This window comes from Peromyscus maniculatus, chromosome 7 (assembly GCF_049852395.1).
Source record: "Peromyscus maniculatus bairdii isolate BWxNUB_F1_BW_parent chromosome 7, HU_Pman_BW_mat_3.1, whole genome shotgun sequence".
NCBI classification, from domain to species: domain Eukaryota; kingdom Metazoa; phylum Chordata; class Mammalia; order Rodentia; family Cricetidae; genus Peromyscus; species Peromyscus maniculatus.
Genome location: NC_134858.1, coordinates 41342869 through 41412736, shown reverse-complemented (window position 1 = coordinate 41412736; position 69868 = coordinate 41342869). Strand labels below are relative to the sequence as shown.

The 69868-nt window shown below is 52.8% G+C and overlaps 2 protein-coding genes and 1 long non-coding RNA gene across 10 annotated transcripts; 2 read left to right on the top strand and 1 right to left on the bottom strand.

The window, feature by feature from the left end:
- The first annotated feature begins 22879 nt into the window (after positions 1-22879).
- Positions 22880-38147, top strand: Cxcr5 (C-X-C motif chemokine receptor 5). The gene is made up of 2 exons (XM_006993378.4): positions 22880-23018; positions 35536-38147. The coding sequence occupies exons 1-2, from the start codon at positions 22962-22964 to the stop codon at positions 36601-36603; spliced, it is 1125 nt and encodes a 374-aa protein (XP_006993440.3). The 5' UTR covers positions 22880-22961; the 3' UTR covers positions 36604-38147.
- A 67-nt stretch (positions 38148-38214) lies between these two features.
- Positions 38215-69182, bottom strand: Bcl9l (BCL9 like). 8 transcript variants are annotated; one of them, XM_015986881.3, is made up of 10 exons: positions 68208-69182; positions 62322-62378; positions 52399-52500; positions 50797-51182; positions 50030-50149; positions 44977-45187; positions 44781-44865; positions 42410-44696; positions 41645-41926; positions 38215-41485 (listed from the first exon to the last, which is right to left on the bottom strand). In XM_015986881.3, the coding sequence occupies exons 3-10, from the start codon at positions 52422-52424 to the stop codon at positions 40392-40394; spliced, it is 4491 nt and encodes a 1496-aa protein (XP_015842367.1). In that variant the 5' UTR covers positions 52425-52500; positions 62322-62378; positions 68208-69182; the 3' UTR covers positions 38215-40391. The 8 variants fall into 8 exon arrangements, with proteins under 8 accessions (XP_015842367.1, XP_076432209.1, XP_015842368.1 ...); XM_076576094.1 differs by lacking the exon at positions 68208-69182 and adding an exon at positions 66841-66977; XM_015986882.3 differs by lacking the exon at positions 68208-69182 and adding an exon at positions 65104-65549.
- Positions 64393-69479, top strand: LOC143274238 (uncharacterized). Its single transcript, XR_013052722.1, has 3 exons — positions 64393-64655; positions 66875-67103; positions 67283-69479. It is a non-coding gene; the product is annotated as an uncharacterized LOC143274238 (long non-coding RNA).
- Positions 69480-69868: the final 389 nt, after the last annotated feature.

Here is a 69868-nt window from a genome sequence, read left to right as displayed (position 1 = left end):
AACCACATCCCAGGGATGCTGCTCATAAAGCCATCCATTTTCCCAGTGCAGAAGCTGCGCTCCATCCAGATGACAAGAGCCTTGTGGGGATCCCACAGCCAGCAAGGAGCAGACCCAGGACCTTAACCTCCACCTCCAAAGGCGACACTGTTCTGCCGCCATGCCCCTGCCTCAGAGGGGTAAAATCATCATACTAGTTACAACTTCTTAGCACAGGACTCAAGGGACAACTGTCCCGGCCTCATCCTTGAGCTCGGTGGGTCCCTTTACGGTCCTAACAGTTATTGAGGGCATGAAATCACTTTTTTTTTTTTTATTGCACTAGAAGTTTAAAGTTTAGGGCCAGTGGGATGGCTCCCTGGGTAACAGCACTTGCTGCCAAATCTGAGTCCTGAGTTCGATCTCCAGGACCCACATCGTGAAAAGAGAGAAGAAACTCCTGCAAGTTGCCCTTTGACCTCCTCCACACATGCACTGTGGCACATGTGCAAGCACACACACAGTGTAAATAACATTTACATGTGCTAGCACACACACAGTGTAAATAACATTTACATGTGCTAGCACACACACAGTGTAAATAACATTTACATGTGCTAGCACACACACAGTGTAAATAACATTTACATGTGCAAGCACACACACACTGTAAATAACACATGTGCAAGCACACACAGTATAAATAACATTTACATGTGCAAGCACACACACAATGTAAATAACTAACTTTTCAAAAATGTAAAGCCAAGAGAGGTGGCATACCCCTGTAATCCCAGAACTCAGGAGGCAGAGGTAAGAGAGTAAATGAAAGTTTGAGGATAGCCTAGGCTACATGTGAAGGTCCTATGTCAAAAAGCCAAATAAGGGAAGAAGTTAAAACTGAGTAAAAACATTAAATGCTTTATTTATTAATTACTACAGTAATAACAACTCTATCAGCTAGGTGTGGTGGCACACACCTCTAACCCCAGCACTAGAGAGGCAGGCCAATCTCTGTGAGTTTGAGGCCAGCCTGAGCTACATAGAGAATTCTAGGACAGACAGAGCGATATAGAAACCCTTCCAAAAGATAAAAAAAAATAATAATAATAGATCTATCATCAGTTAATAACCTTTTGCTGTGGTCTGAATGTTGATGTCATTCCAAATGAATATATTAAAACCTAACACTGAGCCAGGCAGTGGTGGAGCATGCCTTTAGTCCCAGTATAGAGAAACCCTATCTTGAAAAACAAACAAACAAAACAAACAAAAATAAATAAATAAAAAACAAAGCTACATACAAACCACCACAGAGGAAGAGGCAGGCCCATCTTTGTGAGCTCCTCACTAGACTGATTTAACTGGCCAGCCAGAGTCACACAGTGAGGATGTCCCAAAATAAAATAAATAAAACAACAGCTAGACTCCCATAACTATTTCTGCAGATATCTGTGTGCTTCACACCCTGCCACTTGGGGAAAACCCCACAGCTTATTCATAACAGATGAATAATGAGGACATGATCTTAACTTCATGAGGAAAGTAGTTCTGACAGTGTAGACTTTTCTGTGTGTGTTTCATGTATATGTATGCACTTGTAAATATTTCATGTATGTGTATTCACTTGTAAATGTGTACACATGTGTGTGGAGGCCAGAGAACGGACTTCAGGAATGCTGTCCACCTCCTTTGAGACAAGGTCTCTCTCATGAGGCCTGGAGATCACACATGAGGCTGGGCAGGCTGGGCGGTGAGCTCCTGGGCCCCATCTGTCTCCACTTCCCTAGCTCGGGGTGACCATGGCTGGTACTGTGTGTGGCTTCTGGGGGTTGAACTCAGGTCCTCATGCTTCAGCCCTCTGCTGTCTCCCGGCTCTGTTGTGATAAACTCTACAAAGGTCTGAGGGACTGACAGATTCCCTGACCTGCTCAGAGGGCTGCTGCTGGAGCATTATCACACAAGACTCTTGCCCCATTCAGCATTTTCCTTGCCTACCAAGACAAAATCATCAGTGCTGATCATAAGGAATAAAATTTGATGGTTCTTTTTAAAAATAAAAGTTTCTTGAGTCAGCTTAGGTCCAGGTCCAGACAGACAGAGGACACTGGGCCATGCTGGCAGTCTAGCCATGTGCCCACCCCAGCTAGAAGTTTAGAGCAGAAAACTACTAACAGCCTAGGTCACCTAATGAGTGGCCTGCAGTCAAGACAAGGTTGTGCATCTGAAAGCCTTAAAACGAACAGGTTGTAACTTAAAACGAACAGGTTGTAAAATGTGGAGACGGACCCAGGCATGGCCTTTGTTTAAAAATAGACAGATGTGCCAAGTCGGTTCAATTCCCAGTACTCTCACAAGGGCTCATAGACATCCACAACTCCAGTTCCAGGGATGCTGTGTTCTGACGCTGTGGGCCCCAGGCAGGGACATATATACACGTGAGCAGGTAAAATACTCAGACACAGAAAATAAAACTTAAAAGCTAAAACATCACAAAAACAGGGGTGTGGAGAGTGACTGAGGAAGAAGATACGCAAAGTCCCAACGTTGATCTCTGGCCTCCACACACAAGGGGAAAACAAAGACGATGAACAGGGGTTGGGGATTTAGCTCAGTGGTAGAGCGCTTGCTTAACAAGTGCAAGGCCCTGGGTTCAGTCCTCAGCTCCGAAAACAAAAACAAAACAACAAAAAAAGACAATGAACAAACAATAGCAACAAAAACAATGAGCACCCACATGGTGTCTCACGTTTACATTTATTTACATTTATTATATTTATTTATACAAGGTTTCATGTGTTCCAGACTGGGGTCAAACTTAGTGTGTAGCAGAAGACAGCCTTAAACTAACTGAGTGCTGGGATTCCAGGCAGAAGCCACCATGCCCAGCCTGTTTGACTCATTTTCACCCAGTCGCAGAGGTGCCAGAAGCAGAGGGGAGGAAATGACCTATGCAGAAGTTTGTATGAAAAGATCTAGGAGTTCAGATCAACCACAAACTAAATAGGAGCAGACTGCTTGTAACATAATCTTAAAAATCATCAACGGGCTGGGCAGTGGTGGCTCATGCCTTTAATCCCAGCACTTGGGAGGCAGAGGCAGGTGGATCTCTGGGAGTTTGAGGCCAGCCTGGGCTACAGAGTGAGTTCCAGGGCAGCCAGAGCTACACAGAGAAACCCTGTCTTGAAATAAGTAATCAATCATCCATGGGAGGTGGGCATGATGAGGCCATCCTGTAATCCCAGTTCTCAGGTGGCCCCACACATGAAATGAAAGGATGAGGAAATACGGAATGCATAAGGAAGAGAGAGAGGCGAGAAGGACGGACATCGATTTCAGAGGACAGCCTCATCTCACTCATCTCATTCCTGCCTTTCCACGGCAGCCCTACTAAGGGCGGCGGGAGGGGGGGGCTGTTTATGTGTCAATCCGGCTGACTTTGCCTCTGATTTTTATTTTTATTTGAGGCAGGGGTCTCGTGTTATATAGCTCAGGGTGGTCTGTTTTTAAGAGTTTCCTCACATGGCCTTTCCCTTGGGCTCAGTCCTAAGAAGGGAGACTAGACTTCAACATATGTGATTTACAGGGACACAGTTAAGTACACAGTAGTGACAAGCCCAAAAGTGGCAGAACTAGATACAAATTCCTCTTCTTCCTTCTCCTCTTTTAGCTGCTTAATTCTTTTCTTTTTCTTTCTTTTTTTTTTTTTTTGAGACAGTGTTTCTCTGTGTAAGGGCTCTAGCTTTCCTGAAACTTGCTTTGTGGACCAGGCTGGCCTCAAACACACAGAGATCCACCTGGCTCTGCCTCTCCAGTGCTGGGATTAAAGGCATGGGCCACCACACCCAGCTTTAATTCTTTGTTTTGTTTTGTTTTTCGAGACAGGGTTTCTCTGTGCAGCTTTGCGCCTTTCCTGGAACTCGCTCTGTAGTCCAGGCCGGCCTCAAACTCACAGAGATCCGCCTGCCTCTGCCTCCCAAGTGCTGGGATTAAAGGCTTGTGCCACCACACGCGGCTTAATTCTTTTTTTGTTTGTTTTGTTTTGTTTTTCAAGGCAAGGTTTCTCTGTGTAGCCCTGGCTGTCCTGGAACTCACTTTGTAGACCAGGCTGGCCTTCAACTTGGAGATCCGCCTGCCTCTGTCTCCCGAGAGCTGGGACTAACGGTGTGAACCACCACTGCCTGTCTAACACAAACGTTTTTCAATGTGATGTTTTCATTTGTGAAAAGCTCACAAAGTTTGTTTTGACAGTTTTGCATACGGTTCCCTTTCTGAACACAGGAGGTATCATGTTGTTGTGAAGTTCAGCCATCCCTGCCAGGAGCGGGCAGGGAGTGTGAAGACACAACACCCTCACGCTAGTGCCAAGCGGTACCTACTGGCACCCATACAGGAAGTAATCAGCACCAGTTGCCTGGCAACAGCCCCCCCCACACACACACCCTGGCCCCTCAAGTCTTACCCCTTCCGGAGTTCTTGACTCAGCCTCAAACCCATTGAATTCCAGAGGTTTCCAGTGTAGGTGGCTGAGTTTGGACCACCACCAAGTCTTACAGAGAAGGAAATGGAGGTCCACAGACAGGAAGTAGCTTGCTGAAGCTGAGTTATTGGCTTGGCTGGAATGAGAACTCAGGTCATCCACCTTCTGCTGAGACTCCTATCCGGTGCTGGGCCCCAAGAGAGACAGCAGGAAAGTGTAGTCAAGATAAGGCTCCAGAAACACAGCAGGTCAGAACTCAGAGGGCTTCACGGTTGTCTTACCAGGCATCTGAGCCACCCTATGTCTTGCTCTTCCCGAGTCAATAGCTCAGTGGTGGGCACCATGGGAAGCCAAGGCAGGTGGCCATCCAGAAGCACTGGCTAGAACTGGGGACGTAGCTCAGTTAGTAGCATGTGGGCCTAGCGTATGCCAGGCCCTGGGTTCAAGCTGCAGCACATAAACCAGGTGTTTCGTGCCTATAATTCAACACTCGGAGGGGAAGGCAGGGGGATCAGCACTTCAGAAGATGGAGGTCACCCATGGCTAGAGAGTTTGGGCCAACACCTGAGCATCTGGAGGTCAAGAGTCCTATACAACCATAGATTTCCTCCCCAGACGAGGAGGAAGCAAGAGTGAGGCGTTGACATTGACCCGGCCTGCCAGTGTGGATGTGGCGTGAAGGAGAGGCATGAAGCTTCCATCCTGTCTTAAATGTCCTACAAGTCCCAGGCTGGTTTGAAAGAGCAGAGCTCCGTTGGGCATGGCGGCACAGGCCTTGAAGTGTGGCGCTTGAGAGGTAGAGACAGGCAGATCTCTGTGAGTTGGGGGCCAGTCTGGTCTACATAACAAATTCCAGGCCAGCCAGGGCTACACAGTGACACCCTGTCCCAATAATAATAATAACAACAACAACAACCCAGATACCTCAAGGTGACAACATGGTTAGTGAGTGGGTCAAAGGCATTTGCCACCGAGCCTGACAACCCGAGTTTGCTCTCAGATGGTAGGAGGAGAGAATGGACCCCACAAGCTGTTCTCTGACTTTCACAGCACACCCTGACACATGTGCCCCCACACACATACCACCCTGGCACATGTGCCCCCCCACATACCACCATGGCACATGTGCCCCCCCACACACATACCACCCTGGCACATGTGCCCCCCCCACATACCACCCTGGCACATGTGCCCCCCCCCACATACCACCATGGCACATGTGCCCCCCCCACACACATACCACCCTGGCACATGTGCCCCCCCACACACACACACATACCACCCTGGCACATGTGCCCCCCCCACACACATACACATACCACCCTGGCACATGTGCCCCCCCACACACACACACATACCACCCTGGCACATGTGCCCCACCCCACTCACACACACATAAATAAGTGTAATAAAAATAAGTTTAGCCGGGCGGTGGTGACTCACACCTTTAATCCCAGCACTCGGGAGGCAGAGGCAGTAAGATCTCTGCGAGTTTGAGGCCAGCCTGGTCTATAGAGCAAGATCCAGGACAGCCAGGGCTACACAGAGAAGCCAGGTCTTAAAAAACCAAAGCAAATAAATAAATAAATAAATAAATGAAAGTTTCAAGCAGAGCTCCCTTTGGGGATGGGGGTGTAACTCAGTGGTAGAAGGGACACCTAAGGCCTGGGATCAAGTGCCTGCACAAAGAAAAAAAAAGAAAGAAAGAAAAAGCAGGAAGAGGGTTTCTACCACAGCCCTGCCCCCAATATTAACAGATTACTTACCTTAAGACCCAGTTTTTCTACCTGGAAAAAGTGCCCACTGGACTGGGCACACCTCTGTAACACAGGGGCTAAGCTCGTGATACCAGTTCAAATCCCAGCTCTGCAATGTGGCCATTGACAGGCTTTTTAAAAACCCCTTTTACACCTCAGATTCATCACTTGTAAATGATGACAAAAATATTGATTTCCAGGGGCTGGAGAGATGGCTCAGCAGTTAAGAGCACTGACTGCTCTTCCAGAGTCCCCGGGTTCAATTCCCAGCACTGACATGGCGGCTCACAGCTGTCTGTAATTCCAGGATCCAACACTCACACACAGTAATTTTTAAAAAGAATATTGATTTTCACAGAGAATAGTTTCGGGGATCTGGTGAATTTACATTATTCTGTCACCTCTGACCCCTGACTTGCCCTAAGCCACAATCTTTAATCTCTTCTTGGCCTAAAATCACTTTGTTGGCTTAAAATCCTGCCTCTGTGCTGGCTTTCTAGATCCTCAGGTCAATATTCTTGGAATAACCCACCCTCCAAAGTGCGCCGCTCTGCCTTCCCATGTATCCTAGCTTTATTTCCAGGACTTTGACAAAATTCCCTGACCAAAAGCAACGTCACACTTCTGCTGTAAATGCAAGGGCTTCCCTGACCCCCAGATCTTCTCCCCTCCTCTCCTGGGTTACCTTTTTCTACTTTTTGTTTCTGAGATGAAGCCCTGGCTGGCCTGTAACTCACCATGTAGACCAGGCTGACCTTGAACTCTCAGAGATCTGCTTTCCTAGCACTGGGATTAAAGGTGTGCCCCCAGCTTGTGCTACCTTTCCCACTGACACTGACACCCTCCTGTTGTAGAACTAATCCAGGGCACCGTCCAGATGATTTGTTTACTGCCCGTCCCCCTAGAATCTGAGTGTCAGGGAGACTTTGGAGATGGAATCTGCCATGTTCACTGCAGCACCCTCAGAGCCTAGACCTAGAAAGCGAGAACAAAGGGTTCTTAATAGTAAGCACTGATTGAATATAACCAAATGCATAATAATTCTAATAACTAATTTAATATTACTTGTAATAATTAAACATTTTCATAATAGTGAGAAAAATGCTGTTAAGCATTTACGTTTCTTTCGGGAAAACCTCCCGTGTTTGAGACCATGCCAAATGGAAGCTTTACAAAATTACCTATAACTTATGATTAGAAATTTGCAAGTTGTATATAGAAGAAAAAAGATGGGGCCTGGAGAGATGGCTCAGCAGTTCAGAGCACTTGCTGCTCTTCCTGAGGACCAGTTCAGCTCCCAGTACCCTTGTCGAGTGGTACAATCATCAGATCCTCCAGCTCCGGGGGATCTGTTGCCTCTGGCTTATGTAGGTACCTGCATCACATGTACATAACACTGGCAGACATATATATCCACACAGAATTTAAAAAACAATAAATTGAATATTTTTTAAAAGATTTTTGAGTAGGCATGTGGCACATACCTGTTTGTTTCTTTCTTTGTTTTTTTTTTTTTTCCCTTGGAGCTGAGGACCGAACCCAGGGCCTTGAGCTTGTTAGGCAAGCGCTCTACCACTGTGCTAAATCCCCAGCCCCTTCTTTGGTTTTTCTAGACAGTTTTTTTCTGTGTAGTCCTGATGGTCATGGAACTCACTCATACATTGTCCCAACAACTGATCTCAAACCTGGCGAATTTTGCCTGCTAGAAATGGATAGCTGAGTTATCCTTCCCGAAAACCAGGCTGGCCTTGAACTCACAGAGATCTGCCTGCCTCTGCCTCCTGATTAAAGGCTTGTGTCACCACTACACATGTCTGTAAATTAACATTGAGGGGGCAGGGGCTCAAAGATTGGTAGTTCAAGGAAAGATTTGGATACAGAATGAGTCTAAAGCCAGCCTGGGCTGCTTGAGGCGCTGTCTCAAGAAACCAAAAAGGCCTTCAAAAACCAAAAACAAGAAAGATGGTTTCCAGAGTTATATTAGTGCTCACTGTAAGATTATCTCTGATCTCTCCTGTTTTCCAGTTATGTATCATATTGCCGTAAGAATAAAATATTGCGGTGCTGGAGAGACACCACAATTGTTAGAAGGGTTACTGCTCTTCCAGAGAACCCAAGTTTGGTTTCCAGCACTCAGGAAGCTGAGGCAGGTGGATCTCCATGAGTACTGGGTCAGCCAGGTCTATATTGTGAGTTCTAGGACAACCATGGCTATGTAGAGAGACCCTGTCTCAAGAAACTTTTTAGGGGGCTGGGGAGATGGCTCAGTAGTTAAGAGCACTGAATGTTCTTTGAGAGGACCCAGGTTCAATTCCCAGCACCCACATGGCAGCACACAACTGTCTGTAACTCCAGTTCTCTGGCAAAACACCAATGTACATAAATTTTTAAATTTTTTAACTAATTAATTAATTTTAAAAATTAAAAAGCATTGGGACTGGAGAGATAGCTCAGCCACTAAAAACACTGGTTGCTCTTCCAGAGGACTTGGGTTCAATTCTTAGCACCCACAGGGAGCTCACAATCTTCTGTCACTCCAGTTCCAGGGGATCCAATACCCACTTCTGACCTCCAGGAACACCAGTCACACATGTAGTATGCATACATACAGGCAAAATACTCATATACATACATACTAAAATAATTTTTAAAAATTAAAATAATAGTGTCCGGAGATGGTGGTGCATGCCTTTAATCCCAGTACTCAGGAGGCAGAGGCAGGCAGATCTCTGAGTTTGAGGCTAGCCTGGTCTACAGACTGAGTTTCAGGACAACCAGGGCTACACAGAGAAACCTGTCTTGAAAAGCAAAATTTTAAACATTAGAATAATATGTAAATACACTTTAAAAATCATATATTCTTGGGCTGGAAAGGCAACTCAGTGACTAAGAATGTTTGCTGCTCTTACAGAGGACACAGGTTCAATTCCCAGCACTCACAGAGGGGCTCACAACTGCCTGTAACTCCAGTCCCAGGGGATCCAACACCCTCTTCTAACCTACACGGACTTCTGCACTCACATTGGTACACAGACATACACATAAAAACAGACACTCATAGGCTGAAGAGATGGCTCAGCAGGTAAAGAATACCGGCTTCTCTTCCAGAGGACCTGGGTTCAATTCCCAGGATGCAAAGATTTAAAAAAAAAAAAAAAAAGAGAGACACTCTGGTACACACAAATACATATATATAAAAAACAAATCGGGGGCTGGGGAGTTGGCTTAGTGGTTAAGAGTACAGGCTGATCTTCCAGAGGACCTCCGTTTGATTCCCAGTGTCTACCAGAGGCTACACAACCATCTGTAACTCCAGACCTGGAGGATCCAAGACTCTCTTATGACATCTGTGGATACTTACACACATGTGGTATGCACACAAGTACATGCAGGCAAAACACTCCCACATATAAAGTAATACGATAAATACAATTTTTAAAATTTTAATAACTTTAATAATGAAAAATCATGTATGCTTATATTGTATAATTAGATTTTCCAGAAGTAATTAGAAGAAGCCATTTGAAAGAAACAAAACAAATTAGTCTGCAACTAATAGCTCCCAAAGCAACAAAATTCTTTGCCTGCTTGGACCCTAGCTGCCTTCACTTAAATACAAATGTGACACTCTCAGAGAGTCCTGTATCCTGCCCTGTGCCCAGCAGGGTAGTAGACAGCTGCCCTCAGAGACCTCCAGCTGATGGATCTTCAGGAAGCCCCCGCAGGGCCAATGTACCTGAGAGGAAAGCCTGGAATGAGATCTGTGGTGATACATTGTGTACCCTAATAAACTTGCCTGAGCATCAGAGGACAGAGCCAGCCACTGGATTAGACACAGAGGTCAGGCGGTGGTGGCACACACTTTTAATGCTATCACTCGGGAGGCAGAGATCGTCTGGATCTCTGTGAGTTCAAGGCCACACCGGACTACATGAGATTGATCCAGTATAGGAGAGAAACAGAGCCAGGCAGTGGCAGGGCAGAGAAAGGAACCAGATCTCTCTCTCTCTCTCTCTCTCTCTCTCTCTCTCTCTCTCTCTCTCTCTCTCTCTCTCTCTCTCTCTCTCTCTCTCTCTCCAGGGTCTCTGTGTGTAGCTCTGGAGCATATCCTGAAACTCACTCTGTAGCCCAGGGAACTCACTCCCAAGTGCTGGGATTAAAGGCATGTGCCACCACCGCCCAGCCTAAAACTCACTCTTCAGGTTGAGGATTTTATAGAGGTAAGAACTAGGCTGGCTGTTCTGCTTCTCTGACCTTTCAGCTTTTACCCCAATATCTGGCTCTGGGTTGTTTTTTTTTTTTTTTTTTTTTTTTTTTTTTTTTTAAGACCATCTAAGATTTGAACAACCGTCGGCCTCACCAGAGTCCTCCAACTATGACTGAAGTCGGTTTCTCTCACACACACACTGGCACCCACCACTCACAGCTCACTAGCCATGGGTCTCAGAGGTGCCCTGCTTTAGCCTTTGGGGCCACTGCGAATTTCTGAGACTTTCTCTCTGACGTCTTTCTAACTTAGCCTGCCTCAGACAAGAACTCAGGTAGGGAGCTGGTGAGGACCATCACAGGCTTCTTCTTCCCACCCTCAGCCACTCACTTCAGCCACTCTCCCCACTGTCCAGCTCAAAGAGTCCCCTCTGCAGCTGACCAGAGCTTGCCTCCGGGAGAGCAAGTTCACTTTCTAGGCACTGGGCTGGGTCATGGGGTTTGGTCTCCATGCCACGTCTGGGAAGTCTCAAGCGCTAGGTGTTTTGTGGTGAACTAAGGCAATCGCCCTCCTGTGAAGCTGAGCATCCCATGATACTCTGGCTGTGGTCTCAGAAATAACTGCTCTTGGCCAGCTGAGGACCCTGGAGGATTGTGGGATCGCATCACTGCCCGAGGAATTCCACCTGCCTTCTTCATTTCCTTACCTAGGCCCCTTGCTTAATGGGAACTAAGATTTCACGTGAGTGCTTAGTTTTTGGTTGTTCGTTTGTTTAGGTTTTTAGAGTTCGAACCCAGGGCCTCAAGCCTTCAAGGCAAGTCCTCTACCACTGAGGTACAGCCTCAGCCCCAGGAGGTAAACCCCAGAGGTTACTGATTCATTTTCCATGCATGTGTTCATCCATCCCTTCACCAAACTGTGCTGAATATTGAGTCTGCCTGTGAGCCGGGCACTGTGATAGTTAACTATCAAGGCAGAGAGACAGCCCAGCCGGTCAGGGCACTTCCCACCAAGCCTGACGGCCTGAGTCTCATCCTCAGGACCCATGCGGTAGAAGGAGAGAACCAACTTCTCCACGTTACCCTCTGACCTCCACACACACCACGGTGTTCACCCTCTCCCCACAATGAATACGTGAACATAACTTTTCAAAATGTTTTCGATCAAGCAGGGAACATTCGGCAACTACACAGACATCTCTGCAGCAGAGGTGAGTGGGGTCAATGCCCACCTTACCCCATCTGAGGAAGCTGGGTAACTCGTGGACGCACTTGCCCAGCCTTTAGCAGATACTGTGCGCATTCACAAGCCCCCTTCGGGGTAGGGACTGCATCTCACACACACATGAGGACAAGCACAGACATTTGTCAAGCATCATCATGGGGCACTGACGACCAAAGCCTCCACCCAGACGCTAAGTCCTAACTCCAACCTTGCTGGAAGCCCCAACATGAGTTCTACAGGCCTGGGTCATGGTAAACTAGAAAATTCCAGCCCTTTCCTGGGCCTCCTGCCCTCCTCCATGGGTCCTGCCTGCACTCCCCCTTTCTCTCTCTCTCCATCCACTCAGTCAATCAAAGATAATCATTAAACACCTATAGGGTGTCAAACTCTGGGTTAAGGTTAAGGTGGATCACAAATGGTCTTGCCACCAGAGCCTCTCACATGCTAGTAAGAGTGTCTAATCTTCAGTAACTAGACTATAAGGTGGGGAGTGAGAAGCACAGGTAAAGGGCTAGATCAACGTGAGGCAGATGCTCCCTTGACTTTGGAGACTGTGGAAGAAAGGACACTGAGGTGGCCTTGAGGTTGTTTAGGCTTTGGACATACAGAGGTGTGGAGATGTACTGCTCAGATTCCAGAAGAACAGTCTATTAGCAAAGGTGCAGTGTAGCAGGAAGTTTCTCAGTCCCACCCAGCCCGAGGTCCCACAGCTGCTTATAAAATAATCACTCAGAGGCTTGTATTAATTTCAAACTCTATGGCCTATGGCTTCTTGCTTCTTGCTAGCTAGCTCCTTCATCTTAAATCAACCCATTCCTATTCATCTGTATGTTGCCATGTGGCCGTGGTGTTACTGATTTGCTGGCATCTTGTTGCTCCTCGGGTGGTGGCAGGCGCCTCTCCCGACTCTGCCTTTCTTCTCTCTGTATCTCGGCTCGGATTTCCTGCCTGGCTGTAAGCTTTCTTGCCATAGGCCAAAACAGCTTTATTTACTATCCAGTGGGAGCCACACATATTCAGTCTACAGAAAGACATCCCACAGCTGTGCAGAGGTGGAAAAGGATACAGACATCGGTAGAGGTTGGTACTGAGTCCTGGTTGGTAGACGGGATGTTGATAGGCAGGGTGTAAATTTGGAAACACACAGGAAACATTCTCAAAATGTCTATTACCTGAGAAACAAAAGTGATAAATCCGGACGGCATACAGAAGACCTACAGTGCCGTGTCACAGAGCTGGCCATGTCTGTCATGGTTAACGGGAGCTGCGGACAGGATTTCTCACTGTGAGCCTCTGTGAGGGAAGGCCAGATGGTCCTTCCACCTCCGCTCTCCCCAAGCCAGGCTCACTCTGTCAGCAGCCCTGCCCCCACTGCTGGGTCATCACTAACTCACTTTCAAAGGCCTGACCCACACGGAGGCACAGGCCCCCACTCGCAGCCCAGAACACTTCCTTCCTGGGGCAGCAGGGCCAAGTCATTTGGAAACCTCTCTCTCAGGAGCCATGATTAAGGTGCTGATAGGGCAGGTGGGCCGCCTCACCAGGTCCCGAAATGCGGTGAGGAGTTTCGCTGGCCTGTCACCTCCACCTGGGGGCCTGGTTCACTTTCGCTGGCAGGACAACCACATCAGGAAGCTGCTTTCATTTCCTGCCTTTGCTTCCAGGTCACCTCGTCCCTCCTGCCCTACTCTGGGCCACCCAAGGCCCAAGCCTCTGACCACCCTGTTGCTGACCACAGCCTCCTGTCACAAACTTCATGTGAAGGTGCTGAGGACTTACAACAGGAAAGCCCAAGTCTGTACCCTTCACAGCCATCGCTCTGAAAGCCCCAGGGGTCAGGCATGGTGGCTCAAAATGTGATCTCGGACCTGAGGAGGCTGAGGCTGGAGAATGAGGAGATCAAGGCAAGTTTGGGCTGTGCATAGTAAGACGCTGTCTCAAATACAAGAAGTGTCAGTCAGTCATTTAGCGGCCGAGTTCAGCCAAGCACAGAGGACCACATCAGATCCCGCTGAGATTCCTTCTAGCTGGATAGATTTAGGTCTATGGAGGCTCCCTTCCCTCCTAAACAAAATATGCTAAGAACTCCCAATTGGCTTTCTCCATAGGCTGAGATGAAATATTCTTGGGAGGCAATGAATTCGAGAGAGCGTCAAACCCTAAATGAATCTGGGAGGATCGTGGTCTAGTTATTAGTTTATGAAGATTGAGTTCACGTTGCTACTTCTCTTAGCACACTGCCCCTTTTCTTTTCTTTCTTTCTTTCTTTTTTTGGTTTTTTGAGACAGGGTTTCTCTGTGTAGCTTTGGTGCCTTTCCTGGAACTCACTCTGTAGCCCAGGCTGGCCTCGAACTCACAGAGATCTGCCTGCCTCTGCCTCCCAAGTGCTGGGGTTAAAGGCGTGCACCACCACTGCCCAGCTTACACTGCCCTTTTTCTACACAGAATGTATAGGTTTTTACAACCCCGTAATGAGCTTCTCTTGGCACCAAGTGTGTGGTTTACGTGTTTAATGCCCTTCTCCTCGGCATGGCACGAGCTCCACCAAGTGTGGTTGTGTTTCTCGTTACTTTCCCAGGACCTGGTCAGTACCTGGAATGGTCAGGCCCAAGGAGTAATTAACTGCGGGTTATCAAAGGTCCCACCGCCTGTGCCCGCTGGAGACTGATGCTGGCGGTCTGTTGAACCTGGTTTGTCGCTGGTGAAGACTAAATGGCTCTTGGAGGTAAGACCGCATTAACCTCCCTGAGTTTCAGGGTCATCGTGGGATTCTTCAGTAAAGTCTCTGCTGTGTTCCCAGTTGCCTCCTCTGTGGTCCCAAAGCCCTCGGGGCCTCTCAATCCCTCCTTCCTCGCAGAGAAAAGGAAAAGAAAAAAGAAAGCAGGCTGAGCAAGCCATGAGACTCAGTCCAGTAAGCACCCCTCCCTTCCTGGCTCTGCATCAGTTCCTGCCTCCAGGTTCCTGCCTGGTTTGAGTTCCCGCCTGGGGTTCTCTCAGTGGACTATGTATGACTCAGGATAAGTAAACCAAATATACTGTTCCTCCTCCAGTTGCTTTTGATCGTGGTGATTCCTCACAGCAGTGGGAACCCTCTCTATGACAACTACGCTCTCAGTCACAGGAACGGGACCCATGACCTAGCAGCAGAGATTAAGCTGCAGTCAGAGGGATGCCGAAGCCATGCCCAATGTCACACACTTGTAACCTCAGTGTGTGGAAAGCGGAAGCAGAAGTGGGAGGAATTCTGTGAGTCTGAGATCGGCCGGAAGCAGGCAAAAGTGTGAGATCTTGTCAAACAAATGAACAACAACAAAAAAATGCAAAACTAGGTCAATGAGATGACTCAGTGGGTAAGGGTGCTTGCTGCCAAGCCTGAGAACCCGAGTTCGATCCTCAGAACCCACAGCGGGAGGAAAGAACCGACCCCTACAAGTTGTCCTCTGACCTTCACACATGTCCATGGCATGCACGTGCCCATACACGTACATACAAATAAATACATACATAAACGAGACAACAGCCACAGAATAGAAGAGACTAAGGCCAGAGAGGTACCAGAGGTGTGAGGCAGCCTGAGTCTATAGCGTGATGAAAATCTCAGCTGCACCAGAGTGAACCCCGGGGGAAGCTTGTTCTGGGCAAAGAAACGGGTGGGTTATGCGAGTTGTGGGAGGTGCTGTCCTTGTTCTAGAAAGGTCCCAGCCGCAGTGATCTTTGTGTGGAGAGGCTGAGAGCTCCGTGGGGAGGGGCTGGGAGCTCCAGCCTGGCATACTAGCTGTGTCAGAAGAAGGGCACAGCTGGTGTGTGTGAGTAAGGAGATCCTGCGTGACTAGGGTGCAGGCTTTCTGACTGCAGTTCTCAGGACAACAGTTCGGTTGGACACATAGATTCTGATGCCCACCCAGACTGCCAGACTCAGCCACTTGGCTAGGCTGTTTATCAAGTCCTCCAGGCCACTGAGTCAAAGTGTGAGAACCGCTATCCGAGGAACGCTCTGTTTGGTGTTCAGTGTGCGTTAGAATATTGGGCAAAGCTGTCCCTTGCTGAAAAGCAGAAGTGCTGGGCCTTCCATCTGGGCCTCTGGATGTCATGTCCACATTTTTTCCATCAACCACGCAGCCTCGCAGCAGCTTACCCGGCACATTCACACACAGCTCTCTTGGGAGAGCAGGCTGCCTGTGTCTTCCCCAAGCACCTTCCACACTGCTCGACTGAGCCACGCTACTCTGACATGGTATCATTGAAAATATTCTCACCACATGCATCGATACATGTACAAATGTGTCCACACGTCTGTCCTGCCCTCCCTGTTAGTCACGCTGTCCCCAGTTTTATCTTGTCTTTGGCCAGGGCTCATTTTGGTACTTATCACACAAACACCTGATCCAGACATCTGACTCACTCTCTAAGCCTGGTCTGCCCTGGGCGGAGGTGCCCTGACACACACATACATGGCCTCTGTAACCTTACGGTAACCTTGACGTGCCGACCGAGCACCTGGACCGGTTTCCTCCCTGCAGACTACCTGTTACCTAAAGACAGAGAGCGGTGCGTGGGCACTGGCTCCCAGCAATGACAATCTTTACCACCCACTTCCTGTGTTGATGGTGCTTTTGAGTCCTGGTGTCTGTCTGAATGAGCTGTTACCCTTCATACTGCTGCTGTCTGAAGCTCAGTTTCCACGGCTGTAATGTGGTGATATAATTATTACACTTAAAGGCTGCTCAGAGGATGAAAGGAACTGAGAGCATAAAGAATTTAGCTCAGCTCATGGAACACAGCACTGAGAAACCGCCCCTGGGAGAGGTTAGCCATAGTTTTCCCCTGAGAGAGTCAAGAAAGTACATATCCTTCCCAAAGAGGAGTCTCTGATTGTGGGGCCTTGTGGGGCCTTGTGTGGCCTTGTGTGGCCTTGTGTGGCCTCCCGATCTCAGGTTTGGTGCCTATGGAGATGCCTTCATGCTGCCCTTCTAAACCATTCTCATTAAAATCATGAGAAGAAGAGGAGGAGGAAGAGCAGGACTGTTTCTCCACAAACACCCTCCCCCGGCCCCCAAATATGGACAGGGACCATGCCAATAACTGCTACAGGGTTTGGACAGTTTTATATGAAAAGTGAAGATCCAGGACTGAGGATGCATCTCAGGGCACTTACCTAGTTTATGGGGCGGGGGGTGGGGGGGGTGGGGGGGGGTCCTTGGTTTGACCTCTAGAGGGGAAAAACAGTGAGTTGGGCTTGATGGTGCATGCCTATTATGCCAGCATTTGGAAGCCAGGGATAGGTGGATCTCCATGAGTTCAAAACCAGCCCAGTTTATGTGGGGGAGCCTATCTGAAAAATAAAAACAGAAAGAAAAAAAGAAAGAAAGAAAGAAAGAAAGAAAGAAAGAAAGAAAGAAAGAAAGAAAGAAAGAAAGAAAGAAAGGAGGGAGGGAGGGAGGGAGGGAGGGAGGGAGGGAGAGAGGAAAGAAAGAAAGAAAGAAAGAAAGAAAGAAAGAAAGAAAGAAAGAAAGAAAGAAGGAAGGAAGGAAGGAAGGAAGGAAGGAAGGAAGGAAGGAAGGAAGGAAGGAAGGAAGGAAGGAAGGAAGGAAGCCCGGCGTTGGTGGCGCACACCTTTAATCCCAGCACTCGGGAGGCAGAGCCAGGCAGATCTCTGTGAGTTCAAGGCCAGCCTGGGCTACCAAGTGAGCTCCAGGAAAGGCGCAAAGCTACACAGAGAAACCCTGTCTCGAAAAAAACCAAAAAAAGAAAAAAGAAAAAAAAAGAAATAAGGATTAAGTGAAATATAAGAAAAGCAATTTCTGGGCGGTGGTGGTCAATGCCTTTAATCCCAGCACTCGGGAGGCAGAGGCAAGTGGATCTCTGTGAGTTTGAGGCCAGCCTGGGCTACAGAGTTCCAGGAAAGGCACCAAAGCTGCACAGAGAAACCCTGTGTAGTGGGGGGGGGGGGGGTGCATACCTTTAATCCAGCACTGGAGGGCTGGGGGAAAGGGCAGAGGCAGGTGGATCTCTCTGAGTTCCAGTCTGCAGGGCTACACAGAGAAACTCTTATCTCGAAAAACCAAAACCAAAAAAAAAAAAAAAAAAAAAAAAAAGACAGCTAAATTTGGAAATTTAGACTGTGTAATTTGGTGAATGCTGATGTGTAAGTGTTACAATGCTCTCTCTTAGGGACTTGAAGGGACACCGACTCCTTCTGAGGCAGGTGAGCTGTGAAACTCCATTGTTCACCATCAAAGGGGACCCACCGGAGAAACAATGAGATCTCTACCCAGGAGAACATTCCAGTTAATAAAAGGCTGAGGCCGTCGGGGACCTATTCCCTCCAGCAACACTCTAAGCCTCTGTGGAACGATTCAATTTTTCTGTGGATACAAGTGATTATATCTAGTAGGTGGAACAAATGGAAATTAATATACTCCATTAACAGCAAGGCATAATTACTGGGAAAAATCCACCTGAGCTGGGATTTAAGCAGCCACCCACACCTAACCCAGGCACAAATCCAGCCCTGGCAAAGCCAGTGCTGGTCATTTTAGTGAGAAACCTGGGATATAATAATTCAGCCTCAGAGGCTGTCCGCAGGGTAGAAACCACACACAAACAGCAAACTGAAATGTTATTTGGACTGCCTTACCTGGAAGGGCCCCATCCCAGCTGACTGTAACAAACAGGTGAAACCTCTGCCTTCACATCTTTTAAGTCAAGGACCGACCGTGGCGTAGGCATTGCCTTCTCTGTCCCAGGGAAGCTGGTCTGGTCTGGCTCTATGGGTTTGAAGAGCCTATGGTGATGTATCAGAGCACTTCCTGTTGCCGTAACAACTATCAGCAATCATCAGCTCACAAGGATTTGTTTTGGCTCACTGTTTTCCAGGTTTCAGTTCATCGCCAATTAACTTCATTTTTGGGGAGGGGAGCCTGTGGCAGCAGTTGATGGCAGAACCAAGTGGCAAAGGAGACCCATCTGTGTGTGTGACGGTGTGAATACGTGGAGCGGGGATCACTGTGGCCCCACCTCTTTTTGGTTTTGTTTGGGGCTTCCAGACTTAGGTTCAGCAGCCTTTTTTCCATGCCCCTCAGGACCACATGCCCAGGGGTGGCACTGACCACTGTGGGTTGGGCCCTCCCACATCAATCATCAATCAATAAAATGCTCCTTGAGGCTGGAGAGCTGGCTCAGTGGTTAAGATCACTTGTTCTTGCAAAGGACACAGGTTTGATTCCCAGCACCCACACGGTGGCTCACAATCCTCTGTAACTCCGGATCCAGGATATCTGACGCCCATTTCTGGCCTCCTCAGGCAGAGGCTCACACGGGTACACATAGTGCACATACATATATACAAACAGGCAAAATGCTCCTCACACACATAAAATAATAAAATTTAATTTAAGTAAATACATCTTTAATAAGATCTAGCGAGCCTTTTTTTCCAAACACAGACAGTGACCCTCGGAGGCTTCTGAAGCATTACCAAAGCCTGTGGCTTGAAGGTGTTTATCCACTTAGGGCTAAGGGTTAACCATCAAGAAGGCTAAGATTAAAGGGCCCAGGTGAAAATGTATCCTTGCGTCCGACAGGACCAGAAGGGAGGATGTCTGAAGGAGTCCAGACCAGGGAGTGGAGGGAGCAGAGATGAGTCCGGCAGAGCCCCAGGTGCAGCGGCTCCACGGGGCTTGGCCCTGTCCTTGTGGAGGTGGCACAGGGACTGCTTTGCTGCAGCCGACACCACACCGCAGGTAGACTTCCCGGCCAGGGCCTGCAGCTGCTGCTTCTGAGACACCGTCCTGAGCCTTCTGACGTTTCCTCTGAGCCTACAACACAGCCCGGAATGGCCAGTGATACAGAATGAGGGAGGAGACAGCCCCAAGAGCATCTCCAGACTCCTCCTGCCTCCTCACATTGTCCTCACCAGCACCACACCCTTTGCTGATGCCTACAGTGTGCCAGGGATGCCTACAGTGTGCCAGGGATGCCTACAGTGTGCCAAGGATGCCTACAGTGTGCCAGGGATGCCTACAGTGTGCCAGGGATGGCTCAATTTTTCCACACACTTTTTTTTTTTTTTTTTTGAGACAGGGTTTCTCTGTGTAGCCCTGACTATCCTGGAACTCACTCTGTAGCCCAGGCTGGCCTCGAACTCACAGAGATCCACCTGCCCCTGCCTCCTGAGTGCTGGGATTAAAGGTGTGCACCACCACCGCCCGGCTCCACACACCTTTTCATGCAGCCTTCCAACCCCATCACCACCCTCCCATCATGCACCTCCCTAAGGCTCAGCTTGGGTCCTACTTCCGTGAAGTCTTCCCAGACCTTTCTAGGTAAACCAAGCAAGATGCTGGTTCTGGCTTTGTCCTGCTAAGCGTTCCTATCAAGACTTGGCTAGACCCAAGGATGGCTTATTTATGTCGTCATCACATCTACAGGTGAGAAGTTTCCCTTTATAAAATCAAATGATGGGTTAGAGCCATCAGCATGAAACCCACTAACAGGGTTTTATGAGGTCATGCTAATTGCAACTAAATATGTTCGGGGTCTTGAACAAGGAAACTCAGTTTCCTTGAGTTTATCTGAGACACAGACTTCCTGGACCATTGACCGGAAATCACCCAGAGGTCACAGAACAGGCTGATAAGGGACCCAAAAATCAGTTCTTTGAAAAATAGTTGAAGACATTAGAATATGGCTCTTGGAAACATGAGACTCACAAGCACATGGTGTCTGTAGTCAGAGGTCACTTGGTCCTCTGAGACATGCTACATGGTCCTGTGTGAGGCCCCAGAACTGCTGGGATGACGCAAGAAGACGCCTTTTGACTCAGCACCAGGAGTCAGTTTCTAACACCAAACCATCCTGTTCGCAAACGAGATCCCTCCCTCTTCTTTTTATTTTTTTTTATTTTTTTTATTTTTTTGGACAGGTCTAACCACGTAGTCCACATTCGCCTCAAACTCACAATCCTCCTGCCTCACCCTCCCAAGTGCTGTGGTGACGGACATTCACCCTTACATCTGAGGAAACTTGATTTCCTAAAGCGGCTTTCTCACCCCGGGACGGGTTGTCTGATGAAGATGCAGTGACCTCTGCTCTTGCATTCCCTGGAGGTGGGAGGTAGAGCAAGGGGTGACTGGCCCGTCTTTCAAAGTCCCTTTCCATGCCTAGGAGAGTCTCATGTGATGTCTCTTCTGAGCGGTGTGTTCCGGGGAGCAAAAGCTGACCCTGTGTACGGGCTGGAGGGGCAAGACAGTGGGGTAGGGTTGGGAGGATGAGCAGTGCTTGGTCATTTCCAGACCCAAGAAGCTCTGAGGCAGTGTCCCAGAAGGGTACAGGACTAGAGAGGCTAGCGAGACGCTCCAGCCCTCCCTTGTCCTGGCCTTCTTCCTCCTCAAGTGCAGGTTTCGGGGCCAGCAAGATGGCTCAGCAGGTAAAGACATTGTCGCCAAGCCTGACCTCCTGAGTTTGGTCCCCAGGTCCCACACTGTGGAAGAAGAGAACCAAATGTCACAAGTTGTCCTCTGACCTCCACAGGTGCTCTCTCTGTCTCTGTCTCTCCCACACATGCTACATACACACACACACACACACACACACACACACACACACACACACACACACACTAAAATAAATTAAAATGTAAACATTTTTGAAAGAGCAGTTTCTGAAGGCAGGGAATAGAGGAGAGGGGGAAGAGCCTGAAATAGCCCGGACAGAGTTCAACGTCTTCCCACTTTAAGCCTTGAGGAACATTGTTTTCTATGTTGAGGACAAGGTAGGGACTGTAACCAAGGTATCCAGGCTGGGAAAGGGGAGACTGGAGTATGGAGGAGATGGTGATGGAGAACTCCGGTCAGGATAGGATCCCCTTGAAAGGTCATTTGCCTGGGAGGGCAGGGTAACGACAGTGTGTGGGTCGTGGTTTGGCTTGGAAGGGAAGGATGATTATGAAGTTGGGGCAAACCAAACCAAAACACATACCAAAAAACCCCCAAAAAACAAAACACCCAGTACACCATAGGTAGGGGCCTTGGGTGCAATCTTACACTATTGTGGACCAAGTCAAGAAATGGACCCCCTCTCACCGTCCCCCCCTCTGCTCCCCCGCTCCCGCCCCCTCCCCATAGAAGAAAACCCAACAGGATGAAACCTGGAGGGGAAATGGATCAATGTCTACCACTCACGACGGGACAGAGCAGGAGGAAAAGCAGATGCTATGAGCCTGTAGAGAAGCTGCCTTGGGGAGCAGAGGATGATAAACATGGAATCAGGACCCTTGATACAAGGTGGCTGCCATTGATGTGTTACAGGATCCTGGGTAAGTTTTTCTCTCTCTCTCTGTCTCTCTGTCTCTCTCTGTCTCTGTCTCTGTCTCTCTCTCTCTCTCTCTGTCTCTCTCTCTCTCTCTCTTCCCCCTCCCCCCCGCCTCAGGGCTATAGGGTCCTCTCTTGTGTAAAATTGGAGGGAGGTGGGGCCTAGGTGGTTGCCCATGTCCTTTCTAGCCAGGCTGCCTACAAGTTTATTTGCGGGTGGAACACCGTTACTTCAGAGCACGGCTCTGTAGCTGTGTTTATGTTTTGCTTTCATTTGGTAATTTCATGTTTTGGTATTATTTTAGGGTTGCTCCCTTTGAAAAAAATTCTAACTTACATCTCTTTCAAACTTGAGCTGAAAAGGGAAGGAGGGGTCCTCCTTCCTGGCTGGACAATCGGATGGCGGCACTAACAGGCTGATCAAGGCCCCCGGCTTGCCTAGGACTGAGGGGTTTCCCAGGGCAGGGACTTTCTTTTGGTTCTAGGCAAACCGGTGTGGCTGGTCACCCCAGTGATGAGAAAAGTGAAGACCTTGAGGTGGCTGGAAGCGCTCTTCTCCTGTCCCTTACGATGAGGAGTTTCCCAAGACTGTGAGCTTCCCTCACAGAGGTCCCGCAGGCAGGAGCGAAGGGCTGCCTTCACACCAGACCCCGGCCCAGTCCAGACCACAGCTGCCAGGAAAGATGCTGAAAGGCCTGACTATTGCTGACACTGTGGGGGAGTTTCCCTTTTTCTTAAAAAAAAAAAAAAAAAAAAAGAAGAAAGAAAAAGAAAAAAGAAAGGAAAACACACACACATACCACACACACACACACCAGAAAAGACCCAGTGGAAAAAAAAAATGATGAGTTGAGAGGCAAGTGGCAAGCCCTACGCGGCCCCAGGAGACAGCACCCAGCTCATTTGTTTAAATTTGCAGCTGACGCCTGCCACCTCTCCATAGGCACCAGCACAGAGCTTCTCAGCATCAGACAGGGACCAGTCTGGTGACACAGACCGCAGCTATGAACTACCCACTAACCCTGGACATGGACCTCATCACCTATAACCTGGACGACCTGGTGAGTAGAAACATGCGGCTCCCTGGTGTCTAGGTCCTGCTTGGAATTTTAGATATTTTGTGTCAAGGAGAGGGGGCAGCTTGGACGTCCCTCCGCAAGGATTATAGAACGTAGGCAAAGGCAGGGTGCCTACACTTTCAGACTTTTGTGGTCCACCTGTCTGTCACCATTAATAGATACCAGAGGGAGACTGCAGACATAGAGTGAGGTTCTGCATCCCTGGCTGTGGGACTAGGTGCACAACTCTGCCTCTTAGTTCTTCAATAGAAGGTCCCCTCTTTGTCTCTTTGAATTAGAATGGCAAAGCATTTGGAAGTTCTCTCTCTCTCTCTCCCTCCCTCCCTTCCCCTTTCCCTCTCTCTTTCTCTTTCAAAGCAGGGGTTTTCTGTATAGCCCTGGCTGTCCTGGAATTCATTCTGTCGACCAGGTTAGCCTTGAACTCACAGAGGTCCGCCTGCCCAAGCGCTGGGTTTAAAGGCGTGCGCCACCACGCCCAGCTGGACGCTTTCTGAATGTCAGTATGCTGGCGCTGCTAGTCCATCAGCCAAGGTGTAGCTGTTCACTGGGAAAGTCCTCGGTTGGTAGAGTGCGCGCCAAGCATGCCTAAAACCGGGTTTCATCCCCAGCGCACACACACTAGGTATGATGGTACACGCCTGTAATCCTAGCATGAGAAAGACAGAGGCAGGAGGATCAGAAGTTCAAGATCATCCTCAGCTACGTAACAAGTTTGAAGCTAGCTTAGAACACATGAGACCTTGTCTCAAAAATATATGTAATTGTTCATCTTTGCTGTACGGTTTTGTTATCAAGGTACAACATTCTGTGTTGGATGGAGAAGTTGAGAACCTGATCTTGGCTGTCAAATAGCTTATGGTCTAGACAAGAGGGAGGAACGAATCCCTGACTGGAAGCTTTTAGACAAAAGTATAGATAAAGGAAGTGTGAGAACAGATGTAACAAGGAAGAGGATCCCAGCAGCCAGAGTCACGCAGCAGGGGGTGCTAAGCTGTATTACTCCTGAAAGTGTCATGGAGCGTGATGTTGTCATCTCTGGAGATAAGGTATTCTTGGAAGAGTTCCTTAGGTGGGCGTTTAAAAAGTGGTGCCCAGCGGCACTCTCTGGCACCACCCAAGAGTCTCCAGGGAAGCACAGCGGTTCACCTGACTTGGTTGCCACTCTGCTACCAAAGGATGTTGTAGGGGCAGCTCAAGAAGAAACCCCCGGGGCTCTGGGGTCTGGGCAGTGGCGGACTTGGAAACTTCACCGTGGTCCTATTCTCTATGAGCTGCTTTCTGGGCTCGGCCATGAAAGCGCCAGACCCTGGGTCCCATCAGATCTCCTGCCCTGAGCACTCCTTGAGGTAGTCCCCAACTCCCTCAGCTCTCCAGCATTTGCACTCTACCCACTCTGGCCCCAGGCTTGCTGGGAGATGCTCCCTTACTCATCTCAAGCTGAGAAGTGCCTGTGGCCTGTGGACAGATGTGAGAGCTAGGATTCATCATAGCTGGTCTCGCCTCTGCAGTCCAACCCTAGTTCAAATCTATCCATGTGTTTATTTAGGACTTGCTGTAGTCTGCAGGTCCAATGAAAAACCAAAATATAAGGCCTCTTGTTGAAAAGGAACGAAAGATTTCAAAGACAGGCATGGTATCACACATCTGTAATCCCACAGCACTCAAAAGACTCAGGCAAGAGGATTGTGAATTTGAGGACAGAAGACTATATAGAGAGACTGTTTCAAACAAACAAACAAATTCAAGATGACAAAAGAAAGCATTAAACCTTCTAAGTGCAGAATCCCCATGACAGCCCATGTGGCACCCCCATGATGCCAGCTGAGTCTCATCTGGATCTAATTTTAAATTAGATCACTGGATCAGATTTTCAAACCGAGTTGCTCTACAAGGCAGTGGCACTCTCTGGCACGCTCCCACCCTCGCCCTCAATCCCTACCCCTGGTTGGCGCCGTCCGTCAGTTGGTATCTTCTGCCCACCGCATCACACTGACCATCAGCTCTGACCCAGTTGGATGCCTTTGTAACCACCTGGAGACCTGGCCGCTCCTGGCTTCTGAGAAACCTCAGGAGTTTCCCCTAACTGCACGCCTCGACTCACTGTGTGACCTACTAGAGACAGGTGGTAGCAGGGGGCAGAGGGACAGCAGAGGGGGTTTATGACATGAAGCAAACCTACCCAAGGAGAGAAGCCTGGCAACTTCTTCATGACACACATCAAACCAAAGGCCCTCAGCGGTGTGCCTGGACACGGGCTAGGGTCTAGTGAGGAGCCCAGGAATCCTGAGGAACCCTTCCATCAGGCACACCCTGCCTTCACCTACCTCCCATATGCTCTCTTTCTTCAGGGGTGGTTGGCACTCTGGAACACAGAGCCTCCTCTTTGGCCCTGCCCACCTCCCGAAAGGTCATGACTGGCCTTGGCACACTGCCCTACTCTGTCACAGCGTAGGTGTCCTGGATGGCAGAGCAGACAGAAGAGTCTTGCATTAGTGGCTTCTCGATAAAATCGCGGGTTTCTCTTTTACGCTGCTTGTTTGTTGTGCTGGAATTGGAAACCGAGGCCTCATGTGTCCCCGGCTCTCCCAAGGAGCGTTTCCTGCCTTGTGGTAGGAAGTTAAGGTCTTAACTTGCCATTTTTTTTCTGGGGAGTCTGCAGAGCTTCTCCCATTGATTTCATTTCCTGCTCCTGATTTTCATTTCCTACCCCTTGCCCTTGACCCAGCTGATTGCTGGCCTCCTTTCTCCAACTTGGGGTTCCGAAACAGGAATCTAGATAAGTCAAGCAACAACCATCCCTTTGTCCTATTTAAAAATTTTTTTACATTTGTTTATTTATAACGCGCGTGCGTGTGTGTGTGTGTGTGTGTGTGTGTGTGTGTGTGTGTGTGCCCGCATGTGCACATACCCTTGTGGGATTTAGTTCTCTCTTTCTAGCGTGTCTGTCCCAAGGATTGAGCTCAGGCTCGGTGGCAGGTGCCTTTACCCACTGAGCCATCTCACAAGCCTCTCTTTTTATTATTTTTAATTAATTAAATTAATTAATTAATTTTGAGACAAGATCTCTTTGTAGTCCTGCCTATCCAGGAACTTGCTATATGTAGACCAGGCTGGCCTTGAACTCATAGAGATTTGCCTGTCTCTGCTTTCCAAGTGCTGAGATTAAAGGTGTGCTCCACCATGCCCTGCCCATCTTTTACAGTAATGAATTTATTATTATTATTATTATTATTATTATTATTATTATTATTATTATCATCAGTGTGTGTGTATGAGGACACACGTGTGCCCTGACCTCTGTGTGGATGGAGGTCAGAGGAGAACATTTGAGAATTCCTTCTCTCCTTCCACCATGGATTCCAGGGATGGAACTCAGGTCATCAGGTTTATATAACAAGCTCCCTTACCCACCGAGCCACGGCACCAGCCTCCTTTGTCCCCTTGAACTCAAAGATCACCTTTGACCTCATTGAACACCTGCTTGGTTAAGGCAGGCAACCGATCCTTAGGAGCACAAGAGCTGAACAAAAATTCTAGATGGCTAAGAACCAGGAAGGCTCTACTCTCTGGTGTCTAAAGTAGGTGTGCCACGAAGTCACCCTACTGGCCAGGGGTCTGGGTGGACCTGGAGCAGACCCTGCCTAGGATAACCATCATTTCGTACCTCAAACCAGAGGTCCTCGGCTGGGCATGTCTGGAACCAGGGCCTCGGTCGGGCACCTGCACAGGCTAGCCATGATGTACCTGTCCAGCCCTCAGGAGGTGGGGATGCCATAGAACAGGGTGAAGCTGGTCCAAGCTCCAGAGTTTAGCTGCCCTGACTGCCCCCCCCCCCAAGACGATCACTGCCAGCCATCAACTCAGTGTGACCAGAGCATCACAGGTCACGGTCTGTCCACACACACAACTGTCTCGTTTCACTGCGGGAACGAAAAAGAGGAACCAAAACTTGCTCAGGCTGCTTCTGGGCTTTACCTGGGGGAAGGGGAGGGAGGGTCCCCCATTCTAACCACGTGAAAAGTCCCATAGAAGCCCCAGCAGAGGAAGCCTCATTTGGGGGTGGTTAGAGGAATCAGAAATGAGGGGAAACCTGAGGCCAGACTGGGAGGGATTGCGTTAGGGGGAGTCTAGATTCTGTCACTCAGATCACAGAGACTGCGTTAGGAACACGTGCCCTCCTGAGGGACCGTCTACTTGGTCCCATTTCTTTGGCAGATACATAAAGAGCAATCACATATTTAGAACACAGAGTTAGAATGCAGGAATGGATTTTCTTTTGGGAATGAAAGACAAAATATTTCAAATTGACACTATCTCAGAAGGGCCAGCCAGACGGCTCAGTGGGTAAAGGTGTTTGCTTCCAAGCCTGACACCTGAGTTAATCCTGCGTCTCACATGATGAAAAGAGAGAATCAACTTCCCTGTGATCTCCTTAAATGTGCACACACACAGATAAATATACCAAAACTTAATTTTTAAAACATTTAGAGCAAGTGCTCGCTCAGGAGGTGGTTTTAAGAGGCTACTGAGAGATGCAGGTGTGCGTACCTTGACTATGTGCCTGTCTTCACGGTGGAGACAGACTCTGGCTCACAGGGGGAACTCACCTTAAACCTGAAGATGTGACGAAGAGGTAGGGGCTGCTTAATGTCTCCCCCAGAGCCAAGCATGATGGCAATAATCCAAGCACCCAAGAGACTGAGGCAGGAGAGTCATATGTCCAAGGTTAGTTTGAGTTCAAGGATAACCTGGACTACACAGTGATATCCTGTCTCAAAAAACTAAAAACTGGAGCTGGAGAGACATGGCTCAGCGGTTAAGAGCACTTGTTATTCTTCCAAGTTCAGTTTTCAACACTCACATCCAGTCCGATGCCTTCTTCTAGTTGCCTCCGAGAACACTCACACATACATGACAGATATAAACACACACACACACACACACACACACACACACACGTAAAATAAAAAGAAATCTTTTGAAAAAAATACTAAAAACCAAAAGCACTGCACACTCCTAATGACCAAACCCTTAGGCAGAGATAGAAGAGGACCTGGTAGGCTTGCTCCTTTGGGAAAAAAGGAGGACATAGGTCGAATGCCGAGCCAGGGTTTTGGATGGATTTGGGGAGTCGGGGCCTCTGAAGGAAGAGTGTTGAGAGGAGCAGATCGGCACACCCATAACCCAATCTCATTCCTCCAGATCATGCCCCTGTGAGCTACTGAGGGCTGAAATGAGAGATGCCCTGCCCACCCTACTCCCAGATCCTAACTGGTGGCCGGAAATACCCACACAGGGACATAAAAGGACACAGCCTCAGCGGGGCCTGGTGACACAAGCCTGGAATCCTTAGTACTCAGGAGGCCCAAGGCACAGGACCAAACATTCAAGACACTGGCTACAGAGTTAGTTCAAAACCAGCCTGGGCAACTTAGTGACATGATACTATCTTAAAATAACACGAGCTGGGCAGTGGTAGCCAGAGTTCCAGGCTAGCCAAGGCCACAAAGACAACAACAAAGATAAACAAAAAAGTAAGGGGCTGTGCAAAGTACTTGCTGTGAAAGTGTGAAGACCTAAGTTCAGATCCAAGCAGGTAAGAAAACTGGATGTTCTTCCAGAAGACCTGGGTTCAATTCCCAGCACCTACATGGTGCTCACAAGCATGTGTAACTCCAGTACCACAGAATCCAACACCCTCTTCTGGCATGTGCAGGCTCTGTGCATGTGGGCACAGACATACATGCAGGCAAACACCCATACATATAAAACGAAAATAATTTTTTTTTTCCGAGATAGGGTTTCTCTGTGTAGCCCTGATTATCCTGGAAGTCACTCTGTAGACCAGGCTGGTCTGGAACTCATAGAGATCCACCTGCCTCTGCCTCCCGAGTGCTGGAGTTAAAGGTGTGGGCCACCACTGCCTGGCTTGAAAATAAATAAATTCTTAAAAAGGGAAGGGGTATGGTGTGTGTGTTGGGGGATCCCTGGCACTTACTGGTCTGCAAATCTAGCCAATCAATTAGCTCCAGACTCAGTGACCTCATTGTCTCCAAAGATAAGATGTAGAATAATGGAGGAAGACATCTGATGTCTACCTCTGGCCTCACACACACAATCACACAATCACAAACACACAGTCTCTCTCACACACAATCACAAACACACAGTCTCTCACACACAAAATCACAAACACACGATCTCTCTCACACACAATCACAAACACACAATCTCACACACACAGCAAAACAGCAAGTGGAAAGGCAGCCAGGGACAATGACTGGAGATGTAGCTCAGAGGTAAAACACTTGTCTACCTTGTGAAAGTTCACTCCTAGAACTACAAAGGAAAAGGGCAAAACTCAGCTTCTGTGTGTAGATCCTGCTAAAGGACCGCACAGCACAGGCCTTGGAGCGCTAGGGCTGGGCCTGAGAGGAGTGTATCGGGCAGGAAGCTCTTCTGGCTCCTCAGGGCTGGGAACTCGGGTCAGCCTGGGACACCCACTGGCTGCAGGGTAGGCTGGAGAAGCAAAGGCTGCTGGGGGGAGGTGGACACCCCGTGCTAAGAAAGGCAAGCAGAGCATCAGGGAGCGGGCAGAAGCGAGGTGTGGGGCCCAGACTCTTTCCTGAGGCAGGAATTTTCCCTTGCACTTGAGCTCAAAGACATCCCATGCTGGACGATGGTGCTTGTTATCAAGCTGTTCCTCCACCGGCTCTTCCCTCCTGGTCTACACCTGAAGCTCACATCAGAGTCCAGCCCTGTCCTCCCAACCCAAGGCCCTTCCCAGTGCTTGAAGACAGTTCTCGTGGACTTCAGGCTTCTCTTTCCTATTTCCTACATTCCTAGTACCTGGAAATTCTGGAGGCTGCACTCACTTCATCAAGAGGACATGACAGCCTTCCATCAGCTTTCCACTGGTGACTCATCTGTCAATCAACAAACTCCCAAGTCTTTTTTCTCATGATCCACTGCCCAAGCAGGTGTGTGTGCGTGCGTGCGTGCGTGCGTGCGTGCGTGCGTGCGTGCGTGCGTGTGTGTGTGTGTGTGTGTGTGTGTGTGTGTGTTTATGTGTTTGAGTCAGGGTCTAAGTATGCTGACTATGTTGGTTTCAAATTCATGGGTTCAAATGATCTTTCAGCCTCCTCATTAACAGAGGCTACAGGCTAAACTCCAGTCCACGTCTCTAATTTGCAATAATTCCACCTGGTGAATTTGAGCCCCTGTCTCTGCTTATGGAGGCTCCGCATTGTCAAAGTGTTCCCCAGCCATGCCCCCATCCAAAGAAGGCTTGGGGCCTAAGAAAATCCAATGTAGATCCTTGAGGAATGTCCCCCTACTTGGTGTCAGAGAAATCCTGTCAGTAAACCCTAGCACTGTGGTTCTCAACTTTCCTGATGCTGTGAGCCTTTAATACAGTTCCTCATGCAGTGGTGACCCCCCCAACCTTAAGATTATTTTCATCACTACTACCTCATACCTGTAATTTTGCTACCACTAAGGATTGCAATGTAGATATCTGATGTGCAGGATATCTAATATGTGACCTCTGGGTAAGGGTTGTTCCACTCCCAAAGGGGTCTCGACCCACAGGTTGAGAACCGCTTGTCCTAGCAGACAGTCCTGCTGAACATCTCCGGGAAACACAGCAGCTTCATTACTTGGAGAAAATACACGGAGCTTAGAGGCTTCACTTGTCCAGGGAAGGACCCGAATCTTGAGTAGAGGAAAGGGGGACATCTGTGGATCCCATCATGGGAGAAGCACTTTGCATCTCTTTACCTCTTTTCTCCCTGCCCCACCCCTAATACCAAGAACAGCTACCCATCATCCTGCCCCAAAGGCCCCGGTGCTTTCCTAACTACATTCCTGGCTCGAGCCTGTCTTCATTCCAGGCTTTGTATTTTCTGATGCGGCATGCGTCCCCTATGGCTTGCATACATATGTCCCCATAGCTTGCGAGCTGTTTGTGCTCTGTTGGGTGCCTGCCTATGAAGCATGGTGGCGTAGTCCCATCTGGGCACGTGTCTCTGTCTATAGAGGGTGTGTGTTGTCCTCACAATGGGGATACACCTTAGGGTTTCTGCTGCTTTTTATAGCAAAGAATGAGTGAGGCGTTCATCCCATTGCTGACACTGTGCTCCTCCTGTGCTTAGTCAGGCCAGCTCCCTTTGATAGCAAGTGTCCGAATGAGCTCCAGGTGTCTGATTCCCCGTCTTGCCATTAGGCCAGAGCCAACCTTTCCTTATGGCTTCTCTCCATGGTTCGGAGGAGAGGAGTGCCCAAGTCCCTGCGTATAGGAAGTGACTTCAACCCTCTTGAGCTCCAAATCATCTGTTTGACACCTCCTTTTGATAGGAACCACGCTAGCTTCCTCCCACCTTCCCCTCCTCTGAGGACTTTGCCAAAACAATACCTCTTGACATGGAGGAAGAGGTAGATCCTCACCCCCAAAACCTGTTCCAGTGGAGATGTCCCACGGATTGAACTTGGAACAGACAACGAGTTGATCAACCTAGATGCTTTGTAAGGTAAAAACTTGAGCAGTGATCACAAAGGACTGCTTGTCTGGCTAGACTCACACGCTCCCCTGGACAGGTGAACGGCCAGGTTGAGTTGCTACCGAGGTAAGTGGCATCCAGATGCCTCCCTGTCCCGGGCCTTCATCCTATCTCCACCATCTGTCCGATGTCTATGCTCTGCACAAGAACAGCTCATGCCACAGTTCCCTCCACCTCCTATAGCAGAGTCAGAGTCAAAAGGCTGTTGTTTCTATTGGTAACAACTCCTTATAAGAGCCCAAGTTACGCCCCAGAGGCAGGACTTACAGAAAGATGCAAAGGAGATGTGAATCCCTGCTGAGCCCCAGGCAGGCTGGAATTCCAAGCAGAAGGGGCTTAGAAGGATGTAGGAAGATGGGGTCGACCTGGGCCTGGAAGGAAGGCCAGAAGTGTAGAGAGGCAGACCTGAACAAGGAAGAACTTGGGCTAAGGTGGCAGGAAGCGGTCTGGGTTGCTGGGGACAGGCAGCTGATAGAATGCGTACCTTAGGCAGAGAGGACCTGACGCAGTGAAGTAGTAGGTAAGCTTTGACACATCAAAGGAATAGACACTTTGGAAATTTTTATTTTTGCAGGGCTGAGGCTCAAAGTCAGGGCTCTGTATCTGCTGGTCTAGCATCCTACCTGCTGAGATATACCTCCAGCCCACTTTAGAGGAATGTCAAGGCCTTCTCTCTGCGACATTCAGACCCCATCCCATGGGGCCATTGTTTTCAAATGAGTGGAGAAGCATTTTCTCACTCACACTCAGGCTCTGTGTTTGCACATGGTAGGCGAGTGCTCTGCTCCAGAAAGGGACAGACTTTGTTTGTTTGTTTGTTTGTTATAGGGACCCAAGCAGCACAGGTTAACCTGGAACTCACCGTGTATATGAAAGCATCCTTGATCTCCTAATCCTCTGTCCTGTCTCTCCATATGTCAGCATGCCTAGCCAAGTCTACGGTTTTCTTCGTTTGTTTTAACCATGGAGTCAAAAGCGAAGAGCTCTAGTTTAAAGACAAGGAGAGGAGCTGGGAGCCTTAACCCCAGGCACTCCTGTGATGGGCATGCCACCCGGGACCTTTGTGCTGGATGGATGCCCTGTTTATTGGTTCTGAAATTGAGCCGTGGGTGTTAAATGTCTTTCCCTAAGAGGACAAACACACCATAAACTTACATTTCCTTCCAAGAATGTGCTGCATTCTGCTGTGTGAAGTTTGACTTGACCCATCTTTCAGCTGATGGACAGTCTCACCAAAATGGCTTTTTATTAATGGTTTCATTATTGAACATAAAATTAGGAAAAACAAGACAAAGACAAAAAGACAAGTGTTTCTTCCAGGTGATGGGGAACTCTAAGGACTCAGGAGCTTTGTCCTTAGTCCTTAGTCCTACGGAGCTTTGTAATTTTTGTTTGTTTTGAGTCAATGGAACTCAAATCCTGGGCTTAAGCCATCCTGCTCCCACCTCAGACTTCTGCCTAGCACCTGGCTGGGATTTGTGGATGCGAAAACTTACCCTGTCCCCTGGGAAGAAAGTGGACAAGAACAGAAAAGTCAGTAAGAAACGGGCCTCTAGGGCTGCAGAGCCGGCTCCGTGGTTAAGAGAACTTGCTGCTCTTGCAGAAGACTGGGGTTCAGTTCTCAGAACCCACAGGGTGGCTCACACCATCTGTGACTTGTTTCAGGGGAGTCTGTGCTTTCTTCTGACCTCTGTGGGCACCGGGCACACACATGGTGCACACACAAGCAGGCAGGTGAAACACTCATAGACATGAATGAGATTTAAAAATCTAAAATGGCCGGGCGGTGGTGGCGCACGCCTTTAATCCCAGCACTCGGGAGGCAGAGCCAGGTGGATCTCTGTGAGTTCGAGGCCAGCCAGGACTACCAAGTGAGTCCCAGGAAAGGCGCAAAGCTACGCAGAGAAACCCTGTCTCGAAAAACCAAAAAAAAAAAAAAAATCTAAAATGATTTAAAACAAAGGATTCATGGAGAGATGGGCTAAAGGGCGGGGCTGAGGTGAGGGAAGAAGGAGACACTGGAGAGGGTGGTAGACAGCTTCACAATGACACCCTGTGTCCCCATCTTTTCTTAAAGAGCCACCTGCTCCAGGGACCAAAAGACCAAGATGAGGAATAGGTTTACCCCCCAGTGAAGGTCAGTGTGTGGCTTGCAATAGTGTGGCTGGGTGACAAGAAAGATTTGAGGTAACCAGTAAACTAACCACTTGCAGGGGACCCTGACACTCCTGAAGGAGGGTCAGCATGGGTTGCCCAGAGCCTGGGGGACAGAACAGCCGCTGTCTCTTGCCTCCCTGGGGCTCATCATTTATATCACTTCTGAACCCCTTGTTGGTTGGGTATAACTGGTTTTGCATTGCCCAGGGAGGGGGTTGACCAGGGGCGGGCAGGAAGAACAGACTCGGGAGGTGAGGAAGAGCAGGTGCAGGGCAGCTGTGAGTGAAAGGTATGAAAACAGGCGCTCTGTCTTCCTCTGTGGTTAGCAGGCAAACAACCTGAGAGCTGGGGTGATGGAGGGCGGCGACAGAGGGGGAGGAGGATGTGGAGGTAGGAACTTCCGGAGATGTAACAGGCACGCCCCCTTCGTTTCCACTCCGCACGGGCTCCCTCCCTTCCCTGCGCCTGGTCTCCCCGGGTGTGACTCATTTTTGCCTCTGCTGGGTTCCTGTGTGCAGGGAGTTTGCTCTTGGTTGGGAAGTAACTGGAAACTCAGTCTCTGCCCCTTTCCCAGCAGCCTTCGAGGGGAAGCTTAGGCAGTGTCACTCAGTGGTAGAGGTATGGACTCTGGAGGTAGGCAAATGTGCCTTCAAGTAAACCTCCTCTTGAGTTAGACACATCTGTAAAATAAGAGTAAAATTACAAAAAGAGAAAGAAAGATCACACCTCAAGCTTGTGTGAATTAAACCAGATGGGAGGCCATTTCCTCGATTTCAGCCATAATCAAGAGAGGAAGAGGGAAGCAGCCACCACACCAGCACCCAGCCATCCCTCCCTCCCACAGGCAGGATCCTAGGTTCCCTCCCTGCCGTCCTTTCAGAACTGGATTATTGGCTTCTTGTTCCAATCAGGCCCAGTCCTCAAACGTCGGTACTGACTGCAATCCCTAAGCATGCCGCCTTCCATAGCTCAGAACACAAACACAAGCCCTCAACCTTAATCTCTACCACTTTGAGAGAGACTACTGGTCCCCTTTACAGATAAAAAAACCTCGAAGTTTCAGGCCAGGGACGTGGTCAGTGGTGGGATGGGAATGCTTGCTTAGCGTGCATGAGCCCCGGGTTCCATCTCCAGCACTGCCAAAAGTTATAATAAAAAAAATTAAATTTAAGAAACATAGCATGGGGGCTGGAGAGGTGGCTCAGCAGTTAAGAGCACTGGCTGCCCTTCCAGAGGACCCGGGTTCAATTCCCAGCACCTACATGGCAGATCACAACTGTCTGTAACTCCAGTTCTAGGAGACCCAACACCCTCACACAGATGTACATGCAGGAAAAACACTAATGCACACAAAATAAATCTGAGGCCAACCTGGTCTACACAGGTATTTCCAGACAAGCCAGGGATATACAGGGAAATCCTGTCTAAGATTAAAAACTGGAAAGAAGGAAGGAAAAGGCGGCATGATTTGTTCAAGGACGCACCAAGGGGACATGGACTAGTGCAGACAAGAAGTGCTTAGCCCAGAAGAACAGGAAGCGTCACAGGTAGTTTCCTCTCAGAGAAAAAAGATAGGGTGCCAGGTGGCGGTGGTGGCACAGGCCCTTAATCCCAGCACTCAGGAGGCAGAGCCAGGTGGATCTCTGTGAGTTCGAGGCCAGCCTGGGCTACAGAGTGAGATCCAGGACAGGCTCCAAAACTACAGGGAGAAACTCTGTCTCAGAAAAAAAAAAAAAAAAAATAGGGCTATCATTTCTTATTTTTCTTTCTCTTTGTCCTTGCAGTACAAGGAATTTGCCATCTACAATAACAGCACCGAGATCCCCCTACAGGAAAGCCGCTTCTGCTCCACAGTGGAGGGACCCCTGCTGACCTCCTTCAAGGCGATCTTCATGCCTGTGGCCTATAGCCTCATCTTCCTCCTGGGGATGATGGGGAACATCCTCGTGCTTGTCATCCTGGAGCGGCACCGGCATACTCGAAGCTCAACAGAGACCTTCCTGTTCCACCTGGCGCTGGCCGACCTTCTCCTCGTCTTTATCCTGCCTTTCGCAGTGGCCGAGGGCTCCGTGGGCTGGGTCCTGGGGACCTTCCTCTGCAAAATTGTGATCGCCCTGCACAAGATCAATTTCTACTGCAGCAGCCTGCTGCTGGCCTGCATAGCCGTCGACCGTTACCTGGCCATCGTCCATGCTGTCCATGCCTACCGCCGCCGCCGCCTCCTCTCCATCCACATCACCTGCGCGACCATTTGGCTGGCTGGCTTCCTGTTTGCCCTGCCAGAAGTCCTCTTTGCCAAGGTTGGCCAGCCTCATAACAATGACTCTCTGCCACAGTGCAGCTTCTCTCAAGAGAACGAAGCTGAAACCAGAGCCTGGTTCACCTCCCGTTTCCTCTACCATATCGGGGGCTTCCTGCTACCAATGCTGGTGATGAGCTGGTGTTATGTGGGAGTGGTCCACAGGCTATGCCAGGCCCAGAGGCGTCCTCAGCGACAGAAAGCAGTCCGGGTGGCCATCTTAGTGACAAGTATTTTCTTCCTTTGCTGGTCACCCTACCACGTTGTCATTTTCCTAGACACGCTGGAGAGGCTGAAGGCCGTGGACAGCAGCTGCGAACTGAACGGCTATCTCTCGGTGGCCATCACCGTGTGTGAGTTCCTGGGCCTGGCTCACTGCTGTCTCAATCCCATGCTCTATACCTTCGCTGGCGTCAAGTTCCGCAGTGACCTGTCTCGGCTTCTGACGAAGCTGGGCTGTGCTGGCCCAGCCTCCCTTTGCCAGCTTTTCCCCAGCTGGCGCAAGAGCAGTCTTTCTGAGTCAGAGAATGCCACCTCTCTTACCACCTTCTAGTTCCCAGAACCTCCACACACTGCTTTCTGTCTCTGTTTTCCTTGGGAGCCTGGAGTGAAAGGGCTAGAAGTCATTTCAACAACAACTGGGGTTCTGAGAGCTTATTTGGGCCAGTGTCCCTATATGGGGCAGCCAGGTGAACTCTTTCTAGAATATCCCTAAACTTTTCTGCCAGCCCTCAGGCTAAACTAGAGCCCAGGGAGGGGAAAGCAGCCCAAAGACAAAGCAAGAGATATCTAGAGAGCCCACATCACCTGGGGCTAAGAGGACTGCACACACTTCCTATCCTAACCAGCCAAAGCTAAGAAGCAGCTTACTTCTCCCCTGGCCTTAGGGAGAACCACTCTTCCGGTGGTTTCGGCTTTGTCTTCCTCTGGTTATGGACCCCAGAGTCTCCTCCCAGAATTCACTCTGTCATCTTAAAGGCTGCTGACCACCACAGCTCCCCAGCCCTCCCATACCACCGAGGGACAGCCAGCTGGCAGCAGAGTATGGCCTTAACATGCTCGTCCCCTAAATACAGACTTTGTGCCAGATCTTCAACGCTGCTGTTCTCTTCATCAAGCAGGAAGCTGAGGCTGATCTACTTTAGGTAGCTGTCTAGCTCCAACCAAACCAGCACTGGGACGGCCCCAGGTTACTGGATCTTGGACTACAGACCAAGGACAGGCTCCAGGAGGCCCTGGAGGCCGGCCAGTGTCCTCAGAAGAGTAGAAGGGAAGCCAGCAGGAAAGCAGCCCAGTGGAGAAATGGAAAGACACTTTCTCTCCAGGCCCCAAAGTGGGGCAAGTAAAATTCAAACCCAGCGGTCTTCTCTGCCCAAGGACCAAAGCTTCCAGACTGGCAGGGAGATAAGATCCAGGTCCTGGCTGGAGAGATGGCTCAGAAGTTAGGAGCACTGGCTGTTCTTCCAGAGGACCTGAGTTCAATTCCCAGCAACCACAGGTTGGCTCACAACCATCTATAATGAGATCTGGTGCCCTCTTCTGGCCTGCAGGGATACATGCAGGCAGAACATTGTATATGCTATAAATAAAATCTTAAAAAAAAAAAAAAAAAGACAGAGATGGGGCCCTACCTAGTGGATTCTGGGCACTGATGGGGAAGGAGGCCATCTTGCCTCTCCTGCAGTCCTCAGGGCCCGTGGAAAGTAAAATAGCAAAGGGGTCCTAGCCTCAGAAGAGGGGGCACTTAGCGGAGAAAATGAAGACAGAGACCCCTGTCTTCATCAGGTGGGGGCAATGTGAGAAGCCGACCTGGGCAGGGAAGTCCCCGAGCCCCAGGGAGGTAGTGCTGTGCCCCTGGGAGGGTACTACTCAGGTGGAACCAGAGGAAGCTACTCCACACCTGCTTAGGGGAAACCTAGCTGCTAATTCTGAGCACCTCTTCCCAGCCACTGATGGAGGAGGGGGTGGGGGGTTGCCTGGTACCACTCAAGCCAAACAGACAAGCTCCCTGGGGGACCCCACTAGGGAAATCAGCGCTATCACTTCAGAGACAACACCCCCATTGCAGAATGGAGACATCTCGGAATCCCCTTTTCTGTTCTCAGCATCCAACAGCCAGCTGGGCAGCAGAGAAACCAGACACAGAAACAAAAAAGGCACGAGATTACATTTTTGAATTTTCTCTTTTTAATAAAAAGGCACCTATAAAACAGGTCAATTCAGTACAGGCAGCACAGAGACCCCCCAGAGCAAGCCTACAAAGTGTTTCAAAATAAAAACCAAGAAGATGTCTTCACATATTGTATTTATATATTTATATTTATATATATATTTATATAATGGTACAAAATGGCTGGGGTATGGCCATGGATGGAGAGGAGAAGGCTGGCCTGTGGAGATCACCTTGGGGAGCTAGTGGAAGAGGTGGGAGACAGGACACCAGAAGGGGGCATCGGGACCTCTGTGGCCTGCGCCCTCTCCTCGGAGCAAGGCAGTTAGACAGTTTGGACAGGCTGGGGACACATGGGGGTAGGGCACAAGGCCCAGATGGAAGCAGGGCGGGCAGAGTGTCTGGCAGGAAGGAGGACAGGTTTCCACCCACCTCTCGACGCAGAGACCTTGGCTCTGGTCCCTGGGAGGGGCAGGGGAAGCCAGGGGCCTGCAGCCAGCTCTGGAGGGGAGGGTGCCTGACCCGGCTGACAATGGACAGCACCAGACTGGGAGAGTGGGCACAAATTCCCTTTGTATTACAGCTGCCAAGGCAGAACGAGGCCCTGCAGGTCAGAAAGGCTGGGGACAGGGCCCTGGTGAAAGACACCCTGTCTAGAATGGCCCTTGGCCCTGGAGGCAGGGCAGGGAGAGGCCTTGGCCAAGGAGCTGCCTGCCACCTTCGAAGGCAGGAAGGAGGAAGAAGGAAGTGAGCAAAGGAGAATTTTACTCCTGGGGCCCGAGGGAGGCAAAACGCCCATGCCTGTATGGCTTCAGTCTGACCAGTGGTGGGTGGGTGGGGCTCTCCTGGGAAGTAACAGGGAGGCAGTGGCTGTGCCTGGGTGGGCGTAGACAGATCTGGTACATGGCCCTGAGCCCTGGACAGAAGGACCTTGCCAGAGTGGACAGGCAGCAGGATGTTCCCCCGTACTGCCTTTCCTCACTCCAGGCTAGGGGTGGAGGCTGGGGGGGGCGGGAGACTGACTGACCCAGCCACACTCTGTCCCTTCCTTCTTTGGTGAGAAGCAAGTGGTGGTTTCTGGAAGAGTCTGTGCCCCGAGGGGCTACCTGGCCCAAGGCTCCCGAAGCCACAGGTTGTAGTCACATCCTGCGACCCCCTCCATCGCTCCATTCGGAGGGGCCGCAGGCTGCCCCTTCCTTCTCTCCCTTCTCATAGACTGGGGAGGACAAGGGCTTCAAGTTCGGGCTAAGGTGTAGCAGCAGAGGCACCCAGGCCGGGGGAGGAGGCCTAGGTCACTGGTGTGGGTAAACACATGCTCGTGTGCACACCTGCTCCCCGGAAATCACTCAGCAGCAGGCAGGCGGCCATCGTGGGGGGAGGGGGAGGCATCAGTCCTCCCGGGCTCACCAAATGGAAGCCTAGATAGATAGTCTGACCTCAGTTGATAGGTGGGGCGGGTGGGGGGTGCATAGGACTGCATGTCTCTGGGTCCGGGGGCCATGGTGGGTGGGAGCGATCATTTGAAGGGGGCGGGGGCGGGAAGGGTTTTTTTTGTGGGTTTTTTTTTTTTTTAATCTTTTTTGTGTGTGACTTCTATCAAAACACAGAAATACGGCACACTGCACACACTGGCACAAAAGCGCAGCTCTATTTACAGCTCCGCGGGCACCTGCCCACCTGGCCAGCCGCCCGCAGGGGGCGTGGGAGAGGAGGTCGGCCATGTCAGCAGGGAGAGGAAGTGAGGAAGACCAGGAAAAGGGGTGAGAGCCGAGGAACCGGGAGGGGAAACATGGACCTGGAGCACCGACGGGGTGACAGTTCCACAAAGGGACAGAGGGTGGAAGACACAGCTGAAGGTGGAGAGAGCTGTAAAGACAGAGGGAAAGAGAAGCCTCACCGGGACAGGAAGGGCGGGGGAGGGCCAGTCCTGGTGGCCGAAAGTGGCGCGGAACCCAATTCCAACTCCCACCCAACTCTTGCCGCTCCCCCCCTAAGCTGCCAGCACATCAGGTTTCCACAAATGCCACTCCCCGACATGTGCCCCGCCTCCCCCCCTTCACCCTACCCCTGGACCCAGGCCATCCATCCCAACACTGGATGGAAAAAAAAAAAAAAAACCCTTAAAGTTATTCTCAGCATCCCCAGCTCCAGACCCCCTTTGGAGGGGCCTGCTAGAAGGGTAGATTGGCCATGCTGCCCGGCGCTGGGAGGTAGCCCATCTGGCTGTCCAGAGACACACTGCGCTGCCGCAGAGGGTGGGACACCATGAGGTTCTGCTGGGGTGGGGGGCCCATGAGGGAGCCCTGTGGGGAGAGCATGTGGGGAGGCTGGGTGTAGACCTCACCCCCCACACCACGTTGCTTCATCAGCATAAAATTCTGCTGGGTCATGAGGCCTTGTGGTGGGGACATGACCCCCTGGTGCAGGCCGTGGGGCACCATGCCCTGCTGTGGGGGCACACCTGTCCTGCCCAGCAAGGACATCTGTCCAGGGTGACACATGGACATGCTCAGCCCCCGCTGGACCCCCTGTTGGCCTGGGAGGTTGGGAGGCCGGGAGGGGGTCTGCTCCGCCATCATGTTCTGCAAGTTCATGAGATGCAGGTTGGGGGGCTGAGCCTTGGGGGGCTGGTTCTCACTCTTGGGGAAGTACTGGAGGGTGCTGCTCGGCTTCTCAGAGGGGATGATCCTGGATAAGTCGAATTCAGGAATGCCGGTAGGGGTGGGCCGGATCACCTCACTCAGCTCTGGGTCGTTCAGTACTGATGCCACCCCAGGAAGCACCCCGGGGGGGTATGCATCGCCCATGCGGCCAGCCATGCCTTTGCCCATCAGGTGCTGCTGGGGGGGTATGGGGCCAGGTGGCTGGTTGGGCAAGTCCTCAGGGGGCAGTGGCATGCCGGAAGGGTAGTGCTGCTGCAGGCCAGGCCCCCCACCCCCACCCCCAGTGGGGGCCATGGCACCGTGGGGCTGCTGTAGCCGAGGAGGAAAGGGCATCATCTGGGAGGAGCTGGGCACAGGGCCACAAGGGGTATTTAGGGAGTCTGGGCCTCCTGGGGCCATCATCATCGAGTTTTGAGAAGGGCCCCCTGTCCCCTGTGCATTGGGGTGCAGTGGAATGTTGGACCCCAGAGGGGTAGGAGAGGGCAACATGGTTGGTGGGGGCTCATGGGACAGGGGCTGCTGGCCTGGCAAGTTCATGCCCATGGGGCTCTGGGCAGCAGCAGAGTTCAGGTGCATCTGGTTGGGCTGGTTATTGCTGATGCCTGTGGGGAGAGAACAGGACATCAGAGGTTAAATGCCCACCCAGGAGGTGCCTCCCCCATCCCTCCCCACCCCACGAAAGTACTCTGGTCTAGGTTCCACGGGGGCAATTCCTAGACAGACCCACTTTGCCGCTCCCAGAGAGCTTTGCCGCCTCCTACCTGGCCCGGAGCCCTGCGGTGGTGGGGGTGGGGGTAACAGGGGCCGGTCAGGTAGCAGCTCGTCGTCTGAGGTGGCGATGGTCTTGATGGCATTGTGGTACAGCGGGGTAGAGCTGGGCATGGCATACTTGGACATCTGAGACATCATCAGTGACAGAGGGTTCTGGGACGGCGTGGGGTCCGGGGAAGATGTGAACGGTAGGCTGGGGTTCATGAGGCCACTGGGAGGATTGGCAGGAGGCGCTGAGGAGCTGTTCCGGGGGCCACTAGGTGGGAGGGTACCTGTAGAAGTGGAGAGACAGAAAGAGAGCAGGGGTCACTGGGGAGGGGAGGCTGAATTTGGCCACCTATACCCAGAGGGTCTAAGGAAAGGTCAATTTCCTCCAAATCTCCACCTCATTTCAGGCACACTCACACCTCACTGAACAGGGGCTCCCCACGATCCCAATGGACCACACACCATTTTTGTTTGTTTTTGTTTTTTGAGACAGGGTTTCTCTGTGTAGCTTTGGAGCCTTTCCTGGTACTCACTCTGTAGCCCAGGCTGGCTTCAAACTCACCGAGAGAGAGATCCCAAGTCCCAAGGGGGACCCTTCAGGATGCCTAGATGTACCTGGAGCTCTGTGTAAGAGACTCCACACAGTTGCCACCAATGCCCCCGCAGAAACCTTTCCACCACAAAGGCTCCAACCCAAGCCCACCAATGCCCCCCGCAGGAACCTTTCCATCACAAAGGCTCCAACCCAAGTCAACCAGATGACTCACCCTGTTCCATGTTGCCCAGGGTAGAGGAAGAGTTTATGCTGAGAGGCGGCTGCTTACTCTGGGAGACCCCAGGGCTAGGCATGGCTGTCTTGGGAGAGGCGACCCAGCCTGGAGAAGGCACCGCCATGGAGGGGGACTTGAGTCGGCTGGGTGAGCCAGTGGGTGACCGTACGAGAGAGGAGCTGAGGACCTGGGGAGACTTGAGAGGTCCTGGCGGGTTGGCAGAAGGCAAGGGCACCATCTGTGAGGGAGTCTGGGGTGACTTGAGGTTGGCAGAGGGTGAGGTGACCAGGGGTGAGTGCACCTGGCTAAGGGTGGGTGACTTCAGATGCCCCATACCTGGTGAGCCCATCTGATTAATACTGATGGTGAGGTCTGAAGGCCGTCTGCCTAGTCCCCTGTTGGGGGCTGAATGCACAGACCCAGGAGGAGGATTGGATGCAGGGGGCAGAGGCATATGGCTGAGCCGGGTGGTACCCACAGTGCCCATGGGCATTGAACTCTGATCAGGGCTGAACATGTCTTGAGTGTTGCCCATATCCTGGGGCATGGCTTGGTAGGGTCCCTGACCCCCAGAGAATCCCTGCTGGCCCTGGTTGGGAAACTGGGAAGACATAAGCATCTTCTGTGGACCACCCATCATGCCACTGCTGTTCTGGGCCCGAACCCGGGCCATCTCTTCAGGACTAAGGCCCTGAGGCCCCATCATGTCTCCAGGGCCTCGCATCTTCTGTGACATCAGCATCTGCTGCTGTGGCGTCATCTGCACATTCAGGTTCATGTTCATGTTCATGTTCACATTCATGTTCATGTTGAGGTTGCCCGGCCCCATAGGCGGGTCTACCTCCCTCAGCCCAGACTGTCCCATTGGAGGGCTCAGGAGGCCCCGGCCTCCACCGAACTCTATGCCCATGGGAGTGCCGGCCAGGCCATCTCCACCAGTCATCTGCCCCGGAAACATGGTGGGATCCATCTGTCGATGTGCCTGTATCATTCGGTCCATTTCCATGCTCTGTCCCATGCCACTACCGGCCATGCCCAGGGGGCGCTGCATGCCCATTGACCGCTTTTCCAGCAACTGGTGCCTCAACAGCTCCTCCCGGACTCGAGGGGTCATGAATCGCTCTGCCTCACCCTGCCCGCCTGGATAGGGCACGGCATTCTGGGCGAAATTGCTGGGCCCCCCAATAGGAGGCAAGTCTTCGGTCCAGCCCATGCCTGGCCTTACAGGTCTCTGCATGGCATTCATGGGTACCTCCATGGGCATACTCTGTATACTCCCAAACCCAGGCACCCTTTGCATCTGGTTGCCCGGGAAACGGGGGCCAGGGAAGGGAGGTCCGGCTCGGAGCTGCATGGGATCTTGGACATCCATAGGTCCTCGGAGCTGAGCACCCATTCCAGGGGGCCACTGATCCCCAGGCTTGCTGTGGTAAGGAGGTGGGGGCCCCCTTCCCATCATACCCCCCATGCCCACCATGTCCTGCAGAGGGCGGCCGGCGTGCAATCCGATCTGCTCCTCTTTCCGCCGCTTCTCCTCGTAGTACTCTTCCTGCAGTTTGCGCCAGGCCACCTGCTCAGGTGTCAGGCTGTCCTGGCCCAGTCTCTGCATCATCATGTTCATCTGCTGTCCCATGTCCCCACCCTGGGGGTGTCCCGGCACTTCATGCTCCAGTGGGGGGCCCCCTAGGCTCTGTGTCTGCGAAATCATCGACTGCAAGGGCTCCTCGTACTTCTTCAGCCCACTGGGAGGGGCTGAGGGAGGCTGCTGAGCGGCGGAGGGAGCTTGCGCAGGTGGGCCCCCCTCACCAGCTCCTCCAGGCGGCCCCTTGAGGAAGGGCTCCGTCTCCCCGCTCCGGAGCAGCAGCCTCTCAATGTCCCGCAGCGTCTGGAGGGAGCGTTCCCGGTGCTCCAGCTGCTCTTTGGACAGGCCCTCGGAGCCCACCAGGTTCCGCTGCCCATTTCCTGTGGGCGTGGCCTCCCCCAATAGGGCTGAGCCAGGGGCGCTGCCGGCGTCTCCTCCAGGAGGCAGGGGGTTGTTAGCAGTGGCGGCCGTTGGGGTGTTAGGGTGGGTGCCCCCGGTCCCACCACCTGTGCTGGCAGCTCCCACGGAGTTGGGGGCCAGGTCCTGGCTGGTGTCTTCAGGAGGCCCCTCTGGGGGCAGGGCAGGAGGGGCACTGCCAGGGGCTGCGGGTGGCGGCGGCAATGGAGGTGGCTGAGACTGTGGTGTACCTGCTGACGGCGTGTTCAGGGGTAGTGGCTCCGGGGTGGGTGGCACTTTAGGGGCCTGCAGGAAGACAAAGGTCAAGAATGAAGACAGATGAGGGGCCATCCCAACCTATCTTAGAACCAGGCAGGGAAGCACACTCACCTGGTCCAGCTTGGCCCGGGGCACATTCTGCTGGTGGTAGGCGAGGATGGACTCTGCCCGGCCCTGCAGCACGGCCTCTGCAGCCCTGCACAGCAGAACAGCCACAGGCGGCTCAGACACTCAGACACGGACACAAGAGAGCCCACCCCCGCCCGCCCGCCCACCTCGCCCCTGCGTATCTCTCCCAAAGACTTACGTGTTGGCCAGGTGGGTGGTGAAGACATACACGAACTGCGACGGAGGCTTTCCTGAGACGCCCCCACCCCCACCCCCAGGAACATCTGGCCGAAGGCCCGGTGGGGGGCCGTGGGGGGGGCCTGGTGCACTGCTTTCACTGAGGGGCAGTTGGGCAGTTTGGCCAGGACCCAGCTGTGGGGCCGCCATGGCTGGGTCTGCTACATTACAATCTGCAAGAGAGAAAAAGGATAGCAGATGTGGGCCGAAGAATCAGCTGGCGTTTCTGCCCGGGGATGCTCACTGCCTCTCAGCCCATACCCGGAGGGTCATTTGTCCCCAAGATCTCCATGTTCCCATGATGACTTGCCCTACACCAATCTTTTCCCAAGATGGCCAGAACGATGACCACCTAGAGAGGAGAGAGAAAACGTGGAGACACACCAAAGTTCTTCTTAGCTCTGCTCCAGAGCACTCCCACCGTGGTGTCTGTGTGCGTGCGTGTGTGCATGTGTAAGAGAGAGAGAATATACTGTCTAATGAGTGTGTGTGTGTGTGTGTGTGTGTGTGTGTGTGTGTGTGTGTGAAAATACTGTCTGATGGCCGGGCAGTGGTGGCGCACACCTTTAATCCCAGCACTCGGGAGGCAGAGCCAGGCGGATCTCTGTGAGTTCGAGGCCAGCCTGGGCTACCAAGTGAGCTCAGGAAAGGCACAAAGCTACGCAGAGAAACGCTGTCTCGAAAAACAAAACAAAACAAAACAAAACACTGTCTGATGACCCAGGCAGGAAGGCAGGGAGGCTGCAGTAGGTGATGATTCAAACGACAGACAGCTTTTCCTTCTTCTCCACCACCCACTGACTGATTCTACAAGACACAGACAGCATTCGTCTCAGGTTCTTCAACTACAAAATGGAAACACCACTCAGGTCCCTTGAGCCCTGCCGGGGACAGGTCAGAGAAACACATCTGTGCCACCAAGCAAACTTCCCATTTCAATACCAGAGTCAGAAAGGCGGTGTAAAATAAAAGTTCCTCCTCTGCTTTCATAAACTGATCAACACAAGATTTCTGTCACCTCTGATGACGAGAATCATATGGAGATGTGGCCCCACCAGCAACCAGCCAGCGAGCCCTGCAGCAGGTCTAGTCTGACCTTTGTCTTTCCCACAATTTGAGGGGCTCAGGAACACAATGCTGCCCACCTCCCAGCTGCCAAGGCCAAGCTCAGGGGCGGTCTGCCTGTAAATTGGGGCTTCTGGGATCCATTCCTCAGATTCAACTAGATGTCAGAGCAACTGGAAGAAATACCTTACTGCTGTTTCTCAGTTTACCAGAAGAATACAGGAAGAGCCTGAGACGGCTCAGTGGGTAAAGGTACCTGCTGCCAACCCTGCCAACCCCCGGGACCCGGGACCCACATGGTGGAAGGAGAGAACGGACACCCACACATTTTTTCTGACCACCCCACTCATGCACCATGGAGTCCACACACACACACACACACACACACACACACACACAAATTAAGATGATGCTAAAAATAAAAACAGGCGAGATGAACAAAGTGTGCAAGGCATGTGAGAAAGAGCATTTGCTTCTGGGCCCTCTCTGAATATACCACTACTCAGAAGTCTACACGAGTCAGCTCTCTGAAAAACCTATGCCGCCCTTTGTTCGGATTTTGCAGGGATGAGCGTGCGTGCGTGCGTGTGCAAATGTGGGGGGAAGGGGCAGAAGAAAGTGTGCACATACAGTTTAAGGGCACAGGGCACATACAGAGGTCAACAGAGAACTCTGAGTGTTGGTTCAGGAGCCTTGAACCTTTATTTCAAGACAGGACTTCTCACTAAGCCTGGAACTCGTGAACAGCAGACTAGCTTGCCAATGAATCCAGAGAACCTGCCTGCCTCCACTTCCTAGGTTGGCATCACTGGGATTACAGGCAGATGCCACTGCATCCAGCTTACTGTCTTTTTTTTTTTTTTTTTCTTGGTTTTTCGAGACAGGGTTTCTCTGTGTAGCTTTGTTCCTTTTCCTGGAACTCACTTGGTAGCCCAGGCTGGCCTCGAACTCACAGAGATCCACCTGCCTCTGCCTCCTGAGTGCTGGGATTAAAGGCATGTGCCACCACCGTCCGGCGCTTTCTTTCTTTTTCTTTCTTTTCTTTCTTTCTTTTTTTTTTTTTTTTTTTTTTTTTTTTTTGGTTTTTTGAGGCAAGGTTTCTCTGTGTAGCCCTGGCTGCCATGGATCTCACTCTGTAGACCAGGCTGGCCTTGAACTCACAGAGATCCACCTGCTTCTGCCTCCAGAGTGCTCAGATCACAGGTGTGTACCACCACTGCCCGGCTGTATCCAGCTTTCTTTTTTTGTCATTGCTTTGTTTGTTTGTTTTTCGAGACAGGGTTTCTCTGTATAGTCCTGGCTGTCCTAGAACTGGCTCTGTAGACCAGGCTGGCCTTGAACTCACAGAGATCCGCCTGCCTCTGCCTCCCAAGTGCTGGGGTTAAAGGTGTGTGCCACCACTGCCCGGCTTGCTTTCAGCTTTCTATGTAGGTTCTGGGGATCTGAACTCAGGTCCTCACTCTTGTAAGGCAAGGGTTTTACCAAAGGCGCCCATCTCCCTAGCCTTCTTCTTGGATTCGTACAGACTCATCAGTAGCCATATTTACCCAGTTCCACCTCAGCCCCATTCCCTCGTCCACAGGTTGGCGTGTGAGACTGAGCCCCCACCCTCTAAGCCTTCTTTGATCTTTCAGTCATCAGGTTCCATCTGGAAGCTACCTCAGGGCTAGCAGCCACACCAGTCCATACAACATAGGAAAAAGAACAGTTATCAGTCTGGAGACTCCCGGGATTTTAGAGTAGTATGCCAAGAAACAAGGCAAGACCAAACATATATTTCACAATATCGCAGGCTGACATACTGGGGACATTCCCAGAATAGCTAAGCCACCCTGAGTTTAGCACAAGACAACTTTTGTTCCATGGTCACAAACTCGACTCTCCATTCCCATACAGATGAGATCCGTAACTGGCCATCAGTGGGTTTATTTTAGGGGTTTATCCACGCTCATACCAAGAAAAACAAGCCAAAGCCCCCCGGACTGCCGTGACAGCCCTTCCGGATAACATGAGGGCTTGACCAAGGCAGCGGCCACCTTAGACTCAGAGTCAGCTCTCCTTGTATGAACTCACTGGTCCACCCCGTAACAGTTTTGCCATGAGCCTCCTGCCAATTGTGAGCTGACCTGGATGTATGCAAGCACAGCCTCAGAAGAAGAAAGTATCAGTTAGAACATCCAACAGGCTCCTACAAGCTATGGAGGCAGAGTTTAGCACAAGAAGGGACTTTCTAGTAGCATGATAGCAACACAAGCCAATGCTGTTCAGATACTGTAAAGATAATTTTTATAAATGAGCAATCAGAAGTCCTTTCCCAAGTTTATACAAATAGCAAGTGCATCCCTGGGATGTAAGTGAAGAAACCGGTCTCCGAGCCTGAGCTGTGAATACCTACATCCTTCTGCCTGTCCTTGAAGAACTCAGTTGCATGGTTGAGTACTGTTGAATGGCATGGTGTCACAAGACTATAATCTCAGCACTTTGGAGGTATAAGCCAGCCTTATATATAGCAAACTTGAGGCTAGCCTCTGCTACATGTAACCTGGTCTCAACTGAATGACAGTCTATCTAAAAGAGGCTGCTCATGGGATCGTCTTTCTTTTTTTTTTTTCCCTCAAGACCGAATTTCTCCGTGTGACAGCCCTAGCTGTCCTGGATCTCCCTCTGTAGACCAGGCTGGCCTCGAACTCACAGAGATCTGCCTGTCTCTGCCTCCAAGTGCTGGGATTGAAGGTGTCCCCACGACTGCCCAACTGGATCTTCTTTTTATCTCTCTGTATCTTTCAAAGTTTTTACAATGATATGGTCTAATATTACAGAAACAAACCTGGGGTAACAGGAGGGTTCCTGTCCCAGGAAGCAGCAAAAGATTCTACCACTCAAGCGTCCGTACAGAGACAGGGAGCACTAAATAGTCATATGGGAGCCTCTGCAGTCCCAGCCAGCTGTGGAGGCTTCTGACTGGCCACCCCTCAGGAGGGTCCACTCATTCCCACTTGCTGACTGGGTCCTCTCTGCCACAGTCATCATAGGCTGCTGAGAGGACTAAACACAGTGGCCAGCGTATTCTTCTGCCTCCTTTCCCTGATTCCTGCCTTCAAAAAGGCCACAATTTAACCAGATGTGGTGACAGATGCCTTTGATGATAGTACTGGGGAAGCAAAGGCAAATGGATTTTTGTGAGTTCTAGGCCAGCCAGGGCTACACACTGAGACCTTGTCTCCAACAATAGCCCACCTATCTCTTCTCTGAAAACACATGTAAGCTTTGAGGGAAAACACCAAGGACATGGATGTCTTAGGTCTCCAGCACATAAGGATGGGTTAAAGAATGAGAGCCAGGCAGTAGTGGCACACACCTTTGATTCCAGCACTCTGGAGGCAGAGACAGGTGGATCTCTGTGAGTTAGAGGCCAGCCTGGTCTACAGAGTGAGTTCCAGGACAGCTTGGGCACACAGAGAAACCCTGCCTCTAAAAACAAAGAAAGAAGAAGAGGAATGGGTATCATTACACCTACTTCTTGTTCTAGCAATTTGCACCTGACCACTTTCTGAGAGTCATTCAGAGGAAGGAACCAGAGTCAGTTCACACCTGCTGTTAGGTTAGCAAGCCTTTGCAAAGCCACGTCGGTCCCAGACTGGACCGTCCCTGCCCATCCTCCATTCACCAGTAGGTGGCAGCATAGGCCATGAAATCTGTTAGAAAAGTAGGTGCGTTGTCCAGGAAATGGACCACCTGAAAGACCCTATGGAGTGGCCAGAGGAGAGAGAGAGAGAGTAACTAAGGACCTGGAAGGCTGGGACTGGGCTACCACAAGGTAGGTAAGCCAAAAAGTGTGACGTACGTTGTCCCGGTCCTGGCCACTTCACCCACAACCCCCTAAAGCCCTAGGTAAGGAGGCTCCCTTAGGACAGCCATCCGTGGAGGGCACCGCATCGAAGGATACTCACTGTGGGCGGCCCCAATGGGCTTATCGTCCTCCTCGCTGTCTGGGCCCGAGCACCATTCGTCCCCACTGTACGGCTGCTTCCGCTCCAGCACACACCTCCGTTTGCTCCGGGGCGCCACCTCTGCCCGGGCAGAACAGAGACAGGAGTGAGCGCTAAGATGTCCTGCCCTTCCACGTGCAGGGGCCCTCCCAGACCATTCTCCACAGTGCCCCTCCCTAAAGGGCACTGCCCAGACCACGGCGGGCACTTTGCCAGTCCTTGGCCCCCGCCACACCACCATTTGTTTCTGATTTCTCTCTCCACCCCTGGCTGCCTGTCTCCCCGTCTCCCCTCCCCCCCCATACCAAGTAGAGCCTAATCCCAACCACAACTGGTTCTAATTAGGGCTGGGGGGGGGGCAGGGAGGAGCCACTGTGACTCTTTTAGGCCCCAGTGCCTGTTCCCAAAGGGCCTGGGGGGGGGTTGTTGCTATTCACCCAGGACACCTCCCTCTCCAGTGTAGGGGCTATGGTAGGAAGGTGGGGGACAACAAAACTACAAGTCTGTCACTCTGTGTCCAGCCCTTCCAGGAGTGGTACCCTGGCCAGCCCTATTCTGGAATGAACCGGATGACTGACTGGCATAGAGATAAGAGAAAGAAAGGTGACCGAAACAACACACATTGGATGGCAACACAGGATGAGGACCAAGCAGGAGATGGTCTCTGAGCAGCTTGGGTCTTGGGCTGCGGATGATGCTAGTCTAGAGATGAGAGAATACGACAATACCTTTGGCCTCTGAATCGAGGGATGGAGTCCCAGCCTCCCGCTGCTCTCCAGAGTCTACGGATACGCTCCGCTCACGCTTCACCTTGCCCTTGAGTGAGCTGAAAGGAGGCACCCCTGCCTGGGGGTTCTTCAGACTTGAGTTGCTAGGTGAGATCTGATTGGCCTTGGCCCCATGGCTTCCCGCCCCCACGCCCTTGGACCCCAGGTTGCAGGTGGGTCCTTGGTTCACATTCTGGTGCTGGGATTGGGCCCCTCCATTCCCTGTCTTGCCATGATTGGTCAATTTATTTTCTGGGTGCATTGGCTTGGCTGGGGCAGGGGGGCAGTGGCCGCGAGGGGACAGCGGCGGGCTCCCTGGAGCTTCTCTCCTCCTGGGGTGGGGTAACCTGGGAGAAGGGAGGAGAGACAGGAAAGGTTAATCCTGCGAGGAGCTAGGCAGGCCTGGACTTTAGCTCCCTTACCTCACCTAATGGTGTAGGGGTGGCTAGACGCTATCTTGAGACCACCTGCTTTTCCCTACCTCAGATAAGAGCAGAGCTCTGTCTCCCCGCCCCCCCAGGGGAGTGGAGATGGAGCAAGGTTCCTTATCTCCTAGGCCCGATTCAAATGGAAACTAGGGCTTTGAGTTGGCAGGATCTACCTACCCTCAGCCTCAGTATCCACCAGCTTCCCTGGCAGCCCGTTCGTTCTCTCTAGCATTTGATGAATCCTTAGCACCTTCTAGGGTTTAAGACTCCTTCCAAGGCCCCAAACCTCAACTATGCTGTGCCCTAACAACTAACAGAGAAGGGCCACAGGACCTGTGAGTCACTGATCAAGCCCAGTCTTATTCCCTAGGGGGGGGGTAGGGAAGCATGATTGAAGTGGTACCCACTGGTCCAGAAGACTCCCCAGAGCCTAAGGGGAAGGCCCGAGAGGGTGGGCCAGTAGGCCCTGAAGGCAGGCAGGAACAGAAGGAGGGGGGGAGGGGAGTGGTATGTCAAGCGAGTACAGCTTGAAGCCAAGGATTCCTGCAGCCTAGGCTGCGGGCCCTTTAAGCTCCAGCCCGCTCCCCCCACCGCCTCCCCCTCCCCGGAGACCTATTAATAGCCGCTGGAAAGATCACATCACGGGAGAGGATATTTATCCCCCCTCATTCCACACCAGCTCAGATTTATTTCAGCCCTGCTGTCCTGCCGCCTGGCCCTGTCTGCCTGCTTCTCCCGGGGAGGAGGGAGGCAGGCACCACCCCCACTCCAGCTCCTACCCCCAACTAGACTGAGGCTGGAGGGCGCCATCACGCCCCACACCACTAGGGTGGGTGGGGGTCTGCTCTAACGGTTTTGGGAGGGACGAGGTAGAAGGGACCAGAAGCAGCCTGCATAGCTCTGCCAGTCTCCTCTGCCCCCTGGGCCCAGGCGCTAAGGCTGGCTGCCAGCTCCTGCCCGGGGCCAGACGTTCCCCCTTCTACCTCCCTTTAGCCCACTGGTGGCCAGGAAGCCAGGTGCCCGAGGGGCTCCTCTCCAAAGCGGCAACGCTTCACAGCTTGGCCCCATCACCGTGGGCCCTTCCCTTCCCCGCTCTCCGAACACACACATCCCACCCTCCGTGACACCCACACACCTTGTCTTGTTAGCCAGGATCCTCATGGCTCCCACACACAGTGGGGCTACGGCCCCTGTGCGTGCCCAGGGCCCAGCCAGGTACTCGGTACTGGAGCAGGGACTGCAGCAACAAGCCCCAAAGAGAAAACTTGTGACTTAGGGAGGGGGTGTATGAAGGGGAAGGAAGGGAGAACCCCACAGCCCCGGGACTAAGGAACTGGATAGGGGAGGGTGGGATTGGGAAGAGAAGACTTCTCGATCCTAAAGACCAGTCCAGTCCCCATCCCTCCCGCACCTTGTCCTCAGGGAACTTGCAGTATCTAGCAAGCCCCCCCCCCGCCCCGGACAACCCTCCCCCCCAAGGGCTGCAGAGTCAGAATTCACTAATAGGCTAGGTCGCAAAAGTGACGCGTGGGGCGGCTGCGAGGTCTGCTCTGGCCCGCTGGGGGACTCCCGCTCCCAGACACGCCCCTCACCTAGGATTCGGGAATCCCTCACGCCCCGCCCCAGCACTGCGCCCTGTCCCCAGGCGCTGCAGCCTTCCAGGGGCCGGGGTGGGGGCACTGCCCCGCCCCGCCCCCAGCTCCAGGCCTAGCCCGTGCCCATCCCGGCAGGCCCGGGCGGGCAGCAAGAGGCCTGGCGGGGCCCCGGGGCTGCAGCTGGGCTCTTCTGGAGACCAGTAACGCTGGCTCAGATTCCTCCCCGACCGCAAGAATGCAGGAGCCTCCCCTCCCCCCTCCCTTGCACCCCCACCCCGCCCCCTTCGGCAGAGCCCGAGTGTAGAGACAGAGCGAGCGAGCAAGGAGCGAGAGAGCCAGCGAGGCAGCGAGCGAGGGTGAGGGAGGCAGACAGGGCTGCAGCGTGGATCTCCCGGGCCCACTGGAGGGCGCGCGGACAGACACACGGACAAGTCTCCCAGGGACTGACTGGGCACCAGCCGGCCGGGCAGACTGGGCGCGCGGAGCTGGGGCATAAGAGACCCACAAGCACCCGAACTCTGACTCACACGCACACTTACAGCTCACACGTGGACAGGGAGACAAAGACACGCACGGAGCCCAGGAAACTAGAGACGCTCACGGCCAGCTGGCGGAGGTGTGCCCGAGGGACTGGGCAGCGAGAACCAGCAGGAGCCGCCGGGCAGCCTGGGGCGTACAGACACCCTGACCGCCGAGCGGAGTGAGAGCCGCCGGCGGACTCATTGAGCAGATGTGAAGACTGAGACCCACACACAAGGGAGCCATAGAAAGTTGAGCCCGACAGTCACAAAGAATACACAGAGGGCCATAGATACACCAACAAGCTGACTTACACAAACACATCCAACCGCCCCCTGCTCTGTCCCCTTTTCCCCGCCCCCAGCAGCGATCCTGGTAAAAGGTGGGGGAGGGAAGGGGAGGAGTCTTGGGTCCTAGAGCTTCTTCCCGTGACAGGTCCGGCTAGACACACCCGTGCACACTCCCGCTCCCTGCTCAGCTGCGGGAAGCTGGGCTGGGACCTCCAAGTCAGGGGGCCCTACCAGGTACACTGTGGACGTCTAACCTTAACTTAACCCCTGTGGAACGTTGGCCTTCCCCACTCCAACTCTGTACCTGGACAAGAAGGTTCTAAAGTCCAGGGCCCAGCTTGCAGCAGCCGCCACCACACACACAAACACACACACACACACACACACACACACACACACACACGCCCAACACAACCAGGGAAGATCAGAGGCAGGAATTGCCAGGGAATCCTGGGAAAACCAGCCTGGTCGATGGTGGACATGCAGCTTAAGCTTTCACCTTCATCCCTGGTTGATTCTCAAAGCTACCTACCCAATTTCACAAAGAGGAACTGAGGTCTGAGAAAAGAACGCTGTATTCTCTTGGGTCACATGACAGCATGAGCAACCAAGGACCCCCGTTCCAGGCACTACAGTGCCCCTTGGAGCCAAGGCTGTTCATCTCAGTCTAAATCACATCGGTGGGCCTCTCACATTTGAGTGCCCGAGCCTATCACCTGTGAAGGGGGTTGGGAATGGGCGGGGCAAAGGCCATCTACTACTTTCGGTTAAGGGTCTCAAAAACTGGAATGAGTCACCTCGGCATGGTGACTCACACCTGTCATCTTAGCACTTGGGAGGCTGAAGCAGGAGGATCACAAGTTCAAACCCAACCTGTGTTGCAGAGTGAGTTCCAGAACATCATAAACTACCTAGCACGACTGTGTCTCAAAACCTTCCCTGAAAAGCTACCATACCGAGGAGAGAGAAAAACAAAAACAACAAAAAACAGTGTAATAATCCAGGGAGGAGCTGTTAGGAATTCTCTTCAGTGCCCGCCCCCAGTGAATCTTAACCGTGGCCCCCCAGGACTCCACCTCCTGCTCCCACCCAGCTGCGAGGCAAGCTGAGTCAAGTACAGATGAATCAGGACTTCCCCATCTCACATCTCCCTGTCTGCCCTTCAAGAGCTGGCCCCAGCTCCCAAAGACCCCCCTCTTCCTCGATCCTCTCCGTCCCAGATGACACTTGAGAGGACAGGAGGAACGATGGTTGGCAGGGCCATGCTTAAGCACTGAACGAACGAGGAGCTGTCCTGACCCCAGGCCAGAAGCCCCTGGAGATGTGGCGCGCCAGGAAAGGCTGGCGCTTTGGGAACACGACGCTCTCAGAGTGGGGAGAGGTGACATGTTCACAAACAGGGAGCAGGTGCAAGTCACCTGAGTGAAAGGCCCGGGAGCCAGCCCATGAGAATGTGCCTGGAGCAAAGGAGCCCAGACAAGGGGGGGGGGGGCAGGCACGGTGGGCACTGGCCTGCGGTCCCTGTGCTTGGGAGGCTGAGACAGGATCCAGGCCGGCTTTGAGAGACTTAACCAGCTTCTAGAACAAAAAGCCTGAAGTGGGGTCACTGGACTCCACTGTGTAAAATAAGGGCAGGCCACAGATTAGGGGTTAGTGAGAACAATCCCAGTTGGAGGAGGGAGTCAAGGAAGGCCCCATGGTCAGAGACTCCAGCCCTGTTTAACACAACTGTCCCCGGTCGGGCAGGCATTCATATGCCCAGTAACAATCTGCCTGTTTTCATGCCGGGAGTCTGCTTGACCAGACCAGACAGCCCACAGGTCTTTCTGACCTGCTCATAACCATCTCAGGGAAGCCAGGCATTGTAGCTCAGGAAACTGAGGCAGGATGATCAGCTGCCTCAAGCCTTCTGAGGCTTCAAGATCAGCACAAGCTACACAAGGAGCCCCACAATAAGACTCTCGCTGCAGTAAATCTTACTGTAAGGCTCTCTACAAAATAAATATCTATGCCTGGGTATGGCGGTTTACACCTTCAATCCTATCACTTGGGAGGTAGAAATGGGCTGGCTTTCGGTGATTTCAAGGCTAGCCCAGGCTGCATACCAAATTCCAGGCCACCTAGGGCTGAGTAGTGAGATGCTATCTCTCTTTCACTCACTCACTCACCACCAGCACCACCAGCACCAGCACCACCAGCACCAGCACCACACAAAATATGTTTTACTTCAGGGCCAGTGACGCCATCAGCAGAACAAATACTTTATCAGAGGACCTATGTACAATCTCAGTAAGATCAGGAAAACAAAGAAATGAGAAATGCTTTGGGGGACCCATGCCCCCACATGTGGTCAACAGAGACTTTCAGAAAAGAAAATGTGATACAAGGGGACAGGGTCCTTGGCCTCTGGCTGAGGGAAGATTCAACTCCCAAGATGATGTCCCAATTCCCCTTTCTCCTGGGTCTCAGGACCCCCTGGTCCTCAGGAACGCTCTTCCAGCACCCAGGTTACTCCCTGAGGTGGTGATTCAGCCGGGTGGGGAGGTCAGGGATTTAGAGTGCAGCTCAAGGACCCAAGGTGTTATTCTGACAGGGACCCTCTAGGTGGGGACTTCCAGGATTGGGGGGGGGTTGGGGTCCCCTGACCTAGGTTCCTAGCAAAACTCCCCTCCCAGGAGTCCATGCAAATAAACAGTTTTGCTTGGGAGGTTTTACCTGGGAGTTTCCAGCCAGACCTGCCCCACCTCTAGCCCCAGGGTGAGGTCAGACGATCCTAACCCTGCAGGACCAAGCAGTCTGCTGATCCTCTGCAGTGCGGGACCTTTGCACAGAGTGCCTGTGGGAGACTCTTGCTGCTCTGCTCTCTCTGGACCACTGTCCCTCTGGAGCCTGTGGGGACACTCGGCGTTGCCGGAACAGGCCCAAGTCCACCTCGCTTCTCTTGACTCTGTCAGCCATTACCCCTGAGTCCAGACCTCAGGAAGCAATCATGCCCTGGCAGTGAGTAGGATGCCCCCAAAAGACTACTGCCCAATCCCTAGCTACTCCCTCCCACTAGGGAGAGGGGTGAGAAGGGAGGGGGGGCACTAGGAAACAAGACAGGGCAGGAAGCCCAGGCAGGCAGCGGGCACTCTGGGCCAGGCACAAACAGCCAACACAGGAAACCACAGCCCACCCCCGCCCACCCCACCCGCCCAAGGCTCTGGGAGAGAGGAGCGCCAGAAGCCCTGTACCCTGACTGAGGCCAGGGCCAGGGGTTAGCCCGGGGCAAAGGAGGTGCTCAAAGCCCTCCAGACTGCTCTGCCCAGGACCCTCTCTGGGGAGGGGGAGAGGAAGCCAGGCTGGCAGAGGTGGCGCTGCCTCTTTAAATCCACCGAAATCCTGAGCTAGGCCCAGCCCAGCTCTGGTTTCACAGGAAGGGAAGGCGTTCAGGAGCCAGTACAGCAGACGCAGCGCAGTGGCTGGAATTAGCCCCTCCGCCCAAATATATCTGGACTCCACCGCCACTCCACTGGCACTTCCTGCCCCCTGGCACCTGCACCAGGGTGGGGGTAGGAGAGAGGGTCTAGGTGCTACTTCTCCCTAATGGGAGATCCCAGTTTCCGGAGGTGGCCTGTTGCTGTGTGGCTAGGGAATGACTTCTTAAACCAGTACTCCTACAATGGGGGGAAAAAATGAGCCAAGCAGCTTCCTGGGGGCCTTCACCTGGCCCTGTCTCCCAAGGGGTTAATCTGGCCCCTATTTAGGGGGGCATGGGTGGCCGAGGAACCTCCTCCAAACTGCCTGGCTACTGGGAACAATGGGGCCATTGTGGGAGGAGGGAGTGCGGGCAGGCGGCTGGCACACACCACGGGCAGGACCTCGCCCAAAGCCTGCCTGCCTGCCTGCCACACTCGGCTCTCTCCCCCAGGTACAGCCAGAGGCAGACACATCTTCCACCCCGGCCTTGCCTGCCTGGCCCGAGCTCTTGGCACCAGCAGCACCTGGATGGCGATCTAGCCCTGTCTGCGTTGACATGCAGATGGCCATGACCCTCCAGGAAGCAGGGGCTTCTGGGCCTGGGCGAGTGGGGGTGGGGTGATGAGACCGGATGTATGCCTGTGATCCTCCTGCAGGGCAGACAGGAAGGCCAAGCTAGGTCTCTAGTGTCAGCCCTGGCGCCCTCAGGCCAGGAGGGCTTCCAGGACTGTGAGCAGCGGTGACAGGCAGGGTCCCCTGCCCCAAGGCCTCCTTTCCCACACCCGTCCCATAAACCTTCCCTCTGAGAAAGTCTGATGCCCTCTGCAGCCTTGACCAGGGCTGGGACCCTGGTGGGTATGGGGGCCAACAGAATGAGAATCTGCTCTGTGGTTGGGCAGATAGAATGCCCGTCACATCACGCCACCTCTAAACTTTAGAACACTGTCCATCTCTTCATCCCCTTGAGCCTCAGTTTACTCACAAGCAAAATTACAAAGCGAGATATTAGCAGAAACCACCTAAAACTGTCTACGGTACATTAGCCCTCAGCAAAGTCCCCTGGGCAATCAATCTCTCTTTGCTAACCCAGTACCCAATAATGTGGCATGTCATAAAGGTACATCTGTAACGAGAAGCACATCTAGATATTTACCCTATGAGCATCCAGGCCAGCAGGGCCCATGGCCATTGCTTTAGTGTCTCACAGGGACATGGCTTCTCTTCGCTCTCTGTGAAGAAGTTTGTCCACTCTACTAACATGGCCCCTAAGCACCCGAGTCCCCCAACTTTCTCCAACCCAGAACAGGAATGTAGAGAGAGCTGCTGTCCCTAGCTCTTAGCCTCAGGTCTTACCCAGGAGGACAGTGAAGGGGGACTTCCCTGCTAGTGATCTGTACCCCTCCAGTCTGACGGACTCCAATACATGCAGGGTTGAGCCAGGAGGAAGTGTGCGTTTACTCTCTTGCCATGGCTGTCTTTAGACAGTAGAGAGGGTCTTAGAAGGCACAGTGGATAAGTAGTTCTAGAGGACAGGAGGGCCCAAGGAGGAAGCCCCATTCTCTTCTCAACCAGAAAGGGCTCTACCTCTCAGGGAGGGGGCCCACAAGCCCACAAAGGGTTAACAAGGTCCTAAAAATAATCCTGTTCCCAGCAGGACCCGCTGATCAGAACCCTTCAGCCATCTGTTCCCGTTTTCTCCTGTTCACATTGGAACATCTGAAACCAGCCCCAGAGCCCCAGCCCGGTCCCAAAAATAGCCCCAGCCTGCCCAAGGAGCAGCCCCAGAGGCTGGGCACAGGACACATCGCCAGCTCAACAGTTAAGCAGGATGGCACAGGCAGATAAGCCCTCCCCTCCCAAGCCCACAGGGAAAGGGAAGTCCTCTCTGTCCCAGGAGGTGGGTGGCACGCAGCATGGGGGCTCTAGCCCATCCCTCCTAGTCCAAAGCCACAGTGGGCACCTGCCAGCCAAGCCCAGACCTCAGACCCAGGAGCCCTGCTATTCCAGGGCTCCCGTTTCTTAAGCCCCAGAAGATCCTAGCCACCTGTCTGCTTAGATCCTTTCTTCTGAGGGTGATCTAGCCCTGCCATCTCCTCCATGCTCCTCACCCAAAGGTTCCCAAGCTCCATCCCCTACCATCCCAGCCCTACCCCAGGATCTTAGAGAGTCCTGGTCACCCACCGGCACTCACAATCTCCCCTGCTGAGACACTAGGGAAGGATTCCAGGGGTATCCCCCCACGATATCAGGGACAATGACATGCCCCCACTCTCCTTCTGGGCTTGAGGCTAGCCTTCCCTGCCTCTCCTCCGTGAGGTGCTGACATGCTCACCCCATCTCTCAGGCAGGGCCCCTCCATATTCAGAAAGTGTTCAGGAAGGACCCCTAAGCCCTGAGCAGGCCTATCCACTGTCTCCACATCACAGCTCCACACTGCCATATTCCTCACTACGGAAGGTCCCTGACTCCTAGACTGGGACAGAGGGAAGAAGGCCATGGAAGCCATTTAAGGACAGTGTCTCCTTCAGTCCGATGGAAGAACAGAGCAGCAGGGGCTGGATGGTGGGAGGGGCCCCCAAACTAAAGCAAACAAACAGCTGGGGGGAGGGAGGAGGGCTGGGCCCAGAAATTCAAGGGCAAGGCCATAGGGAGGGGGGTCCCCAGAACCCAAGCAAGTCTTTTTTCCAGGTCCAAAGGCAACTACAAAACTTGCAATCACGGCCTCAGCCAGCACCAACAAACAGTGGGGGAAACTGAGGCAACAAGGTGAGTCTCGCCAGCTGTGGTAGCCCATGACTTTAATCCCAAAACAGAGGCGAGCAGAGCTCTGTGAGGTCAAGGCCAGCCTGGTCTACACAGCCAGATCCTGCCTCAAAACACTAAAACAAGCTGGGAGCTGGTGGTGCACGCCTTTAATCCCAGCACTCACTGAGGAGGCAGAGGCAGGCGGATCTCTGCAAATTCCAGGCCAGAGCCGGCGGTGGTGGCTCACGCCTTTAATCCCAGCACTCAGGAGGCAGAGCCAGGCGGATCTCAGGCCAGCCTGGGCTACCAAGTGAGCTCCAGGAAAGGCGCAAAGCTACACAGAGAAACCTTGTCTCGAGAAAAAAAAAAAAAAAAAAAAAAAAAAAGGGCTGGAGAGATGGCTCAGAGTTTAAGAGCACTGGCTGTTCTTCCAGAGGTCCTGAGTTCAATTCCCAGCAACCACATGGTGGCTCACAACCATCTGTAATGAGATCTGGTGCCCTGTTCTGTCCTGCAGGCTGAACATTCACTGTATAAATAAAATAAATAAATAAATAAAATCTTTAAAAAAAAAAAAAAAAAAAGATTGCTGGGATTATAGGTTTGTACCTCCACACCTGGTTTATACCCAGTTTATATTGTACTAGGCTTGAACTCAGAGCTTCATGCATGATAAGTAAGCATTCTATTAACCTAACTACATCCCTAGTTTAGCCTTTTCTTATTATTTTTTGAGATAAGGTCTTACTATATTACTTAGGCTGGCCTTGAACTCCCAAAGACAGGACGGGGAGGGGTAGGGGGAGGGGAAAGATTCCTTCCTCAGCCACTAAATGGTTGGAACTACAGGCAGGCTCTTCCTATCACCAAAGCCTTGGAAAATACTTTATTTATTTTTATATTCTTGGGGTGTTTAGAGTTTGCTGGTCTGCTTGTCTGTTTGAGACTGGGTATCATCACACCGTAACCCAAAATGGCCTCCAACTTGAAGAATGACCTCAAATTTGAAGAGATCCTCCTGCCTCTACCTCTCAGTTACTGGAATTCCCATGCCTGGCTTAGAAAGTCCTTTTATTATTCCCTCTTTGCAAGAAAGAAACGTTAAAGTAGCTTGCCCAAGATACACAGCCCACCATTACAAGACCAGGATTGGAAGGAAGCTCAACACTCCAGCAACTGGGTTCTTAGCCAAGGCCCTGCCGGTATAGACGCTGCATGGAGTCGGTCCCTCACAGCAGGCACATTCAGGTCTGGCCTTCATCCCATGCACCCTCTCACCCGCCCTCTAGGTCTGATGGGTACCAGGTCCTGCACTAAAGGCCACAGTCCATGCCTGGGGAAGAGATCAGAGTCCTGAACCCTGCGGCCTCTGCACAGGTGCCCTGCTGGGCCAGGCCTGAGCTCTCAGAGAGCAAAGTTCTTGGGCCTCCCCAACCCCACCCACCCCCAATCCGTTACCTCCTCACCTATCCAGGTCCCTAACAAAGTCAGCAAAGTGGCAAGGCAGGTTCCAGTACTCTAGCAGAGACTCCTGCTGAGACGCCCAAGGCTATGAGAAGCCTTGCTCTCTCCCTCACTGGCCCCCCTCCCGCCCCCGCCAAGCCCCAGGTGGGAGTCAAAGGTCAAGTGGGACTTTCCAGAGAAGGCTGAAGTCCAAGACCCCCTCCCAACCCACCTATCCCATGGCTTTCCACTTTTTTCACTGTCTAAGGTGGAAGCAGGGCCACTTCCGCCCTAGGGATAGTGGCCTCCAGCAGGGAAAGTTGCGGGGGGTGGGAGGGTATTAGGAGAAGGAACTAGAAGTTCTCCCTCCAGAGGACAGTCCAGGAAAAAGAGGCACCTCCTCCCTGTCTCTCCTTCTCTTCCCCAGGCTTTCCCTAACCCTGAGGAGCTCACAGGAGTGTTTGTTGTGAATTCAGAGTTGTTGCTAAGTAAGAAGGGAGGGGAGGGAGGAGGGAGAGTGTGTGTGTGTGTGTGTGTGTGTGTGTGTGTGTGTGTGGTTAGTGTGTGCATGCCTATGCAGCCAGGGCAGCAGAAACCACACTACGGTGGTGGCTGGTGGCCAGTGGCCACCCTGGATTTGACTCAACCAGCAGAGGCCAGAGCCAGGGGAGGTGGGGTGAGGTGGGGACGACACAAGGAGTTGGGACGACCAGAAAATCTACCTTGCCCTCCAGGTCGGCAGAGTTGAGTCTCCCACTTCCCACCAGGGAAAGAGGCTGGGAAAAGGCCTAGAACTTTCACTAGCTCCAGCTTTAACCCTGCCCTGCCCAGCACACCCTTCACCCCAACAGAGGGGACTGCGAGAAGTCAGGGCGGAAAGCCAGGAGGAGGGCGCTCAAAAGACAAGTCAAGCAGGAGGCTAAGCAAGAAAGATGGGGTCACTGCAGATAGGATGGGAAGGCCAAACACACGCACGCGCGCACACACAAGGACATGGACCCGCTCACCTCTGAATAATGTGTGTCAGGTTCAGGCTCAGGGGTGTGGTCTGGAATGGGGGCTCCCTGTGGAGAGATGGTCACAGCTAAAAGTCCCTGGCCAGTAACCTATGCCCCTGATCCTCCCAGCACCCCAACCCTAGCACGCCCCCCTCCCCCGCCGCCGCCGTAATTTACAGACGACCTACAGCTCTAGATAGTCTCAGGGTTGCCCAACCCCCCCCCTTTTTTTTTTCTGTGGATTGGCCAGGAGCCAGGGCTGACCCAGCTGCCCCACCACACCACACCACCCCCACCCCCTCCCTGTCCTGGAAGCAGGAAGGAGAAGGCACTGGACGATCTCAGAGTTAGTTCCCTGAGAGCTTGGCCCCACAGAGAGAGGGAGGGGTGGAGGACTCCCACGACCTGGCCTGAGGACCTGGGGGGAGGGGTGGAGGAGGCCCAAGGATGCCAGCTTCCAGAACCGGTCACCCCCAGGTGAACTTGTGGCAGCGGGAAGCGCTTAGGTTCCTATGTCCCTGTGTGGTCTCCTGGTCTACAACCCTGGTCCCCTGAGTCCTAGGGACCTGATCTAGGTACCAGGGCCTGGGGGGGAGGAAGGTTTAGCAGGCACTGAGTGAGACTCCCAGAGCTGGAGGGAGGGAGGCTGGTGGCTGGGCTCAGTTTGTACTGGGGGTCAAAGGGGAGTTCTTTTCCGAAGAATTCTGGGAGAGACGCCAACTAGAGCAAGCTGCTAACCACCCCCCCTCCCTCTCTCTTGCTGCACTGGGGTGGGGGGGGGGGTGTCCCTGCCAACCAGACTTAACCCTCTGCAGCCTGCATTGCTCCTTGGCTCAAATGGGGGAGGAAACACGGGCTGCACCCAGCTTCTAGGGACGGGGCCAGGTAGCACAGTGTGCCCACCAGAAGGAGGCTGTCTCCATGTGGTTCCGTCTGCACTACCCTGCCCTACCACCATCTAGGTGACTTTTCTAGACTCAGCTCCCTAAGGTGTCTGCAGTGACGTGCCTGTGTGCATGTCTCAGAGACGGAGATTGAGAAACAAACTGAAAATTCCTTGCCAAGGCCCTCCTCCTGCTGGGTCACTGAGCACTGTACCAACATGGGCCTCAACTCCTCCCTTCCTCCCACGGCACTGGGGACCAGAGGCCACTGGAGGGGACAGGGAAAGCCTATCCTATGCCCACCTCCAGACGCTGCCTCCATAGGCCCTTCACTCATACAAATATCCCCTGCCCATCTTCCTCCCCACTGACCTTGGCATGTACTTCCAGAAAAGCGTTCAGTTACTGTCTGAGACTCTAAGACAGGAGAGTGAGTCCTAGCGAGGAATCGGAGCTTCCCAGGGACTATATGTCCCCTGCCAACTTAAATATGCTTTTATGCTATCAACACTCAGGCTCTAGCCAGAGGAAACAACAAAACAAAACACCAAAACATTCTGAATCTCCCCTCCTGCAGAACCTTACCCATAGTAGGTAGGAGGCAATGAAGCTAGACAGCAGTAAGAACTTCCCTGGACCAAGGCTACCATGGTCCACCCCAAATCCATGCCTGGATTCCAGCCTTTTGCTTGGGGTTAAATTTTGAGCTTGTTTTGTTAAGCAACTGTGAGTGAATAAGTCATGTTTTCTGAACCTGCAACTCACTACCAAACTCCCAGGTAAATTGTGACTGATAGTTCCTGGTCTCTAATGAAGGAAGTGACCCTAGAGGTGGAAGGAGCGTGTCCCTTTAGACCCTGGGCCCCCTTTACAAGTCATCACTACACCCTCAGGACACACGGTTGCCTGGTGCTGCTGAGTATACAAGGCCAGAGCAAGAGAGGGACCAGCCCCTGGCAAGTTTATCCCAGCGTCTCCCCATTCCACCACTCTCTCTCCAAGGCCTCAGAGCTGCCAGAAGCTTGGGCCTCACTCCAAGAAACCTCCCCTATCAAAGGGCAGAGGACTCCACGTCCCAGGGAGCTGCAGGAGACCTGTGACTACACCCCCCCAGACATGTTCCCAGGGTGGAGGAGGAGGCGGAACAGATGCAGAACGTAAGCACACATCAGAGACACACCTCCGGCGCACTCCTCAGAAAGAACCCCCAGACACACGCAAGGGAGAGAGACAGGCAGACACACTTTCAAGGCACCTCCTAAAAATAGCCCAGATTTTCCTTAAGGCCTGCGTGGGTAAGAGTGATATATTCAGAGACAACCCAAGAGAGCTCAGGAACAGCCAGACACCGGCCAGTCACACAGGACTGACACAGACACACCCACTCCAGGACACACGCAGAGCCACCGCATACAAAGCCGCACAGTTTGCTGTGTTCAAATGGCGTCCCTCAAGCAAGGTACAGCGAAAAGTCAAATTCCGAGACAGTCGCGCACCCGCCGGGCGTGGGGAGGGGAGTCAGAGGGGCGGCAGGCAGGGAAGCACTCAGGATTACAAAACAATCCCGGTTTCGAAATGCTGGAAATGCTGGATTCAGGGCCATTCCTGAAGCTGGGGAGGGCGGGGAGGGGGAAGGGAACAGGCCAACTTGGAGCTACCAGCCCAAGGAGGAGTCCAGGGCCCAACAGAGGTGGTTCAGCCCCCCGGGGAAGGGGACCCATAAAGGGCTAAGTTGGGAGCAGCAGTTGGTCCAGAACTAACAGGGGAGGCCCTGCCTGCTGGACGGAGGGCAAAGGAGAGGCCGCCAGGGGCCTTTGCCACTGACAGGTAAAGGCAGGACCCAAATGGAGCCTCCCTCCAGTCTCCTTCAGGACTGAACATAAGAAGCCACCACACCTCTTACCTACCCACAGAACAAGGTGATCAGCCTTCTCCAGGATAGTGTCTTGGCTCTGCTTCCCTAGCTAGTAAGGGTCAAGAGGCCGTGGGAGACAACGGTCCCCACACTCCTAGGGGACATCTCCTCCCTAGGAGTCTTCATGAGAAACTGCCTCAGTTTCCCATGGGTACCCTCACACCTAGGAAGTCACCTCTCCTTGGTAGCCAGAATGTCCTCACTGTCCCTCCCCCAACCTTCAGGGAAAGTAGACAGAGGGAGGGACGGAGGGAGGGAGAGAGGGAGAGAGGGGAGGTCAGGCCAGGCTGGGGGTGGGGTTTTAGAGGCCTGGCCCTGGCACCCGGCAGAGGAAATTCCAGGCTGTAACTGCAGGCTGCCTTCAGGGCCACCCATCCAAGTGACATGCTATACAAGCAGCTCTGAAGCTGCAGGGCTACGATCCTCTTCACCTATCCTCTCAGTTCCTGGCCCTGGACCCCCCCTCCCGCCCCCTCCCCCGCCCAGCCCTCCGGTCCCAGCTCTGGAACTCAGAGGTCCAGAGTTGGGAAAACTTAGGAATCCCTGGAAGAAATCCCCAAGCCATGGAAGGAGCCCCCTACCAAGCTCCTTGGACGAATCTGGGCCTCTCTTCAGATCCCTGGGGGCAGTGAGCACAGTGTGGCTATGGGTGGGCAGCTGTTGGGGCTGGCAAGCAGGGGTACAGATACCAAGCTACAGCAGCCAGGCGTTCAACAGGTTGAGCCAGTCCCGGGAACAGCCAGCCCCACCCCAGGGAGAGCGGGCCTGGCAGAGGCTTCCTGCCTGGGGCACCCAGCTTGTACCGCTTTGCTCCTACGGCTGCCCACTTTCCCACGGTGCCATCCCCCCCCCCCCGTCCCCTCCCCCCACCCGGTCAGCACCCGGGCAGTGCCCAGGGCTTTGGTACAAGGAAGCAAGGGATGCCATCTCCCTGTCATCCTTGGGTGCCCAGGCTATTCAGGTACCTCACTATCACCAATGGGGAAAGCTCGAGCAAAGTAAACATGGCACCGGGGCTACATCAGTCCCCCACCCCCACCCCCTACCGGGCTTCCTTTGATCCCAGGAAGACTGGACACAGACACTCTGGCTCCCTAGAGCCGCCCCAGGGCGCCGGGACAGAACCTCAGCCTGAGGCAGCGCCTCAGGCAGGGTGAGGGTACCCTCAGCAACTCGTCCTAAGGTTCCCTGGGTGAAAGGCTGCAGGATGACGCTGACTCCCTCCACTTCTGCCAGACCCTCTGCTGCCAGCAAGGCTGCTGCCTCCACTCCCCACCACACTCCGGGACTCCCTGGAGTACCACCCCAGCCACTTCCCCCAAAGGCAGCCAGCCCCCACCAAAGGCAGCCGGCTGCCCCTTTGTACCACATTTCCTTTAATCTAAAGCAGGTGCCAGGCATTCTGGCCCTTGCTGAGTCCACAGTACCACCCTGCCACCCACTAGGTCTCTGCCCATCCAGCCACTGCCCTGCACGGTTATTGAAGTTGAACGCCCCCTCATGATAAGGCTTCAGCATAATCCAGGTACCAGGAACTTGCTAACCAATCGTTGGTGCTGTGTGTACTTTGAACGAGCACTGATGCTCTGACTCCAGATTTCTGGGAACCACCACCCATGAGCCCTCCCCCCCTCATCCCAAGCAAGAGCAACAGGGCTTACTTAGCAAAGAAACCCCTGCAGGGAGGTAGCCAGAACCCTGGTCCTTCAAAGCCAGGTAGGTGGATCACCTGAGGGAGACAGTGTTTTCCTTCCTCCTAGCAGAATCCTGCTTCCCACCGGCTTCTCCTGTTCTCACGCTGTCCCGAGGCTTCCAACTGTGGGGCCTGAGAGCTGACTCTGAGCAAAGCTCTTCCCCTGGAGCCATGAAATCATGGTCTTGACCAGAGAAGGCAGTCAAGCTAAATCTGGGGAGCAGCAGAGGAACTCCCGCCTCGGGGAAGTGACTGACACCCCCCCCCCCCAGAGGCTGAGGAGGAGGGGAGCTGGAAGTGTAAGTACTGGCATTGGTGGTGCTGTAGCAGATACAATACAGGCAACATTCTCGGGGAGTACCAAGCAGTTCAGCGGGAGGGAGGGAGGCGGAGCAAAAGGGGGGCGTAGACCCCCCCTTTCCAGAGCTCAGACACACATCGAAGCCCCCCTAAAACCACACTCTTTCTCCTGAAGCAGAGGTCCTCCAGACAAGACATGAACACATACCCCAAGCAGCAGACAGACAGACAGGAGGAGGAGGAGGAGGAAGGGGGTGTCAGAAAAACCCGGAAGGAAGGAAGCTGGACAGACAGACAGAAGGTAATCCTTGCTTCACTGCTGCAGAAAGACACACTCTAGACTCCCGGGCTTAGAGGGATGTTCTATTCCTCTGCCTCCAAGAGGGAAAAAGGAAGGCCAGACTCCCGTCTCCTGAAACCAAATTCCAGCAGCCCTCAGAAAGGACCATGCTCTGGCCATGCAGGAGGCCCGAGTCTTCTCTTCCTCACATCTTCCCCTCGAGCTCCTTCGGATCAAGGAAGGAGCCACCTTCCCTAGTCAGTACAGGGAAACCTCCAAGGGACTGTGTGACTGCCCCACCCCCCAGCCAAGCCCACACCACTCCGAATCCTTGGCAGGGGAGGCTCCTGAGGCTGAGAGGCAGTGCCTGGGGGCAAAGGATGACCCCAGCTCTCCCTCTTGTCCCAACCCTCTCCCCGCAGGAGGCTCTTAGGAGGCAGGGGAGTAGTGCAGGGGTGCTGGGACCCACAGAGTTAGTGAGCCTGGGAGGGGGGACTACATCTCCCAGAAGCCCCCAGGGCGAGTTCCCTGCTCCAGCTGGCCCAAGGCCGGCCTTGTTCTCTGAGCTAAGGTAGTAGGGTCCCCTGGCTGCCCCTAAGCCCTTCTCCTGGTGCACCGAGGCTGCCAGCCTGGTTGAGGAACTAAGAATATCCTCTAATGACCCAAGAGGAGTCCCCCGCTTCCTAAACAGCCCGGGGGTGCGTGCTAGAACGCAAGAGACAATCAGACTGAGCTTCCCCTCCCCAATTTAAACTGGATCTCGCTTGGCGCGCTCCGGCTGGCCTGGCATGACTTTAGCCCTCTGCCCCAACCCGACCCTCACCTCGCACCGGTCGGGGGTCCTCACGCCAGGCCGGAGCTGGACGCCATAACCAGGTCAGGGTCGGTGGGTGGACTGGGATCCTCCAGCAGGACAGTGGAGACACGGAGAAGGCGGGCAGGCGGTGATCTTTTGATCCTGGACGCCTTGATCTCAATACCAGCCCGGCCCGCGAGCAGGTATCCGGGAGGCTCTGCTTGCCTGGGTTCCTGCCTCCCAACCGCGGGGCATGGTCCTGGGCGCCGGCAGCGGCGGGAGAGCTAGCGCACCGCCCGGCCGGGGCTCCGGGCTGGGGTCTCGGCCCAAACCTCACGGCTCCGGCTGTTGCCGCTCCTGCTCCTCCTCCTCCTCCCTTCCTTCCTTCCTTCCTTCCTTCGCCTCCTCCTTTCACTTTCCCCGAGGCCCGCGGGGACGGCGGGCGCGGGGCGGGGAGGGGGCTGTCTAGGCGCTTATTGTTGGTCGAATGCCGAGGGTCCAGGTCGCAGCCCCGGGGCGGCGCGGCGCCAGGGGACCCAGGCGTGCGGGCGTCCGGCCGGCTGGCTCCCGGCGGCGGCGGTGCTGCAGCGGCCCCGGATCCGGGGCATGTCCGGCCACTGGCTCCGCCGCGCGCCGCCGCCTCCCCGGGCTCCCCTGCGCTGCCGGAGCCTCGCTCGCCCCTCCACTCGGCTCCTCTCCCCAGCCTGAATAAGCATCGGGGCTCTCTGGCTGCCTCCTTCTGCCTTCATACCAGAGCCGGGAGAGGCCCCTGTCAAAATAAGAGCTCCCCCATCTCGCTCGACTCCTCGCCCAACCCGGCTCCCCCAGCCTCCCAGTGGTCTGACTCGGTAAGGCGCCCGACCGGCTAGCAGGAGGCAGTTGGCCCTGGGCGGGGAACGGGCCTTCCAGCCACCTCTCCTCCCCCGATTCCTGAGGACTAGGGAGGAGAAGGATCCACAGCATCCGAGGCTACGGAGAGGTCTGAAAACCTACCCTCCTTTCTGCACGGCTTGGAAAGAGTGGGAGTTGCCTGGACACACACACACACACACACACACACACACACACACACACACACACACACGTTTCCCTCTTTATTGTACCCACCCACATCCATTATGCACTGAGAGCATTCCCCCTCCCCCTGAGGACATAGACTGATTTTTTTTTTTCAATTAAACCTTCAGCAGTGCAAATTGGATGCTAAGAAAATGTTTGAGGAAATGAAACCTTTGTCTTCTCAAACTCTCCCTAACCTCAGAAGGCTTCACACATACAGCACACACACAAATATAAACACTGTCCTATGGGACAGTAGACACATGAGAGAGAGAGAACAAAAATTCTAAGCAGTTTCTAAAAGCATGTCATATGTTAATAGTAGTAGTCACCACAAACCTACAAGAAAGGTGTTATAGACCCATTACCCAGTTGCAGAAACTGAGGCTTGTATGACTTAAGCACTTACTCAGAGTTGCACAACTAGAAAGCCCTGAACCTAGGACTAGAATTCAAGTCCTCCCACCCCAGGACACTTCCCTTCTATCCCAATGCCCCTTCCCCTAGAATGACTATAAACCAGAGACAGGAACTGACCACTTCAGAAAGGACACCAGCAAGCTGCTTCTTCTGTTCCCATCTCACCTGTCCAGAGTACCGACTCCGTGTTTTGTCTTGTTCCTCCCGTC

What these genes read in the sequence shown, in the direction of transcription:
- Cxcr5 (XM_006993378.4), top strand. Translation starts at nt 22,962, where the DNA reads ATGAACTACCCACTAACCCTGGACATGGACCTCATCACCTATAACCTG. An exon ending in CCTATAACCTGGACGACCTG is followed by an intron (nt 23,019 to 35,535) that starts GTGAGTAGAAAC and finishes TTGTCCTTGCAG; the next exon opens with TACAAGGAATTTGCCATCTA.
- Bcl9l (XM_076576094.1), bottom strand. Translation starts at nt 66,977, where the DNA reads ATGGCTCCAGGGGAAGAGCTTTGCTCAGAGTCAGCTCTCAGGCCCCAC. An exon ending in GAAAACACTGTCTCCCTCAG is followed by an intron (nt 62,379 to 66,840) that starts GTGATCCACCTA and finishes ATCTCTCCACAG; the next exon opens with GGAGCCCCCATTCCAGACCA. An exon ending in ATCCTGGCTAACAAGACAAG is followed by an intron (nt 51,183 to 52,398) that starts GTGTGTGGGTGT and finishes CCCTTCTCCCAG; the next exon opens with GTTACCCCACCCCAGGAGGA.